The sequence below is a fragment of the Engystomops pustulosus genome, chromosome 4 (assembly GCF_040894005.1).
Source record: "Engystomops pustulosus chromosome 4, aEngPut4.maternal, whole genome shotgun sequence".
NCBI classification, from domain to species: domain Eukaryota; kingdom Metazoa; phylum Chordata; class Amphibia; order Anura; family Leptodactylidae; genus Engystomops; species Engystomops pustulosus.
The window spans coordinates 23,693,684-23,765,330 of NC_092414.1; the positions used below are offsets into that span (position 1 = coordinate 23,693,684).

General features: G+C 44.0%; 3 protein-coding genes across 6 annotated transcripts; 1 reads left to right on the forward strand and 2 right to left on the reverse strand.

The window, feature by feature from the left end:
* Positions 1-3,390: 3,390 nt before the first annotated feature.
* On the reverse strand, positions 3,391-12,571 carry MRPL22 (mitochondrial ribosomal protein L22). Of its 2 annotated transcripts, XM_072145511.1 has the most exons (7): positions 12,434-12,570; positions 11,932-11,965; positions 11,577-11,709; positions 8,417-8,482; positions 6,843-6,920; positions 5,754-5,823; positions 3,391-3,650 (listed from the first exon to the last, which is right to left on the reverse strand). In XM_072145511.1, exons 1-7 carry the CDS (start codon positions 12,453-12,455, stop codon positions 3,439-3,441), a joined length of 615 nt encoding a protein of 204 aa, XP_072001612.1. In that variant the 5' UTR covers positions 12,456-12,570; the 3' UTR covers positions 3,391-3,438. The 2 variants fall into 2 exon arrangements, with proteins under 2 accessions (XP_072001612.1, XP_072001614.1); XM_072145513.1 differs by lacking the exon at positions 11,577-11,709 and having other exon boundaries at positions 12,434-12,571.
* GEMIN5 (gem nuclear organelle associated protein 5) lies at positions 12,432-41,179 on the forward strand. Of its 2 annotated transcripts, none has more exons than XM_072145509.1 (29): positions 12,432-12,585; positions 13,057-13,212; positions 15,185-15,339; positions 16,166-16,347; positions 16,528-16,679; positions 19,947-20,066; positions 21,668-21,803; positions 21,890-22,052; positions 24,171-24,383; positions 24,585-24,670; positions 25,059-25,141; positions 25,222-25,358; positions 26,088-26,161; positions 26,354-26,535; positions 26,666-26,805; positions 27,938-28,109; positions 28,196-28,414; positions 33,104-33,223; positions 34,037-34,162; positions 34,965-35,060; positions 35,455-35,592; positions 36,217-36,364; positions 36,629-36,748; positions 36,868-37,078; positions 38,060-38,320; positions 38,432-38,594; positions 39,160-39,550; positions 39,830-39,920; positions 40,680-41,179. In XM_072145509.1, exons 2-29 carry the CDS (start codon positions 13,068-13,070, stop codon positions 40,842-40,844), a joined length of 4,389 nt encoding a protein of 1,462 aa, XP_072001610.1. In that variant the 5' UTR covers positions 12,432-12,585; positions 13,057-13,067; the 3' UTR covers positions 40,845-41,179. The 2 variants fall into 2 exon arrangements, with proteins under 2 accessions (XP_072001610.1, XP_072001611.1); XM_072145510.1 differs by having other exon boundaries at positions 12,577-12,598.
* An 8,057-nt stretch (positions 41,180-49,236) lies between these two features.
* Positions 49,237-56,810, reverse strand: CNOT8 (CCR4-NOT transcription complex subunit 8). 2 transcript variants are annotated; one of them, XM_072145515.1, is made up of 7 exons: positions 56,707-56,810; positions 54,275-54,481; positions 53,286-53,479; positions 52,973-53,134; positions 51,564-51,708; positions 51,349-51,459; positions 49,237-49,629 (listed from the first exon to the last, which is right to left on the reverse strand). In XM_072145515.1, exons 2-7 carry the CDS (start codon positions 54,389-54,391, stop codon positions 49,489-49,491), a joined length of 870 nt encoding a protein of 289 aa, XP_072001616.1. In that variant the 5' UTR covers positions 54,392-54,481; positions 56,707-56,810; the 3' UTR covers positions 49,237-49,488. The 2 variants fall into 2 exon arrangements, with proteins under 2 accessions (XP_072001616.1, XP_072001615.1); XM_072145514.1 differs by lacking the exon at positions 56,707-56,810 and adding an exon at positions 56,524-56,700.
* Positions 56,811-71,647: the final 14,837 nt, after the last annotated feature.

Consider the following 71,647-nt stretch of genomic DNA (forward strand, 5'->3'; position numbering starts at 1 on the left):
GGGCCCAGGCTTCATCCTAATCATGTGATCCCTAAAAGGGGCTAAGACAAGCGGATCCACAAAAACAGATGGCACGTGGACCATTTTTGCGGTCATGTGGCTCAGCATGAACTTACATGCCACCGTAAGGTGAACGCCACTTGAGGCCATCTTCGCATTAAAGGCTCTAAAAAAAATAATAAGTTTACGCTGCGAAACTTTTTTTTTTGTAGGGCTCAGAGAGGCAGCGATCAACAAGTGTCTGACTAACACGGAGAGTGAATGATTAATTACACGCTTGTTCATATCTAGAACATTGCGTCGCCGACGCAAGACTTTAATTTACGCCGTCGAGAAAATGTCACCGTAACGTTCTACTTCAATTATCTGTATCGATGTCTTTCAAGGGGTAAAACTGCTGAATACGGAGTCCTGATTCTGAGAGCTGACATCCTACATGCTAATTACCGTGTTTTTGGTTGTTTTTTTATTTTTACTTTTCCCTAATTACAACTTGTGTCTTAAATAGGAGCCGCGCCACGGGAAGCATGAAGAGCGCCCCCCCCTCCTCCTCAGCACGGATACGCGACTGTCACTTCATCACTCACCTCATATAAACCGGCGCGGACACGGATGGGGGGTGACATTTATTACAGCTCGCTCTGTCGTCTTGCTGGGGGACTATTATTCGGGAAGGTGTCCTGCCGCACATGCAGACTGTAAGTCATTAGTGTGACAGCCACATGTTATGATGAAGGGAATGGGGACGAAGCGAAAAAAAAGATCAAATTTGGACTAGATATAGGAAATTACTGAACGCAGTGCGCAGGAACATCCCATTATGTGAAGCTTCTCTATTAGGTTACATATTGGCGAGACATTGCGCTATTTATGGTCAGGTTCAGACCAGTTAATCCCTTTGACTAGCACATGTACAGGCAGTCCCCAGGTTACATACAAGATAGGGTCTGTAGGTTTGTTCTTAAGTTGAGTTTGTATGTAAGTCGGAACTGTATATTTTATCATTGTAATCCCAGCCAGAACTTTTTTGGTCTCTGTGACAATTGGATTTTAAAAATGTTGGATTGTTATAAGAATCAGGATTAATAATAAAGCTTCATTACAGACGCCTGTGATAACTGTTACATCTGATCATTGTAGCCTAGGACTAAAGCACAATAAATTACCAATATCCAGAGGTCCGTTTGTAACTATGGGTCGTATGTAAGTCGAGTGTTCTTAAGTAGGGGACCGCCTGTACATGTATGCTCAGCCCAATCAAGGATGCATGTGGTGAGTAAGCTGTTGCCCCTAATACTTCTCTCCAAAAAGTATGGGGCATGGTTAAAGGGGAAATTCAGATATTTAACTTTATATTTACTGGACTGGACATAGAGTAACTGAACTGAACGGGCATGCTGAGTTAAAGGGGATGTCACAACATTACAAGTTGCGTAAATAGGGGATATCAAGTTGATCGGTGGCGGTCTAACGGCATGGACACCCAAGGGAATGTGTCCTGCCTCTCCATTCAATTATATGGGACTGCCTGCGCTGTGCTCAGCAATGTCCGTCACTCCTATAGAATTGAACGGATTGAATCGAATGAGATCGAGACCTCCCCCCCTTCCCCCATAATCTGGAGAGGGTCCCAGCAGTCAGATCGCACCTGTCAGCTTGGTTATTCCCTATCCTATGGATAGAGGAAAACTTGTAATGGTGGGATAATGGAATGACCCCTTTAAGTTAAGTGATTCCAGGTTCTGTTTAGTAAATCCCACAAGAACATAAAGTGAGTTTGTCGGATCAAACCAAGGGCTTCATAGACGGTTAACCCCTAACAAATTCTACAGGTGCATCCGACAGCAGTTCAACATCAGAAAGGGGTTTTTCTTCTATAGCCACTCATCAATTAATCAGATGGTGTATACATTCCTCTATATACTAGTACAATAGATTGTAAGCTCTTGTGAGCAGGATCGTCAGTCCTATTATTTCATATGACCATGTTATTGCTCTGTCTGTATATGTCTCCCATGATCCCGCACTACAGAATATGATGGTGCTATATGAAGAATTATAATAAGAATAATAATGTAGCACTCCCCTGACATCTGATGGTCAAAGGTGGTATTACATCACACTATTCTACTATTCTAACATGAACATTCAGCATCCAAATGAAAGGAGATATTGATTAAATCCAACTTCAAATAAAAACCTTGAAGAATGTACGGTAATTATTCATGTTTTGCACACCTCAACAATTCCTGCACATCTAGGTTGGACGATGTGAAAATATACCATGCCCGAGTTTATTAGGACTTAAAGGGGTATTCCCACAAAGACAGGACTATTAAATATACTTAGATAACAAAATAACACACTCTAATTCACTGTTATTACAAAAAAAAGCATTTCACAGATATAATTCCAACCTGTCTCTATCCTGATGTGTACAATTTTGGTTGTCCTTGGATACGACCATAAAATCTTCTGACTATGGTTGGACAGTTCCCTCTAGCTTATCTTGCATTGCAGGAGAAGGGTGAGGGATAGGAAGCAGACAGCACACTATAGACTGTGCTTCTAGCAGCGTGGAAAGGGCACAGTAGCACCTGCTCTACAGACAAGATAAGTGCTCGATCCCAGGGGAGGGGGTGACATAGCAGAGGTGACTGTGTTTTATTGTACCCTGATAACCTAAGCACTTTGTCAGCACACAGCATCTCACAGCACTAGAGGGATCATGAAGTCTCTGCTTAGAGAGTCCTTGTCCACAACCTTGAATCTTACACTGACCATCACTGAGTGATAGCAGCTTAAACAGCAATAAAACTGAGTAAAAAATTAAAGGGGTCAAAATGATCTTTATTGTGTAAACATGACTAGGGGATTAAAATTTGAGAACTTTCTTTCATGGGCGAACACCATTAATGCTGAGCTTAAATTAGCCTTGTGCAGTGCTGCAGTGTAAAGCATGGAGATCTAGAAGAAGCATAAACCAGTGTTGTAGCGGTTGTGCAAATATACACAGGGGACAAACAATATGATCAGTCGGGTTGTGACCCTCAATGAACAGATTGACATAACTTGCAAACTTGGTAACGCCCCTTTAAAGGGAATTTGCACGAATTGTGGACAAAACAAAAAGCTTAATACTGAAATTACCATGGTGGTCTCCTGGTCATTGGCATTTTCAGTACAAATGGCTCCTTTGGGTGCTGCTGAGGCCACAGGCCTAAAACTGGGCGCTCACATATCCTAATCAGGTATCCGACCCAGAAGACGATAAGTATCCCCCGTAGGGTGTAAACACTCATTAACCCCTTTCCTCCCCAACAGACCACAACATTTCACTCTGAATCTTTTAATAAGCAAATATTGAATTTTTACATATAAAAGGTCTGACCCCTCCCTCCCCCCTCCGAGTCCATGGTGATCTGGGGAATGGCGGCCTCACAAGCTGTGGATGATGGTGCGGTTTCGCAGCTTCTGCACGTATTCCGTTGCTTGCTGGAAGCCGGTGATGGGCTTTTCCTTCGGAGGCGGTGGTCCCTCAACCAACTTGACAAAATAATGGCAGTGCACCTTGTCCATGATGCCGAACCTGCCCCGGCCGTGGTAGCGAATCCGTTTCAGGTAGGTGCCTTTTCCGGAGAAGGAGTCGGCTGCATGTAGAACAGAGAGGCTTGTGTGAATAGCGTCAGATTTTCACTATATTTACAGCCATTCTATCTCAAATGTTACGTCAAGTCGGAAGCAGAACCATACGGGCACAGTCTCTATGTGGGTCAATTAGTGTTTCACAGCAGGGAAGGTGGAGGCGTAGGAAGACATCCACATAGACTTCATAGCATAACAGAACAAATCCACTAATGAAAGAAAACAAAGTGGCGCTCACCGATACAAGTGAACAAATATTCTTTATTCATATAAACTGGGAGGCACACAAAGCCGCGGAGCTCGGCGCTTTCTCAAGCCAGTGACTACGCATGCGCCCATCCCACCGGATATAAGGGGGAAAGCAGGCGTGCCCCATCATAGTGATAGCAAACAATGTTATAACATACTTCTATACCAAATATTCCCCACAAATCTGAACAACCTCATTCCCTCGATAGCGTTAGCATGATTAAGGTACATATATATCTTTTTGGAATGATGCAGAAGAGGGAAAGAAGGAAGGAAAGTATTGTACAAGTAACATATGGTATACGACATATCAAATAAAAGCCACACTTGGGCTACATTCACACTGCCGCATGGGGGACGTATATACGGCCGATATACGCCCCCCAAAAAACGACAATGGGCGTGGTACGGAGCAGCACACGTGCGGCTTCGTACCCCGGAAAAAGATAGGACATGTTGTATCTTTTCTCATATTACGACGCCGTGCGCCATACATCCCTATGGAGAGGGGCAGGGGTGAGCAGCACTCCTCCTCTCCCCGGGCGCTGCCGTGTGCCCGCCGTGCTACATATTTGTAATCACTAGAGGAAAACCTTCAACTCATATTTGTTCAGGCCTAATGCACCCATGGGCCCAAATTTCATAAGGCATCTACTCTACCGACGTAGAAGATTAAGGGAGCGATCCCCTCCTTCTGAACTACATCCTACTTTCTCTATGCCCACAAACTTCAGTACATTCGCTGCTCCCGTAGTAATGGACCTCCTCTGCTGCCTAAAGCGGGTGAAAAGACTCCTTATGGTCTTGCCAATGTAATACCTTTGGCAGGGGCAGAACAGCTCATAGACTCCAAAATTGGACCGGCCTGATATAAAGGTATTAACCAATTAAGTAACGCCCCCAAGGGTAACACATTTGGACAAGCTGCAATAGTGACATGACCCGCATCTATAGTTCCCCTCCTGGATCCCTCTCTGTACTGAAGTTTGTGGGCATAGAGAAAGTAGGATGTAGCTCAGAAAGAAGGGGATCGCTCCCTTAATCTTCTACGTCGGAAGAGTAGATGCATTATGAAATTTGGGCCCATGGGTGCATTAGGCCTGAACGATCGTATTGAGTTGAAGGTTTTCCTCTAGTGATTACATACGAATCTTGTGTATGAATCAGCATCTAGATATATGATGGGGTCTCTCTAAGTGTGGTTTTTATTTGATATGTGTCGTATACCATATGTTACTTGTACGATACCTTCCTTCCTTCTTTCCCCTTCTGCATTACTCCAAAAAGATATATATGTACTTTAATCGTGCTAACGCTATGGAGGGAATGAGGTTGTTCAGATTTGTGGGGAATTTTTGCGAATATTTGGTATAGAAGTATGTTTTAACATTGTTTGCTATCACTATGACGACGCACGCCTGCTTTCCCCCTTATATCCGGTGGGATGCACGCAGGCGTAGTCATTGGCTTGAGATTTGTTCACTTGGATCGGTGAGTGCCACTTCATTTTCTTTCATTCGTGGACTATCTCAATGTTACGCTAAAGATGGAGATCCAACCTGCAGAACTGCGGTGGTCCCGTCTCTAGAACTGGGATGGTCCTAGCTGGGACTGGCGCAGCATAGGGGGATAACAATCTGATTATTGGGATTCCCATTCTCAGCAATGAATGGTGCAGTAGAAGTAGCGCATATCCCGTCTCTCCACTCACCCCCGTTCTTGTAACCGGGGGGGGGGGGGGGGGGGGAAGGTCCCAGCAATCAGACCCTCAGCAATCAACTGTGAATAGGGGATAACTTGAAAACTTTGTACAACCCCCTTTAAGGATCAGGCATCCCTCCTTTGAACGAAGTCCTTACCTACGTAGAGGTTAGATTTATATTCCACATGGTGGTTCCTTACTGCCATTTCTTGGGCTTCTAACAAGACCTAAAACACAGAAGGTGAAGGAAATAAATTTCATTAAATAGATCATTATAAAATGGCAAAATTACAGGGTAACCACGACTCTCCCTGCCAATCATTGTGTGTAGATGGAGTAATCAGAACTCTCCCTGCCAATCACTGGGTGTGGGTGGAGTAATCAGAACTCTCCCTGCCAATCACTGGGTGTAGTAATCAGAACTCTCCCTGCCAATCACTGGGTGTGGGTGGAGTAATCAGAACTCTCCCTGCCAATCACTGGGTGTGGGCTGGGAAATCAGAACTCTCCCTGCCAATCATTGTGTGTAGATGGAGTAATCAGAACTCTCCCTGCCAATCACTGGGTGTGGGCTGGGAAATCAGAACTCTCCCTGCCAATCACTGGGTGTAGATGGTGTAATCAGGACTCTCCCTGCCAATCACTGGGTGTGGGTGGGGTAATCAGGACGCTCCCTGCCAATCATTGTGTGTAGATGGAGTAATCAGAACTCTCCCTGCCAATCACTGGGTGTGGGCTGGGAAATCAGAACTCTCCCTGCCAATCACTGGGTGTAGATGGTGTAATCAGGACTCTCCCTGCCAATCACTGGGTGTGGGTGGGGTAATCAGGACGCTCCCTGCCAATCACTGTGTGTGGGTGGGGTAATCAGGACTTCCTGCCAATCACTGTGCGTGGGGGGCGGGGTAACCTGGACTCTCCTGCCAATCACTATGTGTGGACGGGGTAATCAGGACTCGCCTTTGCAAGCACTGGGTGTGGGTGGAGTAATCAGGACTCGCCCTCCCAATCACTGCATGGGCGGGGTAAACAGGACTCTCCCTGCCAATCACTGTGTGTGGGTGGGGTAACCAGGACTCTCCCTGCCAATCACTGTGTGTGGGCCGGGTAATCAGGACTCTTACCTAGGAGTCCTCAAAATTTACCCATAAATCCTCCTCTAAAAATAAATAAATATATATATGCATGCATAGAAACAGTAGTTATAGAGAGACATACCAGAATGTTCTTCTTATCCTCATCTTACCTCTTTCATTATCTTCGCTCCTTTCTTGTCATTGAATTCCAGCTGTGCGATCGCCTGGTCTATAGACATTCCCTTGATCTAGAGTTACAAGCAGAGGGTTAATCTTCCACGATCATGTGACTAATAGATTACGATTCAGCTACTAAACAGGCCCCCGGGGGCCGCGACGCTTCCTGCTTGAGCCTCGTTCTATGGAAATGCGGAGTCATTTACATATCTCCATCCACCATCTAGATGAATTAATAACTCTGCTCAATTTCACTTTGATGACCAAGAAACTCAATTTTACTAAAAGTCTGTTTGTGGTTTCAGCCCCAGCTCTGGAATTTGGAAAATTAATCACAAGGAACCGGCGGGGATTTGATTCATGAAATTTTATTTCTCGAGCAAGAACGTCTTCTCCGAGTGCGGAAATCATTCATACACTTTTGCAGGTAAAGCCGGGGCCATGGTCATGACACTAACTACCTGCCAATGCCAGTAATTCAGCTTACAAACCCAAATTCTTAAAGGGATTGTCCCAAGTTCTCTCCTATCCATGAGATAGGGGATAACTATCACATTGTTGAGGGTCCAATTGCTGAGACCCACAACAGTTACAAGAAGTGGACTCCCAGCAATCCAGATAACGTAATGTTGATGTCTGGAAGCAACTTTTCTATGCAGCGCTACCGCAGGACAAATGGGGTATTACATAATGCAAATCTAAATCATTGTTCTGGTGGGCACTAAATTCTAAAGAAGGGTCCAGAATAGGAGATTTCCTCCTGAGATTTTACCCTTCAGTTTCTTTCTAGTGCTCAGAGCTATTGGCTTGTGAATGGATTTACTGCACCCATCACCAATGCTTCCTGTATTTCCAAGAATCGACGACCCCCGACGGGGGTCCTCCGCTCCATATGTGTGAATGGGGCAGTAGTGGAGGGCTTTTCCAATTACAAGGCAGTCCCCGGGTTTCATACAAGATAGGGTCTGTAGGTTTGTTCTTAAGTTGAATTTGTATGTAAGTCGGAACTGTATACTTTATCGTTTTAACCACAGAAATCCCATTTATGAAGACACTCAAATAGTAAATTATCCTGTTTAAGTCATTTCATGCTGCTGAGACTGTTTTATGTCCATTTAAAGGGGTTGTCCAGTCACAACATCCTGTGATTAGAGGATAACTTGCTGATCCAATCACAAGAAAGGGGCTCCACATGGTAGCCCCAATGAATGGAGCGCCAGGTTGGATAGAGCAATTTTCTATGCTATGGATAGGTGAAGAACTTGATTTTTCACTATAGCGGCTGGAGGAGCCACTTTAAAGGGGTTGTCCAACGCGGCTGCTTTCTTCCAAAAACTGCTCCTGTGCCGACCATGATTTGTGGCGGTATTATAACTCGTCTCCCCTCATCTCTATACAGCCGAACTGCAATACCGACACAAACCATGGTCAGGTGTGGAGCTGTACTTGGAAGAAAGCAGCCAAGAATCTTAACCTCCGGAGGACCCCTTTTTTTTAAATCAACAGGATTCGCTATTTGCTACCTGAGCCGTACAGGACACTTAATACCCTATACATGGCTGCTTACCAGTTTGGCCAAATACCACATCTTGTCCATGCTGTACTTGATCTCTCTGCGGCAATGGTGGATTTCCTATGGGAATAAATAGACAAATTATATCGATATGGTCTAAGTCAGGGTCAAAAAGATCTCATATCTGAGTCCATATACTGTGCCAAGCCAAACCTGAATAATAACATATATCATGATCGGCCACCCGCTTATGACTAGAGTCCTGCGGAATAGTAGCTGCTTGTATTTAAAGGGATTGTCAAGCCACATCAGGTTTAGATGTGTCATCTTAACTTACTGATCAATGGAGGTCCCAGTGGGGGTGATCACAAGAACAAGGGTCCAATGTAACCCTAACAAACACATTAGTCGTGCCTACTGCTCCATTCTTCTCTACGGTACAGACTGAGATGGTTATCAGCAACTTCTATAGATTCACTAAAGTGAATGGAATGGCAGTGCGCATGTCTGACCTACCGCTCCATTCACTTGAGGTACAACGGACCCCCATTCTTGTGATCCGTGGGGGTATATGACAGCCCAGAGTCTATGAGAGACACCAGGGCTTGTCATTTCCTGACATCCGCTATAGTGTGCCAGAGGCATACTGTAACAAATCTTCAAATTACAACAAATGTTGTACAATTTGAAATGAAATGTTTTTACAGGAAAAAAAAAAAAGACAAATTTTATTTAGTCCAGACACAACAGATAACAATTAAAATGTGTATTGGTACACTTCCGAAATCCCGAGGACAACAAACAAGGTCAGAGTGTCCACATATAACCTCACATGCACAAAAATATGTGGTAATCACCCCCTATATGTATAAAGGTAATCAGTGAGCACAATAAAAAAACTGTCTCTAAATGTCTAAAGACAAATCAAGGCTCAAGTGCAAACAACACTGATACATAAAAGTCAAGTGGGATAAGTCAGTCCTCCATCAAAGTTAATGTATAGATCCAAAGCAAAACCACTTGTCCCACATAATAAAACACAATACACCCCCCAAGGGGAGAGAACTTGTGCATGAGGTTAGAGGCACACCACGCTTTTTTTGTCACCTATAGTAACTTCATCAGGGGTTCGATCACTGTAACAAATCGGCAAAATAACCATATACAGCTGTATTGCAGTATATGGTAAGAACGATCAGACCCCCTAGAGCAGTGATGGCGAACCTTTTAGCGTCCGAGTGCCCAAAAAGCAACCCAAAACCCCCCTTATTTATCACGAGGTGCCAACCAAAAATGAAAGCAGTAACTTATTGCTCCACGTTCTTCAACAACTCTCAATCATATTGGCCTCCTGAGGACAGCAACACAGTAGAAAGATGAAAAATTTGCATCATTTTAGCCAGTGTCCGTCTGTACACAGAGAATCGTGGGGCCAGCAGGAGGTCCTCCAAAGATAATTCAGCCCTGTCTATTCATTCTCCCTCTTCCTACAGTCCCTAGTAACGAAGTAAGTATCAAAATTTGTCTGAAAGCTGCATCTTTTAAGTTGCTTGGAACTGCAGAAAGATTCTTTGAGTCCTGTCTGGTGTGCTGGGGCGATGGCCCGGGTGCCCACAGAAAGGGCTCTGAGTGGCACCTCTGGCACCCGTGCCATAGGTTCGCCATCACTGCCCTAGGGTTAAAGTATCCTAGAGGGTGTGTATATTACAAATTATAAACATAAGTAAAAGATCAAATCACCTCACTTTCCCTAGAACCAATATAAAATAAACAAAAAAAATCTGACAACATGTTAGGTATTGCAAAAGTCCCAATCTATCAAAATAGAAAATCAGTTATTCCCGCGGGTGAACTCTGTTACGGAAAAAAAATGTCCAAATCGCCACTTTCTCGTCATTTTGCAAAGCATAAAACATGTGATAAAAAGTGATCCCCAAAATGGTTGCAATGAAAGTGTCATCACGTCCCGCAAAAAAGAAGTGACTCCTTACACAGCTCCGCGTGCGAAGTATGAAAATGTATTGACAGAAGATGGCGAAGCGAAAATAATTTGTACAAAAGGTTTTAAAGGAAACCTCCCATTCGCTTTTATGCATTTTGAACCAAACATACCTTGAGAATGCTGTAGCTACACTGATGCAGAAACATATCTTGTTTAATCCCTGAGGTGAGTGGTTTTGCTGAAAAAAACAATTATAATTTTGGGGCTTATATACTAAGGGTCCCGCAGCCGCATTTTTGTCGGGTTTTCTGACTTTTCGGGGATCGCGACAGGGATTTTGTTGCGCATTGGCACCGGCTTCCATACGACAGAAATCAGGGGGTGGGCTGTCGGACAATCCGACGGATTCGGACTAATCGGGCGCACAACCTTCTTGAATCGCGGCAGATGTGCATTCCGGCGGACATTCCGGATCGGGGATCGCGCAGGACCGGGTTAGTAAATGTGCCCTATTATGATAACGAGGTCTCTCATGTGGCTGGCCTCTCCTCTTACCCTAATTATGCACTGCTCCAGCCTTGTCCAGCCCAGCATAAACCAAGAAAATGTCATCACTGTGTTGTCCAATCAATCGCTGCACTATTCCCCAGCTGCTGTGTATGAGTCATCCAGCTCAGGTTGATTAGTCCTGTCTGGACACTTCAGTAAGCTATAATGTGTTTATAAACAGCAACCAGCATGCAACCCAGCTTTCCCAAGCTCCTGAATTTTATAATTGTTTTTTGAGCAAAACCACTCAGCTCAGGGATCAAACGAGATACGTTTCTGCATCAGTGTAGCTACAGCACTCTCAAGGTATGTTTGGTTCATAATGCATAAAAACTGGTATCTATGTGATCGTACCGGCCCTAAAAATAAAGGGAAGGCGTCATTCTGCACGAACTGTAAAAGTTGAAAAGCAGAGCTTACAAGAAATTGACGCAAATGCATTTTGAGTTTTTTTCCAGCTTCCCAGTACCCTGTATGGAATATTAAATACCATCACTGGGAAGTACAATTGGTTACGCAGAAAACAAGCCCCCATAGAGGATAAAATGGAGCTGCATTACTGCACTTGAATGGGAGCTGACATGCAGTTCTAGGACCGGCCACTACATAGAGAAGGGAGCTGTTTATCCTCCTCCGTTCTCTCTCGCTGGGGGTCCTGAGTGTCAGACCCTCACAGTACCTGACTGATGACTTATCCTATAGACGATATAAAAATGGACTCACTGCGGGTCGTCGTGGCTCATCAGGAAGCTGAGGCGAGTAGACAACTCTGTTCTTCATCTCCCAGCCACGTTTCTCCAGGACGGCGGTGGTGTGGATGCCGCGGTGTGACAGGAGGCTGCCAGCGGCTGTCAGGCTGCAACAAGATGTACGTTCTCTATTCAGAGCTGGGAGTTTGCTACAAATGTATCCAGTCTTAGCAATTCTTAGACATTTTGTCTGCACCGACACATTGTAGCAAACCATTCAGACACGAGGAGAGATGTAAGCTGTCAGTATGGTAAGCTTGGTATGATTTTGGCAAGCTGGCTGGAGATAGTACCAAAACCTCAGCTGTGAGAAATTGTTTTGTACTCACCCCCTCTGGATCCGGAACAGTGACCCCCATACGGCTGTAAGACAAACATGAAATATTTGTCAGAAATGTAGTAAATGGTAAAACTTGCAGCAAAAGTGGTCAATTATTTCATGCGTTTCCATGAGGAATAACGGAGGGGCTCTACAGATGTATGAATTAAAAAAATAGAGAAAGATACTATAGTTTTTTCCCATCTGTCTGATAACAGAGAACCAAAGAGAGACACATAATGTACTCCAGTTACACTAGAACTACATTTCCCAGCATGCCCTAACAAGAACAGGAATCAGCAGCACAGCTACAAGTCTCCAGGGCATGCTGGGAGTTGTAGTTTCATGACTACACCAGTAATACACGGTTCGGGGTTATTACAGGACATGTTCTTATCATGTTCCCCTATAAGACATGTGATATAACCCTCCATTGCCCGGACACGGAGGGTCCACACACATCGTGGTCCCCTCTCCCAAGCAGTGACATCCTCGCCCTCCCCGTGCCTCACCCGCAGACACGGACGCCGCCATCTTGGAGAGTGTCTCGCTTTACGGCGCGGTGGCTGTCACTGATGACATGTGAGCCGGCTCTTTACGACAGCAGCACGAGCGACAGGAGCTGCAGCAGAAGCAGCGTGTGCTTGGGGGGAGGCTGCGGGAGGTGAGCGGGACCTGTATGTAATGTGTATATACCTGCACACTGTATATAATAGCTATACGCTGTATATAATACCGATGCACTGTATATTATAGCTATATACTGTATATACTACTGATGCACTGTATATAATAGCTATAAACTGTATATAATACTGATGCACTGTATATAATAGCTATGCCCTGTACATTATAGCTATAATCTGTATATTATAGCTGCACACTGTAAATAGTATCCATATACAGTATATAGTACCGTTGCAATGTATATATTAATAATCTGTATATTGTACCCTTACACTGTATACAATATCATTGTATATAATACCCATGCACTGTATATAATAACGATCTGTATATAATACCTATCCACTATATGTTATCCTGGCATGTCCCTGTATATGGTGCGCATACACTGTATATAATACCCATACACTGAATGTGTCTGTGATCATTGTGTATTATGTTCTGACAGGTGATACAAGGATGGGGGATCCGGATCGGATGCTCAGCGCATCCCCCAATTGGTACTGCAGTCGGTCCAGTGATGCCGCAGGAGGACTGTTTGGGTTTGCGGCTCGGAATTCCATCTACTTGCTACGTATCAGCCCCCAGGAGCCCGGATTCTACGGTAACTTTCTGTATAACAAATATTGAGCTAGTGTAGTGTATATCCTACCGACAAGATGGGGAATGACAAACTGACTGACTGTCCCACAGATCACAATAACTTAGGTATACTCCATATCAATGGCGTGGTGGTCGGACATACCTCTGCATTTAGTATCTATGGCACTAAAGATTTTACAGTTCTGCGCTCTATAATCTCCATCAGTCTTTTAAAAGTGTTTTCCCACCAATCAACTTAGGCCCTATCCACAGGATTGCTGATTGTGGGGGTCTCAGTGATGAGAACCCCACAGATCATGAGAATGGGAGGTCAGAGGTAACTCCGTCAGACCTCCGTCAACCCTATAGAGATGAATGAAGCAGAATGGACATGCACAGCCGTCTGCTCCATTTAGCTCTGTCTGTCAGTGTGTATACAGGATTACTACAGCATCTCCCCATCGTGTCTGTCAGTGTGTATACAGGATTACTACAGCATCTCTCCATCGTGTCTGTCAGTGTGTATACAGGATTACTACAGCATCTCTCCATCGTGTCTGTCAGTGTATATACAGGATTACTACATCACCTCCCCATCATGTCCGTCAGTGTATATACAGGATTACTACAGCATCTCCCCATCATGTCTGTCAGTGTATAAACATGATTACTACATCGCCTCCCCATCATGTCTGTCAGTGTGTATACAGGATTACTACAGCATCTCCCCATCATGTCTGTCAGTGTATATACAGGATTACTACAGCATCTCCCCATCATGTCTGTCAGTGTGTATATAGGAGTACTACAGCATCTCCTCATCATGTCTGTCAGTGTATATACAGGAGTACTACAGCATCTCCCCATCATGTCTGTCAGTGTGTATACAGGATTACTACAGCATCTCCCCATCATGTCTGTCAGTGTATATACAGGATTACTACAGCATCTCCCCATCATGTCTGTCAGTGTATATACAGGATTACTACAGCATCTCCCCATCATGTCTGTCAGTGTATATACAGGATTACTACAGCATCTCCCCATCATGTCTGTCAGTGTATATACAGGATTACTACAGCATCTCCCCATCATGTCTGTCAGTGTGTATACAGGATTACTACAGCATCTCCCCATCATGTCTGTCAGTGTATATACAGGATTACTACAGCATCTCCCCATCATGTCTGTCAGTGTGTATACAGGATTACTACAGCATCTCCCCATCATGTCTGTCAGTGTATATACAGGAGTACTACAGCATCTCCCCATCATGTCTGTCAGTGTATATACAGGATTACTACAGCATCTCCCCATCATGTCTGTCAGTGTATATACAGGATTACTACAGCATCTCCCCATCATGTCTGTCAGTGTGTATACAGGATTACTACAGCATCTCCCCATCATGTCTGTCAGTGTGTATACAGGAGTACTACAGCATCTCCCATCATGTCTGTCAGTGTATATACATGATTACTACATCGCCTCCCCATCATGTCTGTCAGTGTGTATACAGGATTACTACAGCATCTCCCCATCATGTCTGTCAGTGTGTATACAGGATTACTACAGCATCTCCCCATCATGTCTGTCAGTGTATATACAGGATTACTACATCGCCTCCCCATCATGGCTGTCAGTGTATATACAGGATTACTACAGCATCTCCCCATCGTGTCTGTCAGTGTGTATATAGGAGTACTACAGCATCTCCCCATCATGTCTGTCAGTGTGTATATAGGAGTACTACAGCATCTCCCCATCATGTCTGTCAGTGTATATATAGGAGTACTACAGCATCTCCCCATCATGTCTGTCAGTGTATATATAGGAGTACTACAGCATCTCCCCATCATGTCTGTCAGTGTGTATACAGGATTACTACAGCATCTCCCCATCGTGTCTGTCAGTGTGTATACAGGAGTACTACAGCATCTCCCCATCATGTCTGTCGTCATGCATATACTTATGATTTTCCCCTTCTTGTTCAGGGGAGCTGGTGGGACATACAGAGAGGGTTTCCGGATTCGCCTTCTCTCACTGCTCTGGTCAGTCGCACCTCTGCGCCAGCAGCTCTGATGACGGATCTGTGAAAGTATGGGACACCCAGACCAAGAGTCTAGTGACCGAACACAAGCTCCATCGGGTAAGAACCAATCTGTACAAGTATCTATGTTAGAAAATATGGCAAACATATAGGAAATCATGACTGGAATTATGTGATTCAGTAAGAGATTCACATCAGTGTCTGAATATAGGACATAAGAAGGATTCGCATATTAAAGTGCTAAGTGAATAGTTTACTTATCTGGTTTTCCCTAAATAACCATTAAACTACCAGTCCCCTCAGGTAGGGGGTGAAATGTCCTTTCGAAAAATCCCCTCTTATATGTGAAAAGAGAAGAGTCAGATTTTACCCAAGATGAGTCAAGTCTTGATGCTGCAGAGTCATCTCAGACACCCCTATCTTTGGCTCTATGGAACCAAAAAGCATACTTCTGGTTCCATATGAAAGCATCTCATGTTTCAGGTCGCATCAGGGTTCATGAGCTACAGACCTGAAGATACAGGCGAAAATTGGATTTCTGAAGATCACATTTCAGACTATTTTTTTACTTCTCTGGTTCTTTAGTCCACAGGACCACAAGCCTGAATTTATATGACAGATTTAAAAGACATCAGCAGCATATTTCTAGGTACTGAAGAAGTTTCTAGAACTGAAGATGGGAGCATTGGAGGTGACACTCCCATACAGCCTCCAAACTTGACTTGTTTCAGACTAAAAAATGACTATTCTTGTTTCAAATGATGTTTCAGCCCCCCTTCAGAGTAAAATCTGTGCCGAGTTTCAGATTGGATAATGCAGCAGTTACTCAGAGCAAAGGGTCCCGATTTATAGTAGAGCAGTCATTGTCTTACTGAATGATCAGCCTTGTGGTTCTCCTAACCTAGATGGGTCTGTTTTCTTCCAGAACACGATCTCTGCCCTACACTGGTCTCCCCTGGTGAAGGATTTGTTGGTGAGCGGAGATGAGAAGGGGATAGTGGTTTGCTTTTGGTCTAATCGAAATGAGGGGCAGCAGTTCTTCCCAGAGCCGAGGACCATCATCTGTCTGTCCTGTGCACCACATCAAGAGGATCTAGTGGCAGTAGGGTAAGTAGTGAAGAAACCACCAACTTGGTGCATATTAGGAGGGGTCTCAATAAGAAAGCCCCTTCAATATTGCCAGGAACTCATCACGTTCTTGCCCTGAGGGACTCGGCCTGACTGAGATTGCCCTAGAAGTTATGTCATCAGCTCACAGAACCATCCAAAATTGTCTGCTCTTCCCAGGTACAAGGACGGGATGATAGTCATCATAGATATGAGCCGTAGAGGAGAGGTCATCCACCGTTTGCGTGGACATGATGACGAGGTCCATAGCCTGGCTTGGTGCCCTCATCCTCGTGAGGAAGATCTGTATCCAAAGGCAGATGACACACAAGGTATGGAGTAACCTCCTGTCAGATCCTATAAGTCTTTATAGAACTAGGTCTCTTCTGTATAGAGCAGGGATGCTCAGCCTTTATAGGAGTGAGGGGCCGCATTGTCATACCGCTCAACTTCAAGGGGCTGCACTAGTAACCAGAACCCTAGATCCCCAACCCAGAACCCAACACTAAACACCAAATACTACATCCAGATGATGAATAATCCTGGATACCCCAAGTAGACCATTAAAGGAAACCTACCACCACGGATCTACCTATTAAGGTAGATCCGGTGGTTGGTGCATGTTACAAATGTAAGGATAGCCCTTTTTAGGGCTAATCCTTTAGTCCCCACAATCTTTTAGAAAGTTTCATGGCCTTGAAATGCAAATTTTCTAAAGAGGCTACTAAGGTGTGGAGTAGCCAGAGCCGAGGCTACACCGCACGGCTACACCACACCCCAGTAACCTCTTTGATCCTCCAACCAGATATATTCAGCGGGCAGCTACAAGGAGCTGCTCGTACGTCCTCGAAGACGGCGTTCTGCGCAATAGCTCCGGTTTTGGAGCCGAGATCGCACAGCCGCTGTGCAGAACTCTGGCTTCGCGGACGAGTGCACACAGCTCCTTGTAGCTGCACGCTGAAGATATCTAGTTGGAGGATCAAAGATTTGGGTGTGGAGTAGCTGTGCCGTGTAGCCTGAGCTCCGGCTACTCCACGCCCCAGTAGCCTCTTTAGAAAATTTGCATATCAAGGCCTTTAAGCTTTCTAAAAGATTGGGGACTAAAGGATTAGCCTATCTTTACATTTGTTAGATGCACCTACCACCGAATCTACCTTAATAGGTAAATCCATGGTGGTAGGTTTCCTTTAATAATAGACGCCTGATGGGTAAAATTAGGGCTATTGGTTTGACAGAAATCATTTGCAATTGGATTGAAAACTGGCTGAAGGATCGTATCCAGAGAGTTGTGGTCAATGATTCCTACTTGGAATGGTCACCAGTTATGAGTGGTGTACCTCAGGGTTCTGTGCTTGGCCTACTACTATTTAATATATTTATTAATGATATAGAGGTAGGAATTAATAGCACTGTGTCTATTTTTGCAGATGACACCAAGCTGTGTAGTGTAATACAGTCTATGGAGGATATTCATAGGCTGCAGGGTGACTTGGATAAACTGAATGTTTGGTCATCCACTTGGCAAATGAGGTTTAATGTGGATAAATGTTTAATGTGGATAAATGTAATGTTATGCACCTGGGGGCCAATAATCCAAAGGCAAAATATGTACTTGGGGGAGTAAATCTGGGAGAGTCCCTTGTTGAGAAGGACCTGGTGGTACTAGTAGATCATAAATTGAATAACAGCATGCAATGTCAATCAGCTGCCTCTAAAGCCAGCAAGATCTTGTCATGTATCAAAAGTGGTCTGGACTCTCGGGATAGGGATGTAATATTACCACTGTACAAGGCACTGGTTCGGCCTCACCTGGAATATGCTGTCCAGTTCTGGGCACCGGTCCATAAAAAGCCCTGGAGCTGGAGAGGGATCAACGTAGAGCCACAAAAATGGTAAGGGGTATGGAGGGTCTTAGTTATGAGGAAAGATTAAAACAACTAGATTTATTTAGTCTGGAAAAGAGATAAATACAAGCGGACATGATTAATTTATATAAATATATGAATGGTCCATACAAAAAATATGGTGGTAAGTTGTTCCAGATTAAATCAAATCAAAAGACGAGGGGGCACTGTCTCCGTCTGGAGAAAACAAGGTTTAATCACCGGAGGCGACAGGGCTTTTTTACTATGAGAACTGTCAGTCTGTGGAATAGTCTGCCTCAGGCGCTGGTCACAGCAGGGACAGCAGAGAGCTTTAAGAAGGGTCTAGATGCCTTTTTACACCTAAATAACATTGATGGTTATGTTATATAGAATTGTTTCCCCTAAATCCCTTCCTCATCCAATCCCTTTCCTTCTTTGGTTGAACTTGATGGACAAGTGTCTTTTTTCAACCGTATAAACTATGATACTATGAATCCTGGAGACACTTGAGTAGCCATTATACTGGAGACCCCAGAGCAGACCATTGATGATCCTGGAGACCCCAGAGCAGACCATTGATGATCCTGGAGACCCCAGAGCATACCATTGATGATCCTGGAGACCCCAGAGCAGACCATTGATGATCCTGGAGACCCCAGAGCAGACCATTGATGATCCTGGAGACCCCAGAGCAGACCATTGATGATCCTGGAGACCCCAGAGCAGACCATTGATGATCCTGGAGACCCCAGAGCAGACCATTGATGATCCTGGAGACCCCAGAGCAGACCATTGATGATCCTGGAGACCCCAGAGCAGACCATTGATGATCCTGGAGACCCCAGAGCAGACCATTGATGATCCTGGAGACCCCAGAGCAGACCATTGATGATCCTGGAGACCCCAGAGCAGACCATTGATGATCCTGGAGACCCCAGAGCAGACCATTGATGATCCTGGAGACCCCAGAGCAGACCATTGATGATCCTGGAGACCCCAGAGCAGACCATTGATGATCCAGAGCAGACCTTTGTTGATCCTGGAGACCCCAGAGCAGGCTGTTGATGATTGTGGGGACCCGGGGCAGAAATACTCATCACTCTTGTTTATGCTCCCTGCTCCACACTGGACCTTTCCTGGTACCTGATGTTGGCACTTCTACTTCAGGAGCCAGAACGTAGCAGGAGGAGTGGACCCTGGAGTGGTGACTCCAGACACTTAGGACTTGCCTTGAACTATGTAAACATGACATCTGATGTTGGTGTAAAGAAGGAAATATTGGGTATGTTGAACTTTTATTGAGTCCACTTGTCAGACACATAACCCCCCCCCCCCCCCATCTTACCTTAGACAAGCCAATCAGACGTGTGTATTATGGTGTCACATCTTCCTATGTATAGGCCTTAAAGGGGTTGTGCCTACCGATGAATGGGAGTCCCAAAACATATTACTTGGTCTATCTAAAAAGCTGCATGACCTAAAGCTCAGATTGTGCCGGGTGAATGTACCTATGAGGTGGAACTTTACTTTTGATCAGTGTATTTTGCCTCCATCGCCTCCATGTGTCTTCTATGAATATTTCAGGCTACCGGTCCAGCAATCCTTTTAAATCTGTTAGTCTCTTTGTAAGCCGGGCTAAAAAAGAATAGAAGATGGAGGATGCATTAGTAATCGAGAAAACACCCGGCTTTTCACTGGTTTTTTTGATACAGATTCTCTCTAACTTTTCATCAGGAGGAGAACTGAACGCAACCAATGGCGATCTCCTGCCGGAGTCTGAGAACAAGGGCTGCTACGTGGCCTCAGGCAGCAAAGATCAAACCATCCGGATCTGGAGTTCCTCCACAGGCAAAGGTAGGAGCCCCCCAGGTGTGTCCTGCCCATATCCTTATTATGCAGGGTGAGTGCATGCGCTGGCTCAGGGTATGAATATTAATGGGGAAACGTTCCATTCCGCGCGGGATTGACAATCTATTATATATCTGGGATAATCCGCAGAATACATGCTATTTCATTTAGCTCTTAACTGCTTCACGGCTGCCATACGGCCGTATAGGTCCTACCCACACATACCCTGTGCAGCTAGCACATTTACAGACGCTATAGCACTTTCAACAGCTATATCTGTGGCACCTGAAAGCACAGCTCTGGTGTCATTTTAAAGGGGAGAAGTCCAGTTACTTTTTGTCTCTCATGGTAATACTATAGCCGGGTCTTAAAGGACACCTGTCACCACAACCCCCATTTTTCACCATGCAGATATTCCAAAAGCCCATAACATGACAAATGCATAGTTGCTTTTGACATATTGGTAGTATAGGTGCAGCTAGCACATTTACAGACACTATAAAACTTCCAACAGCTATATCTGTGGCACCTTGAAAGCACAGCTCTCATTTTAAAGGGGAGAAGTCCAGTTACTTTTTGTCTCATTATTTAGTCCTTTCATTCATTCATTAAGAAAACTTTTCACTGCATCTCGCAACCGGAAGCAATAATTAAAGGGAACCTATCACCACAGCCCCCATTTTTAACCACGCATATGTTCCAAAAGCCCATAACATGACAATTGCATAGTTGCTTTTGTCATGTTTGTGAGTAGTATAGGTTCGCTAAAATCGTTTAGTGTAATTTACCTGGGTTCCTGCCGAGCTCCTGGAGGCAGGAAATCAAAATCCGCGTGGAAACCTGGCAGGGAGCCAAGTAAAAATACACTATATGATTATAGCGAACCTATACTACTTACCAATATGACAAAAGCTATGCATTTGTCATGTAATGGGCTTTTGGAATATCTGCATAATGAAAAATAGGGGTTATGGTGACAGGTTCCCTTTAAAACCCACCTATTGTGGTACCATACACCCTCAAAACTACATCTCATATTCCCTAAAGGGGAGAATCTTCCCTTGAGTTTGCAGGGGACTCAGAACTGGAGATGTCCACTTTTGAATTTGCAGTCAGAAATCTGTGGCACCCAGAAACACAATCTGATATTAAAAATGTGATTCTTTCCTTTAAAATGACACCAGAACTCTCTCTAGGTGCTACAAATGATATAACTGTTTGGAGTGTGCCCTCCTCCAGTCTGTCAGCTAACCAATGAATGGAGACGAAGCTGCAGGGAGACATCTGATAGTTTAGATGTACATGCACCCTCTGCACCGTTCACTATATATAATAACATATTTTGGTAAAGGTTTACTCAATTTTTACCGCCAAATGTTTTTCACAATTTTAGTTATTTATCTGCTAATTCTATAAAGAAAAAAACATGTCTTACTTGGAATGAAGAAAAAACTAAGTCAAAATTGTCCTGATGAGTAAAACAAAGGACCAAAGATGTGACCCTTTAGAGAAGAGAAGAACAGAACTGCCACAACTGACCTGAACATTCCGGGACTAATGATCCTCGGTCATGAAAGGGTTCATTTGATTTTTGTTCTTTTCTATAGGTATTATGACTCTGAAGTTGCCGTACCTGAAGAGGAGGGGAGGAGGAGGAATGGATCCGATGGTGAAGGACCGCTTGTGGCTGACTGTCCACTGGCCTCATGGGCATCCTACACAGATATTATCCAGCTGTTTTGGGTTAGTGATATTACCCCGTTCAGTCCGTGACATTATAGGGTATCACCATATCTTGATGTATTATGATGTTTTCATTGTCTCTGCAGGGGTGAGCTCCTTCTGTGGGAGTTGGGTAGGAGTGGAAAGCAAAAGTGGACCCTACTAGGCTCCTCGGAGGGACAGAACCATTCCCGGATTGTGTTTAACCTTTGTTCCCTGGTCACAGAAGAGGGGAAGGAGCTGCTTCTGTCTACATCTATGGATCGGGATGTAAGTGCTGTTTGTATGGTGATAAAGGGCTGGTATCGCATAACCTGGTGACATCTCGCTTGGTCTGGCTTATGGGAGCCATGCTGACCATCAAGGTGACACAGTCCTGTATATTGGTACTCACAGCTACATGGAAATAAGTTGGGAAGGAAATTAGAATGAATTTGACTTTTAACGGGTTGTACTAACTACATTTGGGGCAAGGGCATAACCGTCTGATCTATGAGGGTCTGACTGTAGGGACTCCCACCAATCACAAGAACAGAACCCAAGCAATCTGGATATATCCTAGAACTGAGCTCAGCAATAACTGAGACTAATTTCCAATTGAATGAAGCTGCAGGACACATGTTCACACTACCGCTCAATCAATGGGGGTTGTTATCTTCGACCACAACTGTAGGACTCCTACAAAATTGGATTTAGGCAGTAGTATGTATATGTGTGTATATATATACACTCACCGGCCACTTTATTAGGTACACCCGTCCAACTGCTCGTTAACACTTAATTTCTAATCAGCCAATCACATGGCGGCAACTCAGTGCGTTTAGGCATGTAGACATGGTCAAGACAATCTCCTGCAGTTCAAACCGAGCATCAGTATGGGGAAGAAAGGTGATTTGTGGCCTTTGAACGTGGCATGGTTGTTGGTGCCAGAAGGGCTGGTCTGAGTATTTCAGAAACTGCTGATCTACTGGGATTTTCACGCACAACCATCTCTAGGGTTTACAGAGAATGGTCCGAAAAAGAAAAAACATCCAGTGAGCGGAAAATGCCTTGTTGATGCCAGAGGTCAGAGGAGAATGGGCAGACTGGTTCGAGCTGATAGAAAGGCAACAGTGACTCAAATCGCCACCCGTTACAACCAAGGTAGGCAGAAGAGCATCTCTGAACGCACAGTACGTCGAACTTTGAGGCAGATGGGCTACAGCAGCAGAAGACCACACCGGGTGCCACTCATTTCAGCTAAGAACAGGAAACTGAGGCTACAATTTGCACAAGCTCATTGGACAGTAGAAGATTGGATGAGTCTCGATTTCTGCTGCGACATTCGGATGGTAGGGTCAGAATTTGGCGTCAACAACATGAAAGCATGGATCCATCCTGCCTTGTATCAACGGTTCAGGCTGGTGGTGGTGTCATGGTGTGGGGAATATTTTCTTGGCACTCTTTGGGCCCCTTGGTACCAATTGAGCATCGTTGCAACGCCACAGCCTACCTGAGTATTGTTGCTGACCATGTCCATCCCTTTATGACCACAATGTACCCTGTAACATCTGATGGCTACTTTCAGCAGGATAATGCGCCATGTCATAAAGCTGGAATCATCTCAGACTGGTTTCTTGAACATGACAATGAGGTCACTGGACTCAAATGGCCTCCACAGTCACCAGATCTCAATCCAATAGAACATCTTTGGGATGTGGTGGAACGGGAGATTCGCATCATGGATGTGCAGCCGACAAATCTGCGGCAACTGTGTGATGCCATCATGTCAATATGGACCAAAATCTCTGAGGAGCTTCCAGCACCTTGTTGAATCTATGCCATGAAGAATTGAGGCAGTTCTGAAGGCAAAAGGGGGTCCAACCCGTTACTAGCATGGTGTACCTAATAAAGTGGCCGGTGAGTGTATATATATATATATCTGGAATCCTTTTAAAAAGCTTTTTTTTTTTTTTTTTTTTCCATCTTTACCCATCAGACCTATTATTATGAGGGCTTGTTTTATGCAGTCATAGTTTCATTTTCCAGTGGCTTGGTTTTTTTTTTGTGTGTGGGGGGAAGTGGGGTAATATGGGTGGAATATTCCTTAATATGTCACACTGTTAGCTGGTCTAAACTATGCAAGCCCTCCTAAATTTTTGTCAAATAGACTTATTTAGTTATGCGCCTTTTTCCTAAAGCCACACTCCTTTTCACAAGAGCACGCCCCCCTTTGTTGGACTAGTCGGATAATGGTCAAAAAGCCAAAAGCCTTCATAAATGTGTCAAAGGGCCTTTTTAGACAGTTTTAGTTTTGGTGCTAATAATGAATGACCCCTCCCCATCGATTAAATTTTAAAGTTTAGTGCAGTTCAGCCTGCAGTCATTGTTGCTGTTGTCTCCTTGTAGGTGAAGTGTTGGGATCTGGGCTCCCTCTCCTGCTGCTGGTCATTGAGCTCACTAGGAGGTTTTGTGTACAGCCTGGCGTTTTCTCCAGTGGCATCCGGATGCCTGGCAGTCGGCGTGGGCGATGGCATGATCCGTGTCTGGAACTCCCTCTCTGTGGTAAATTCCTACGATGTGAAGACACTGTGGCAAGGGATCCGATCTAAAGTGACCGCAGTAAGTATACTATAATCCGGATCTCCTACATGGGAAGGGAGGGCACACGCTGGGTATTAGGACTGACATCCCCACATCTGCCAAGCAATGGAGATATCAGATCTTATCCTGTAACAAAACCTGGGGGCAACTGGGTAATTGCATTGTTGATGCTCTGAAATTTTACTTATTTTGCCTCTTCTTATCCTCTACTCTCCACAGCTCTCGTGGCATCCAACTAAAGAGGGCAGTTTGGCCTTTGGGACGGATGATGGAAAAGTTGGGATTTATGATGTCTTTTCCACCAAGTAAGACGCAGGACAAATGTCGTATGCTGATCCATACGTGGCAAATAGTGTATACTAGCCCATACATGATAAATGCTGTATACTGGTCCATATGTAACAAATACCGTATACTGGTTTAAACGTGACAAATACTTTGTACTAGCCTTTACATGACAAATAATGTATAGTGGTCCATACATGACAAATACTGTATATTAGCCCATACATGGAGTGTATTTATACTGCTCCATACATGACTAATACCATATACTGCTCCATACATGACAAATGCTGTATACTGCTCCATACATGGAGTGTATTTATTCTGGCACTTGTATCCTATAGACAAATAAGATGTTAAATGGTAAATTCAGCTTTTAATATTTTATTTTTAATTGTTTATTCACAGACCTCCTCAGATCTCCAGTACTTACCACAAAAAGACTGTATACTCCATGTCCTGGGGTCCACCGTTACCCCCATTCTCTTTTGGTGAGATACTTTTCAACCTTTTATAGACATCAAAGAAATCACTACAAAGCGATGTAATGACTATATTCTGTCTTCGTCAGGGGCTGAAGGGGACCGGCCGCCGTTCACCCTCTATAGTTGTGGTGGAGAGGGGATCATTTTCCAGCACAATCCCTGGAAGTTGACTATGGAGGCCCAAGATATCAACAAGCTTATCCGGGAGACAAATGACATTAAAGTAAGGATATATCTGTGCCTCCGGGACACTTCACAAAGACTTTTGTTTTATGAAAGGGGGAGTCCAAGCAGTGGGACCCCCAGCTGAGTACTGATGTGCACCCATGGCTGTTGCTCCATTGCCTTCTATGGGGGTCGCTGGACACTCCTCTTGATCCACCCCATAGCATAGTATAGATTGCCCTATATATAGCTCTCCTATAGGCTACATAGGGACATTGTGGTGGTAGAATTTCCAGGAAAATTAACACATTCTTACCCCATTACAGTTTCCGCATGGTTCTGGTACTTCCAATTTTTTGGGGCCTGGACCTGGCCCGGAAGTTCTTGGGTCACGGGACCTGCTTCATCCAATGAGTGGACTTCTAGGACCTGGGATGTCACTTCCTTTATCTAATGGACTTAACCTCCACTGGTCCAAGAAGCCCACTCAGTGCACAAAGCGATCTAATACCCCCACAGCGTGCAGTAGCCAGAGAGAGGTAAGTATTTGTTCTTTTTGTGTTCCTATCCCGACCCCCTGAGGTTTTCTATACTCCTGAAAAAATAGGAAGATTACGGTCTATTTTTCACTGAAATGAAAGGTCAGACAGGGTTATGTATATTGTGAGTATATAAGGGTTATGTATATTTCTCATGTGGATGATATGTGACGTGCCTATATATAAAATATTCTGGGATTTCGTGGATTAATATTAATTTTTAATTTTATTTTTTTTTGTTTAATCAGCACAAATTGCCTTCACATACAGAGCTCAACTGGAAACCGGACTGTCGTCATTTAGCCATTGGTAATGAAGATGGGTAGGTCATCCCTTCTGTAATAGGGTCGTATACATGTAGAGGGCTGTTCCCGTCCCTAGGATCTGCCATCACCTTACGCTGACCTCTGGGATCCTCTTTGAGATGGGAATGCCCCTTCCATAACCAAGGAATCGCATGATTGAAGAGTTGTTATAACTTCTGTATAAACTTGTTCCTTTTGTGTTATTACAGGAGTATCGAAATCTTCCTGGCTCCACATCTTCAGCTTCTCTGCACTATACAGCAGCATCATAAGATCATCAATTGTCTCCGCTGGCACCACGATCACTGTGAGGATCCTGCCCTGAGCTTCCTTCTAGCATCCGGATCCAATAATGCTGTGGTTTATGTCCATAACCTGAAGGGGGCGCTAGGTAAAGATTCCACTTTCTTACGTTGTGATGTTGTCTTCTATTAATTTACCTCGATACTGGTGACTTGTCTTTTTAGGATATGTCATCAGTGTCAGATACTTCTTGGTGTTATCATCTTGTGTTGTTACAGAGAACTCTGCTGAAGTCCCGCTCACCATCACAGAGCCTTTCCGCACCTTGTCAGGGCACACTGCTAAGATCACAAGCCTGTCGTGGAGCCCTCATCACGACGCTAGGCTGGTATCTGCCGGCTATGATGGCACCGCTCAAGTAAGATCAATATAATGGAGGGTTAACTGGTGGTCTGGATACAGGGAGGTAGTTGAGCGTCATACACACGACTTACACACTGCCTTGACTTTGCAATTTGCAAATTTCCTTACTACTGTAAGTGTCATGGAAAGTATAGTAAGGTAGAAAGATACTGGTGCACCCTATCAGTCCCTGAAACCTAGTCTGTGATTCTGCATTAGTTTCTGGAGAAAATGTATTGACGTTCTTGCACCACAATGCTGGTGGTTTCGTGCCAAAAACTGTCTAAATGCCTTGCACCACATTTGTCAAGGCTTTTAGACCTTTTTTTGGCACTTGTCCAACTAAAAGGCGTGGCCTCGCGAAAAGGGGCTTGGCTTATGGGAAATCGTCCGTGCACCCAAAATTTTGACCAACTAAAACCAGGTCTAAAGTAGGAACCGACAGTCTTATGCTGAACCAGAATCATCACAGTGATAAATCTGGCGCAGTAAAAGACTAGTGTTCTTCAGCTAGAGACTGGCAGAACCTGATATTTCCCTCTGCACCTCAAGCTATATCAAGGACTCTTCCCTTCTACTTCTCGAACACTTCTCTGCAAAGCAGGAAAACTGTTATCCCTCAAATATAACTATACACTGCATGTAATTATTTCACTGCTGGTTTCTACTAATTATTATGTGCTTCTCCATGTGATGATAGCAGGGTACACCCTGCATAGATCCTTTACGTACAGACTATTCTGAGCTCAGTGGATTCACTTCTTATACTCTCATTGGATTTGCTACTAAGTTGAGAGAACACAAGGCATCATGGGAAGTGTGGGCAGGAGGTAATACACTCGGCTTTAGGGCAAAGACAGGAAGTGTTTAGTCTCCATCCACTTCTCTGCTGCGGAAGAAGATTTCTGACAAGTAGCTTCAGAACAGAAAAACTCAGGAAAGAAAGGGGCGTACAGCACAATATGGGCATCGTTCTGTTAGTTTTGAAAGGGGGAATAACATGATAATTTGCTAAAAATCGTTATGAACCTGGAGTCTCACATATTTGACTATTTTACCATTGACTCTTTGAGGTTCCCTCTGATCTCTGATTCGTTACCATTGATGTTTTCTTTCCATTGAATTGGTCTAAATTTCCTTCTTCCCAGGTTTGGGACGTACTACAAGAAGAGCCCCTTAGTAACTATCGGGGGCACAAGGGACGTTTGCTGTGTGTCCAGTGGTCTCCAGTGGAGGCTGACAAAGTATGGACGGGAGCGGATGACTTCTGCTTGCACAACTGGTCCGTATCAAAGCAGGAACATAGTCGCCCCCCAAAAGGTCCGTTCCCATACCCAAAGTTATTTAAGTCGTCAACCAAAATTGCTTAATTTTGGAACCCTTCCTATACGTCTTTCTCTTTTTAGGAAAGAAATCCATTGACATGGAAAAGAAACGGTCACTCCAAGTAAAAAACAAGGCAAAGAAGAAGAAGAAAACGGATAACGTTACTCAGGAGGTCGGGGGTGAAGTGGTGAGCAGGGATCAGGAGAGCCCTGTTACCCCGGCACTGAATGGGACGTCGGATCAAGAAGAGGATCAAACTTCTTCTGATGTAATTCCTGAGAAAACATCACTGCAGGAAGGTATGGATCATGTCCCATATAGCTCCCATAGTGGTGTCAGGACTGATTGACCCATTAGTTCCCAGTGTCCTATAAAAAAATCTCTGCCAAAGTCATATGCAGATGAGCAGAGAAGAGTCACATTTTGCATGAGATGAGTCAAGTTTAGAGGCTGCAGGTTTCTTCAGTTGCTACTATCTTTGTTCTGTAGCACCTAGAACCATGCTTTTGGTGTCTTTTAAATTTAAGAATTTCATCTTACAGAGGCATGTAGTTCTGTGATCTACAGAACTGGAAATATAGGCAGGTAAAGAAATAGTAGGGAACTGGATCTTTATATACATGTGATTTTTTTTTATTTTTTTTTCTTCAACTATTCTTTTTACTGCCAGTATTTCCACACCGGGAGATGATATTCTTATCTGTAATATGACACCAGCTGCATGTTTCTAGGTGCTGTAGAAAAGAAGATGGAGGCATCTGAAGTGACACTCCCTTGCAGCCTCTAAACTTGACTCATCTCAAGCAAAAAAAAATGCTCTTCTCTGCTAATTTTCACATGATTTTGTCATTTTGATGATTTTTGATTCTTTTATACATTTCATACCCTACCTGATGGGACAAGTAATTTAAAGGGAACCTTTCATCAGGAGCCCTTTTTCTGGCTTCCCCATGTTCCAATAGAGAATAATGTGCACATTGCCAAAGAGTTTTTATAGTAAAACTAGATTTTTACAAAAAAAAAAAAGATAAGTTAGATGGAACTTTACCTTTCTGTATGCAGAACTGTGTCCCTAGTCCCATGGGAGTGGCCAGCGAGGAGCGGGGCAGACATGTATGATGTCCTGAGGGGGGAAGCGATGGGGTGGGGGATGTGGAGGACATAAAATGTTTGTTTTTTTTTAATTTGAAATCCATACATGACAGAGCGGTTTCCCAAGGGTGGGAGGGAAACCGCTCCTCACTGGACACTCCCATAGGACACTGCTCATCATACAGAAAGGTAAACTTTCATCTAACTTATCTTCTTTTTTTTTTTTTTTTCAGAAAAACCTAGTTTTACTATAAAAACTTTTTGGCTATTTGCACACTATTCTCTATGTGGACGGGGAGACAAAAAAGGGCTCCTGATGACAGGTTTCCTTTAATGTATGTCTGGTTCTAGCGTCCCTTTAATGAAAAACCTGGAAACTTTGTGATCTAGATGTCTCGTTTTTCATGGAATGGAATGGAACTAATTATTCCATCCTTAGACTGAAACCCCATAGACCTGATATTTCTCTTAGGCTACATTCACACTGCCGCATGGGGGACGTATATACGGCTGCCGTATATACGGCCGATATACGTCCCCCACAGACGGCAATGGGCGCACGGCGCCCTACGGGAGCGGCACGGTGCGGCACCGTCCTGCTCCGTACCCCGGAAAAAGATAGTACATGTCCCATCTTTTCCCGGAATATGGTGCGGTGCGCCACACATCCCTATGGAGAGGGGCGGGGGTGAGCAGCGCTCACCACCTCCTCTCCCTGCGCGCTGCCGTGTGCCCACCGCGCTACGGTACGGCGGGCAACGGCAGTGTGAATGTAGCCTAAGTCTCACTACATCCATACACAGTCTGGTCATTAGACTATTGGCATGTTCTTACATTGTAACAAACCCTCAGCACAGGAGAGATTTGGGCTACTGATGGCTATCACAGAGGATCGCTAGAGACTGTAAGTAGCAAACTCCGAATAATCTAGTTTTGCTTTTGGCCTCTGTGTGCGGACATGATTATTTCTTTTCACTGAAACAGAAATCTTCCAAGAACCAATCAGAGCTCAGCTTCTATTTATTATACTGCTGTGGAAATATAAAAGCTTCTCCATGATTGGCTGCTATGGGAGGCCTACACTTCCCACGATTTGTAATCACTCTGAGCCACTAAGGACAAGTCTACAGAATCTGATTTTATCTCTTTTTAACTTTTCTTACTCCTCTTACGACTTGTGCCAGATAAATAATTTAGCGATTACCAAAATAAAGTTTGTGTAGTCTGTACAATATCAAATTGTAGCCAAGACCCTCGCGACTCATAAATGATGCAAATCTATGAATAATGTAGCGGCGCAGCAGAGGTTCTCCTCACCCCCCTGACCCGCAATTGTTACTCCAGGCACATCACCAGCGCGTGTGTGTGTGTGGGGGTTATATAAGGATCTCACTATAAGGAGACCTAAGTTATTATGTTGTAAGAAACTTTATTAAATCTCTATTTTTTTTTTTAATACTTTTATTTGCTTTGGGCCTGAAGATTGAAAGAAGCTCATTGTTATATGGCAGCGTTGCATCTCCAGCTATAAGACTACAACGCCTAACATGTCCTAATGGTGGTGGGGGGACAATAAGTGGAGCTTATTGCATCGATAATTAAATTAATATTTACCACCAGGATGAAGGACTGTATGCAAATAAGCCTTGAGGGGCTCCAGGCTCCATTAATGCCTATTAAACCTGGAGCCCCTCAGGCTCATTTGCATACAGTCCTTAATCCTGGTGGCAGATGCCCTTTTAAAGGGGTTTTCCATTTTTAATGACCTATGCATATGATAGGCCATTAAAGGGACTCTGTCACCATATTTTAACCCATTAAACTAGCAGCCCCCTCAGATATGAAATGCCCTTTCTAGAATTCCCTCTTTTGTGTGCAATCTCACCCATTTACATATGAAAAATCTTCTCCAATGTAATGGGAAAATGAAGTGAGAAGCGTCATATTTTACCTGAGATGAGTCAAGTTTAGAGGAAGCAGGGGTAGAGTCACTCCAGGCATCTCTATCTTCAGATCTATGGTACCTAGAAACGTGTTTGTTCCAGATTAAAGGTAAGAATCTCATCTTTTAGATCATATAAGGTTTGTGGTTCTGTGACCTGTAGATACAGAGAGTTTAAAGAGAAGAATCTCTTTTTTTTTTTTTTTTTTTAATCTGACACAAATATTTCTAGGTCCTATAGAACTGAAAATAGAGGCATTGTAAGTGACCCTTCCAATGCAGCCTCTAAACTGGACTCGTTTCAGGCAAAATATGACTCTTCTCTGTTCGTTTTCACATGACTTTAGAGGAGAGGTAAACACCGGGTGAGATCTCTCAAAAAAAAAAAAAATCTAGTAGTTTAATGGGGTAAAATCTGGTGACAAAGTCCCTTCAGTAGGTGAGCAATGTGGGCGCATAGTGTAACAGACATTCCTGCCCCAATGCACCAAATTTTGAATTGATTTTTAGATATTTATCACATTATGTGGGTTTTATTTTAAATAATATAAGACATATGGCTCCAGACATAAGGAATCATATACAGGTGGCCCCCTACTTAAGAACACCCGACTTACAGACGACCCCTAGTTACAAACGGACCTCTGGATGTTAGTAATTTACTGTACTTTAGCCTTAGGCTACAATAAACAGCTATAACAGTTATCACAGGTGTCTGTAATGAAGCTTTATTGGTAATCCTGGTTCTTATGACAACCGAACATTTTTAAAATCCAATTGTCACAGAGACCAAAAAATTTTTGTCTGGGGTTACAATTTTAAAATATACAGTTCCGACTTACATACAAATTCAACTTAAGAACAAACCTCCAGAACCTATCCTGTATATAACCCGGGGACTGCCTGGAATGAAATATTTCCATCCCCATGAGAGAAGTGGCAGATCTGGCACTAAAGGTTTGTTCAGACTGTGCAGTTAGGTTGTGATATATATTGCCATTTTCACTGCAATTGTTTTGTTTTCATAAAAAAAAAAAAAAGCTACAACCTAAACCATGATAGATTATTTTTTGATCCGGGAAGTGGTTTTAATTAAACTTGCTTGAATACATTATTAAATAGAATCTCCCAAGTTTTCTTTTCACTCTTTATATACCGAACAGGGCATACTAATCTAAGTGTTGGAGTTCATCCCCTGGTATCCACAGGAACCACAAGATAGAGGGTCCTGTTATCATGAATTAATGGTTTCCTTTCAGTATCTGTGGAATTGCAGAAAATTGCTGAGCACAGTGCTCAGATAGCTCCATGTGCCTGCCAGTTTGTTCCTTAGACATCGGATGGAGCAGCAGGATGTGACTTTGATTTTCTGCTCCCTTTTAATTAGTGAGAACATACCCTTGATTTTTTTAGGCAGCGGATATACCACCATTGATCAGATTGATATACCTAATCTCATGAATAAGAGATAACAGTAAAATAGTAATATCCCTTCAAATGTTCTGTGGGAAAGGGTCATTTTCAATTTTGCTTTGGCGCTCTGTGTGGTTTTACATAGTCCGGAGGCCACACGTTTTACTTGGTAGGCCTCATTTTTCCACAGGTAAACATTGTCCATAGCTGCCCCCTTAGCAACCAATCACAGGACAGCTTTTATTTCTTCAACTGCATCTGTAAAATGGAAGATGTGCTGTGATTGGCTGCTATGGGCAACTTGGAGAATTTGTTGAATAAGTCTTCCAAAGTCTCTTTCACCCAAAACAAACCCCCTTTAACGTTGAAAGTGAATGTCCAATTTTATGAAGGGAGCACCACACAAAATATAACAATCGGTGTTGTGATGTTAGTTCTTCTTCTGGGTGGGGGTAGAAATGATTATAGTGGGGGGTGTATTATTTCTGTAACCTGGTAATATGTATTAAAGTGCACACATTATCTGCTTGTATGACCGCAGCTGCTGCAGAACATCCGCCTGAGCCCAATGCTTCACCCCTCTCAACTACAGAGAAGCGCAGTCCAAGCCCAATATTTTGGAGACCTGCCCCGAGGAAAGAGCCACCTAAGGAGAGGGGAGGTTTGTGTTGATTTGGGAATAATCTACTTTGGCTGCCTGTAGTATTGATTTGTTACTTTAACTGCTGATATTTTCTAATAAAACTTTATTTTTGGGATTGTGTCCTGTGACTAATCCCTCATCATATATCCGGAGAAACAGAGCGATCCTGATCCATCGCAGTTTCACCACCTCCATTAGTAGGAGGTGATTATTGCATTCTCTAATGGCATGGGTGCCATTTTGCTACAGCCTATATCCTATTTTGTCAGTATATTGTCAAGTGGGTGGTCCTGGACAGGAGCCGAGAGTCTGGTTCCACCCTTCTGACAGCATATTACTTGGGAACAATGGTGGATAGAGAAAAAAAAACCTTAATTGGATCCAGTTCTATGGAGGCGCACCTATTAGAGAATGCAATAGTGTTAGCGGAGGTGATGAATGCCCCTTTTTGGGATTGTACCAACTTAGGAAACTTTCCCCTGTAACACAGAGATTGTGTGAGACCCCCACGATCATAAGAATGGGGGTCCAGTTCTTATAAACGGGTGGAGCAGCAAGTTGGGCATGGGTCCTACCGCCCCATTCAATAGTGTGAGGGTGTTGGGAATTGCTGTGTTTAGGAATCTCCGACTGCTCCGTAGAATTGGATGGCGCAGCAGGACAAGCATGCGCCCATGAGTAAGAATGAGACCCCCTTTCTGCAGATTGCTACAGGTTGCACTTTATAAGATGGTACAACCCCTTTAAAACCGACCATGATTGGTTGGGTAGAATTCCTTTGAGAAGGTCACGCAGCAGTCTTACTGTGTCCATTTTTTGTTTTCCCTCTAGACCCCCACAGCCGAAAAAAGAAGTCACGTTCTCTACTTCCACTTAGTACCAACAAAGATCATCGCTCCAAAGAGGAGCAACATCGAGACTGTGTGAACCTGGCAGCTGCCCTGTGCCCCGGTGGAGGTAAGCGGATACCACCCTATTGGATTGCTTTTGGCGCTTAACTGAACTCTTATTTTCCATTTTTAAGAGATCTTTTGGCTAGATCTGATAAATCACGATGGTGGTTAATTATAAGTAGAGATGAACGGACCTGATGTTCGGCCGCGCAACCCAGACGTATTGGCGGCTGAACATCTAGTCTTTCCAAGCCCAATAGTGAACCACGCCCCATTATTTTGACTGTTTCTTTGCAAATCACAGCATTGCCTTCTTGTACTTGGGGACCGTCTGCTAATATTCAACTACAGACTTATAAAGCTCTGTTTATCTTGTAGGAAATATTGTGTAAATTTTTTTTACACAGTGCCTTGTGTTACATTTATATCATGTGACCAGAGTGACATCATTAACCTCCTAACATTTAGTAAACTGTTTCACTTGTATGTATCTGATCACATGAAATCACAGCAGCCTCCATGGAGGATTGAGAGGAGATGCAAGGTCAGATAAAGTTGATTTATGGGGATGTGAGGTAAACAATTTATAGCTAAAGAAGGGTGTCAGTTAATCACTAGATTGCTATGCGAACCTGCCACTAGCTGTATTTGTGAAAATGTGGTGACCGGTTCCCTTTAAAGATTAACACTACATTTATAAGTTAATTTCCTAAATGCTTCCTAAAATGATTCTGAGTTCCAGTCTGCAGTGTTATTATCTCCCAACATCACCTTCTGGTTCTGTATCATCAGAGAGATTGATTGGGTGACCCACAACTATACTAGACGAAAAAACCGAATTTATCCTCATTGTTTTCTATTCACAGAACCAGCAGAGGGGAAAAGTTCTTCTAATGAACTATCATCCCATCTCGGCCTCTACGGTGACCGAGCAACTCTACACCGGCTCATGGAGGAAGAGGGTTGGTCATAAATTGTATTCTTTAACTATTTATTCACTCACATAGTTTGGTGCCACCTTCTGTTCACAGTGTATAGTGATATGCACGTCCACTTACTGAGATGATTACTGTGGACACACATGCTCAGTTGCTCTCCTCATATGAAGGTCTCTGCCCTGTTTGTCAGGAAAAGAGCAGAGCTTCAAAATGAGACTCCACCTACAAGGGGAACAAGAAAATATTATATTCTCAGCAAATCGCTGCCCATCCCACCAGAGAGATCCTGGCGCTCTGAAATGTACCTTCTGTAATTTGAGATCATGACATGGTTCTTTTAATTACATTGTATATAAATTATCATTGTATTATATTACATCTTAAGTGGGTTTATGTCTTGCACATTCCGCCCTTTCAGGAAAAGCTCACCTGGAGAGTGGACACCAAGAGCTCCAGCACCAGATCATGCTATGGAAGGGTGACCTGCAGGGGGCGATACAGCTGGCTGCAGAGAGGGGAGAACTCACAGACCAGCTACTTGCTATGGCACCAGTGGGTAGGTGTGGGGAGTATACATTTCCACTTATATTAGGCATATGACTCTTTATTTAATGAGCAGGCTCTCTACGGATCGCTTTCCACATTAAACCGGTAATTTCGAGCAATATGAACGAGGCATGGAGCTCTGAGATGGATGAGTGGGGTCGTTATGCAAAAGTGGCATGAAACTGAGCATTTATGTGAAGAATTATGACATTCAAGAACATAGTATGGCGCCACCTTGTGTTCTTATTGTATAGTAATGTACGCGTCCACCTACTGAGCTGACAGCTTTGGACACGCATGCTCAGCTACCTTTCCCATAGCTTAGTGATGCTGTGCTCACTCCAGATTAGCCAATAGAAAACACTCCCTGCCCTAATTGTCAGGAAAGGATCAGAGCTTCTGAAGTACAGCTAAGGATACTATAAGTCTTCATTTTAGGGCATCCCTGAGCTGTACGTATCACATAACTTCATCAATTTCTGATGGAAATCCAAGTAGATGGGTGTCTGTAACAAAGTGCCCATTGTGTGTATATATGGTCAGCACTATAACGTGGATGCATAGAGGTAGACAAGCTGTTGGGCCGTGTTCACACGCCGCCTCCACTTCATCACTATTGTCCTGATTTTTGTAGCTGGATACAAGGTCTGGGTGTGGGCAGTGGAAGCCTACGTGAAGCAGCTGTGCTTCCAGGAGCAGTATGTGAAGGCCGCCACTCATCTCCTCTCCATTCATAAAGTCTACGAGGCTGTGCAGCTCCTGAAAGGAAATCACTTATACAGGTAGGTGGGTCTGTGGAGTATTAAAGGGGATGGTTTAGGGTTAGAAAAAACATGGTCGCATCTTCTATCTAATGTCTATGGTTCGGGTCTGGTATTGCTCCGCTTTATTGATGTGAATGGAGATGGGCTGCAGTACCAGACAGAACCATAAGTAGGTGTGGCGCTGTTTCTGGAAGAAAGACTCCATGTTTTTCAAATCCTTTCTCCCATTTAAACTCTTGATGTTTGTTGTGCCAAGATGTAGAGTGTGAATTTGTCTTGTAGAGAAGCCATTACTGTGGCCAAATCTCGTCTGCAGCCGGATGACCCCGTAGTCAAAGATCTGTACACCAGCTGGGCCGCTGTACTGGAGCACGATGGTCACTATGCCCTGGCTGCTAAGTGGTAAGTAGGGAAAGGGCTCGGTGGATCCTGGGTAATGTTGTGCCATAGTGAGACAGTGAATTTAGCGCACACCCCTTTAAGCCACGACATCACAGACAGTAATTCTGATGCCCTCTTAGTTACTTAGGGGCTTCATCCCCCTATGATGCAGCGAAAGTCCTGGCCAAGAAGGGGGACCTGGCGTCTCTCAGCACTGCAGCAGAACTCGCGTTCATTTCGGGGGAGAAGACATTGGCATCCTCTTTCGCGCTGCGTTGTGCCCATGAACACATCACTATTAAGAGTTGGGTAGGGGCCCAGGTGTCTCTGAAGCCGCACCCAACACTGCTGGTAAGTCACTCATAGGATATTTACTATCATTGCCTGGATTTACAAGCGGGATGGGAACTCTTGTTCTCCCGTTCAGTTCCTCAGATACTAGGGAAATCTCCCATCAAGATAAACCAGGGACACTCACTCATAGATCCAGGCACCGTGACTGTGATAATCTTCTTATATTTGTTATTCATGGCCTCCTTCCATCTAAAATCAACTAATGAGTCTGCAGGGCTCTAGAGGCATTACCTGAGCCCATTGGTGCTGCAGCTTCACAGGCTGTTACAATGAGAAGAATACGTCTCGCCCAACCCCCTGCTTCCTCTGTCTGTGTAATCTAGCAGCAGCAGGAAGTGCAGGGGGAGGGAAGACCTGCTCTGCTCATTTTAACAGTCTGTGAAGCTTCTGCACCGAGGGTATAACCTTCCCAGAAGTCCTTCAAGCTCATTAGCATCATTCCAAAAGTTGATTTTGGAAGGAAGGAGGCCATGGATAACAAATATATGAAGATGCCACACAGTGCCTGTCACAGTGTCTGGATCTATGAGTAAGTGTCCCTGGTTTATCAGGATGGATTTTGATGGTAGATTTCTTTGACAGGGGATCGGGCAGAGTGCTCCTGATATGCTCTGACTGATCCCATACAGGAAGGAGTAGTCATACAGATCAATCCTCTCCATCCCCTCCTTCTATTCATCTCTATGATAAGTGCGGAGAGAAGACTGGAAGGGCTGAACGATCAGTGTTGTACTGTCCGCTACAGTTTGGGCAAAATGCTAACCTAGAGGTGAATAACCCTTTCACTGTCTTGGTATGAACCCCTTCACTGCCACTGGCCACCAGGGATGCTAGAATTAATGTGTCAACATCATCTGCAAAGGTTTTGAAGGAAATTATTGGCCATGTATGAAAATATCAGAATGTATATCTTCCTTTTGTTCCTGATTTTGGGATGGAGTGTTGGTTCTGCTCATGTGTATTTGGGTGATTTTGCAGGGACACAGGCTGGTCTTTTGTACCAGTGAACTGCTGCTCAGCCATCTTCAGGACCAGACCCCCGTGGATTGGAAGACGCAGTCCACCCCATGTAACCATGACTGGGCGGCACGTGGCAGCGCGGAGCCGTTCATCAGTAAACTGACGGGTCTGTGGCAGACTGAGTATGGACTGTGCTCAGCGGAGCAGTACACTGAGGTGTGCCAGCAGCTGTGTACATCCGACATGCCACCCACCACGCCCAACACCAGCCCCAAACAGGTAACAGGGCCCTACTCCATTCTCACCTTAGCCTAGAGTTGTCCCAGAATTCACCAGTCTGGAGCTCTGGACCCAAATCATCGTCACCATTGTCTCCCTTCTATCACACAGCTGCTTCTCCACATCGCCCAAGAGGTGGCGCTATCTGCCCTGAGCTACCTATCAAAGAGCTGGGATGAGATGGTGTCTGCCCTCCTCCGAGTCATCTCCCGCTGTCATCAGGCTGGACATTTTACATTGATGGAAGAAATTTCCCAGTTGCTACTTCCAAAAGGTATTGGATCAGACATTGGGGGTCATTTACTAAGGGCCCGAATCACGTTTTTCCGTCACGTTACCCAAATGTTTCCACCGATATTCCCTGAATTGCCCCGGGATTTTGACGCACGCGATCGGATTGTGGCGCTTAGGCGCCAGCATGCACGCGACGGAAATCAGGGGGCATGGCCGTAAGAAAACCCGACGGATTCGGAAAAACCGCCGTATTTAAATAAATAAATAAATAAAAAGTGTCGCTTGACACGCACTTACCTGCACCCAGGGTAGGACGGTGAACTTCAGTGAACTCCGACGGAATTCAGCGCAGCAGTGACACCTAGTGGACATCGGGTGCACTACCTTAGTGAATCGCCGGAAGACCCAAATCCTCCACTGAGAACGCACCGCTGGATCGCGACGGGACCGGGTAAGTAAATCTGCCCCATTGAGTATATCGGATCCAAGTCGCACTGTTCCTGGATCAGGAAACAGACTACCGTTTAATCCATTCGGTAGTCAGCCATGTGACAGAACTAATATACAGTTGTATAATATGAAATCTATATGTTCCCTGCACTCAGGTTGTGATGAACTAAGGAGGAACCTCGACCCGAACAATAGACAGAGCTTGGCGGCGTGTGACAGCGTGCAGGCGTTCCTCGCGTACATCCGGCTGTATGACATCTGGTGGAGTCAGTCTGAAGTTAAGATGGAGATCTCCCCTGGAGAAGACACGGGGGAGAAGGATACATCAGAAATCCTCTATGACTTTGGGGTGCTGCTGTCAGATCTGCACGCTGGCTTCCAGAACGCGCAGCGGGAGATTGCGGATGTTCAGCAGGCGCTGCGGGAGATGATCCAACAGCATCAAAGGAACCGCCAGATCCAGGATAATTCTCTAGAACTCGACCAAGACTCTGATTCCAACCCAGCATCCTCACCAGAGAAAGATCCGGACAGAAAGAGTCCGAGGTGAGTGGACTATGAGAAGGTCTTAAAGGGGCATTCCAAGACCTTACAATACGTAATCAATATAGGTACAGACACCTGGTACCTGTCACCCCTCAGTCTGTAATACCAAGGACAGCCACCACACAATGTACAGCGCTATGCCTGTATGACCGATGAGATGCAACCGCGATCATCCAGATGCTGTTCTCTCCATACGGCCGCCGTGTGATGTTATTCATCTCTCCTAAGAATAGATGATCCTGGAATTCCCCTTTAATTGTTATTTTGATATTTCCTCAGTTCTAACCCGAATCCAGTTTCCCTGACGGAGCTGATGAAGAAGTTGTCGACAGCGAACCATAAATTGGCTGAATTTCCTGAATACCTAAAGGTAAGAAGTGAAAAACATAAGCACCGGGAGTAGTTAAAGGGAACCCGATTCACCCCCCCCCCATTAAACTGGCAGCCCCCTTAAGTCGGGGATGGAATGTCGTTTCTAGAATTCCCTCTTTTATGTGAAATCTCACCTGTTTACCTAATGAAAAATATCCTCGTCGTCTGAGAACGAGCAGCGGGGAGTCACGTTTTTAGCGGAGGGGAGTCGCGTTTTTAGCTGCGAGGAGTCGCGTTTTTAGCGGAGGGGAGTCGCGTTTAAAAGCTTTAGTGGGAGCATTATTGCATATGCACCTATCTTCAGTTCTATAGTTCCATATAAACCTGCTGGTGATCAAGATAAGAATCTCTTCTTTCAAAACACATCGGTCTTGTGGTTCTGTGAGATACAGGCAGGTAAATACACAGTTGGCAATGGGAGCTGCAGATAAAGATCCAGTACCTGCATTTTTCTGTAGCTCCAAAAGCATTTGTAGAGCCCAAGCTACTCTACACTCCCTTTGTAGCCTCTAAACTTGACTCATCTCCGTGAAAATATGACTCTCTTCTGCTCATCTGCATGTGAATACATATAAAAAAGAAAAAATTGCCTCTACATAAAAAGGAATTCTAGAAAGGATTTATATAACCTACCTAAAGGGGCTGGAAGTTTAAAGGTAACAGGTCACCAGCGTTAAAGGGGATTTTAAACAGGCCTTCAACGTCTACATTTTTGAAGGTTAAAATTTTGGTAAATCTGCCCCCATTGTTTCCTCAGGTGCTGCCATTCCCGGACGTTCTGGAGAGCTGCCTGGTGATACTCTCCCTCCCCTCTTGTACGCTGACCCCGGATGTACATGGACAGGCGAGGAGTCTCCTGCAGAGGCACGCCTTGGGGTCACCGGAGCACCACAAAGCAGCCAGCAAGTTTCTGTCCTGTTAGAGACTGAGCTTGGGGCTTATTACTGCTTCCAGGTCTGCAATAACCACTGCACTAGTGCCGCCGGCATCCATCCGCTGCCTTTGCTTCTCCTCGGAGCTGTATACTATATAGTCATCCATCCGCACTATGTGTATAGACGCTCGGGTACGGACCAGCGCTGCGATGGTCTAACTGGGGCCTTAGAATGCATGGAATTTGCCGAACTATAGCTTTAAGAGGCGCTTTACAGGAGCCCCGCGCCATCGTGACGCAGTGCAACGCCAAGGATCCATCTACCTACTCCCATTTTTCTATATTCTCTCATATACAAAGCACTTAATCCCTCCCCCCCCCCCCCCCCAAAAAAAAAAGGAGCAAATCTGTGAATATTCTCAGTTCAAAATTTCCTAATTTTTCTTTCCACAAGCTCCGGTTTATCACCCTGGTAACAGACTACAAACGAGGCTTGTGTAGTCTGACCCCGGCCTAATACAACTTTCTTTTGTCCACTACTACTTAAAAACTATGATTTAAGTTTTTAAGACGTAGGGGAGGATGTGACTACACAGAATTTGTCATCCGTTATTATCGGGACACATTAGTCTGCATAGGAGCTGTGTACATGAAACAATTTTTTTTCACATTTTGAATCATTTTTGTTGCATTGGACTAATAAAAAATAGAAACAAAGTTGGACTTTTTTCTGTTAAAGGGGTTGTATGATATATATATTGTATGATATAGTTTGTGTTGTATATACTGTAACTTACATGGCCGTCATTTGGTTAAGAATTGTGTGTACAAGGCATTGGCTTATATCAGTGGTGACAAACCTATGGCACAGGTGGCACTCGGAGCCCTTTCTGTGGGCACCCAGGCCTTAACCCCAACATAAGAGTTTGCCAGACAGGACTCAAGACTTCCTCCTGCGGTCCAATACAGCCCAGGACGTGCCAAGCTCATCGCCATTTTAAAGCAACATCCTGGGCTGCCAGGGCTACAGGAGGAACAAGAAAGTGTGGACGGACATTATTGTTGGAGCGCCTACCCTGGGAACACTGGTTGTTCCTCTTCAGGGGACCCTGAATCCAAGTTCTCAATCATCTTTCTATTGTATTGGTGAACTTAGGACACCAATACGATTAAAACTTGTGATACAGCAGGGGTCAATAAGTTACTGCTTACATTATCATGTTGGCACTTTGCAACATATAAAGTGGCTTTTGGTTGTACTTTGGGCGCTCTGTCTCCAAAAGGTTCGCCATCACTGGCTTATATGGTAAATGAACCTGAGAGGGTTTCCAGGACACAGCACCACCCTTCTCAGTGGACCCTGTGTGGTATTGCACCTTTCAGCCTGGGGGAAGTGTCAAAAAGTAAACTTCAGTCCTGTATGATCACTTCTGGGATCAGGGTGATACTGCACTTTTTAAGGGGTTGTCCCAACTATTTCATCCACAGGATGAGGTTGACTAGCTGATTGGGAGTCACATCAGACGCTCACCAATGATGACCAGTATGGGGGGGGGGGCACATTATCATCAGAGGGAGGATTGGCAAGAAGAGCATGCTGCTCCATTCAATGTCTATGGGAACTGTCATAGATTAGGCAGCTCTCTCCTGCACTCCCATGTAATTGAATGGAGTGCTGCTCCACCCTCAGTGATCGTCGGACCCCCTGGTAATCGTGGGTAATCCAACTAATGTGACTCCCACTCATCCTGTGGTTAAGGGAATAACAAAGGAAATCTACCACCAGGTTGAAGGATTGTAAACCTCCACACATATACTGGTGTGTGCCCCTCTGCTCTTCTTTTAGCTCCCTATACAGTTGTTTTAACCAAAAAAATATAAGCTTTAAAAGTTATGCAAATGAGCTTGAGGGACTCCAGGCTCAATTAACAGCTATTGGAGCCCATCGGGCTCATTTGCAAAAAAAAAAAAAAAAATCACATAAGGAGCTACAAGAAGAGGGGGCACACACCAGTATGTCAGTGTGCTTGGTTTACAATCCTTCATCCTAGTGGTAGTTGTCCTTAGGCCTCAGCCTTAAAGGGATTGTCCTCCTTCAAACTTGCCTTGGCCACATTTCCCAGTGTAGATGAATCCGGACTTGATCTATGTTTCGGAGTTGCTGCCTCCCTGCAGCATATTCCTGATTATAATACAGAACCTAAGCGGGAGGCACAGCATCGAAGAGGAGTCCGAATCCTGGGTTCAGTCTTAAAAATATGGCTGACACAGTCTGAGAGCAGCTTAACCCTTCAGAGGTCAGTGGCAGCATATTGCACTCCTATTATTAGGTCCTCTATACCGGTATATAAGGACAGTGTGGCGGGTGAGATCCATTCACTGTGATCCTAATTGTATTATACACTGTCATGCCAAGGAAGACTTTCTTTTATCCAAATAAATATCAAAATGTTTAAAATATTGGGTTCTGTCTTATATGATGCAGTTGAGGCTGCGTTCATTACCCATAATACCATGTGGAAGCTGTGATGTCTAACAGAGGTCCTGTGCTAGGGCTCCTATCACCTGCGCTAGGGGTGTCGCCAATTGTGGGCTTGTATTTTTTTTTTTTTTTTTTAGAAACAAATTGTACTGTTTTGAAGGTGCCCGTTTCGGTTGTCTATAATTTTATTAACCAAATTTAAATCCGCTTTTCTGGTGGGGATCAAGAAAAAAAAACTTTCCAATTGTTCCAATTTTGCAGTTTACAATAAAAGTTTGGGTGATTCTTTTTTTTTTTCCTTTATACAGGCGGTCCTCTACTTAAGGACACCCGACTTACAGACAACCCATAGTTACAGACAGACCCCTCTGACCTCTGGTGAAGCTCTCTGGATGTTACTATAGTCCTAAGCTGCAATGATCAGCTGTAAGGTGTCTGTAATGAAGCTTTATAGATAATCCTTGGTCCTATTACACCAAAAATTTTGAAACTCCAATTGTCACTGGGGCAAAAGAAAAAAATTTGTGTAGAACTTCAATTATAAAATATACAGTTTCGACTTACATACAAATTCAACTTAAGAACAAACCTCCGGACCCTATCTTGTATGTAACCCGGGGACTGCCTGTATTTATCCATTTAACTGAATTACAACTCATCCCACAAAAAAACAAAAAACAAAGCCTCATCTTTCATATTGGTACCAATATATAAATAATTTTATATATATTTTTTTTTTTTGGCCGGGGAAGGAGGGTAAATGGTGAACAAAAAAAAAAACCAAAAAACAATGTGTTGTGATACCTTCACTTTTAGTATACCTAGCACCCGTGGTCAGTACAGTTATGTTTCCTGCAAGAAATAAGCCCTCATCTTCCATTTGGTAGCATTCTGGGGTAAGCGTGATTTAATTTTTTAGGAATGGTGGAAAAAAATAGGGGTAACAATGCCTTTGCCTTTACTTTTCTCAGGTGCCACAGCCTCTGAGAGGTTAAAGCAGAACTGTAAAGTTACTGACAAAAATAGCTGGAGAGAGCCTGCGGTAATTCCAATGATACCTGTATCATGCTTCTGGATTCTTCCGAGCCCAAAATATATCTGATATATAAAATTTAGATTCAGATTCTGATGTGGATGGGCACTTCCTGGTTGTGGCATCAGCTCACCCCACTGATGGCAGAAAAGGAGAGCATGTTTGTAATTGGCCGATCTGAAGCATGTGATGCTTGTGACATCACTATGGGTCCTTTGCATCAAACTAAGTATTTCAAATGATGCAGGACAGCTTGTTTGTAATTGGCTAGCCTAAAACGTGATCAATCACAGTCACTCTCTTAGCTGTACTATACTGTTTCCCATGGCAAATGGAGATTAGCCTGGGGACAAGGTAAAACCTCTGCCAGATGCTAAACAGCTGCCAATTATAATAAATTGGAGAATTGCTTATTTTTGCTTAGCGCAGAGTTAGGCAAACGTATTTATACTTTACACAAGTGCAAATTTTTTTAAAGCAGTAGAGCGGCTCCCGCTGACATGGCAGAGGTACAGATCCGCAGTGTGGTGGGGATGTCACCTTACATTACTAGTGGAAGATGATTAATATCACATCCGAAGGTCTGCATGATCGGCCACAATGTGGGGAGATTTCACAGCTTGTAAGCCTGAAAAACAGCTGTACAAGCTGGAAATTCGGTGCCATTGCCAGCGGAGAAGCCCGAAATTTCGACAACTTCCACCTCTACACTAGTTGGGCGAGAAGTTCCCAGTCTGTGCACTGCCTATAGCCTGCATCGGTTCAGGCTCAATTCTACACAAGTTTGGAGTAGATCTGGCGAGCCCCAGCCTATGATCTATGTCCCTCCCCCCTCCTACAGCTCCATACAACATGCAGGAACCAAAACCCAATATGGAAGCTGCTAGGGCAGTGGTGGCAAACCTATGGCACGGGTGCCAAAGGTGGCACTCAGAGTGCTCTCTGTGGGCACTCAAGCTCAGCACAGAGTTCACCAGACAGGACTCAAAGAATCTAACTGCAGTTCCACGCTATTTTCACCCTTTAATCGCCAAGGAAGTAGCTAATATGTCCTAATAGTGTGGCACCTCAGTCTTGGCAGCTTGGAAAACTGGAGGAAAAGGGGAAATAAGAGTGGAGAGGACCGGATTATCTTTGAAGGTCCTCCTGCTGTCCCCATGACTCTTCCTATACAGCAGGACACTGAAGAGAAGCTACAGTGATTTGCCCTCCTGCTTTCAATTGTATTGGTGTCCTCAGCAGGCAGTTATGATTGGAAGTTGTGTGAGAACAGCTTAACAATTCAATAAATTACTGCTTATATTGGCACTTTGTGAGAAATGAGTAGATTTTGGTTGTAGTCTGGGCACTCAGTCTCTAAAAGGTTCACCATCACTGTGGTAGGGGGTCTAGTAGCATTCAGCATAGATCATCAGTACTATCCAGGGAAACATTAACCCTATTGAAATATACAACTCCCCATTTGAAGCAACTTAATATATATTGTCAGTTTCCCTGCTTGTACATTTCTTCGCTATAATTCATGGTTTCGCCATGGAGGAAGAAGCATCCCTGCATTTTGTGACAAGGTAGGACCCCAGAGCCAGATAATTACTAGCTGGTCGGCCCCTTGCAGACAAGTGAATTGTGATGTCAAATCCGAATGGAAAGAGGAAATTTTTTTTTTTTTATTAGGGCTTCACTTGTCTGACTGCAAGAGGCTGCACACGGCGTTCTGTACTATCCCCATGCAATGCCACCTAGACCCGCAGTGGAGACACAGGACCATGTCTTGTGCCCAATACCTGGAAGTTTGGGAGGGGCACAATCAGGCTGTACAAACCTCTGTTCACCAGTGTTTTTAAGAAAGGACCTTAAAGTCTCGCACTCCTCCTGAACAAAGCAACTGCTCAGTAAATTGTAATCCCGAGACTTCCCCTCCCCCTCACATCAGTTCTGCAGTGACGTCCTGATATCAGGATCGCTGTGGTCAGAAAATAACATTATAGATTCCATTCTAAGTCTCTATTAACCTTGTACTTTTCACAGCTGATGCTTTCGTTACAGTGTATCAGTTTGGGCAGTACTGGGACAGTAGGTCCCTCTGTTGAGTAGTTACACATGTATAAAGCTGCCAGGACTGATAAAAGCCTGCGAGACCTGCCTCCCCCCCTCCCACATATAGTGTAAATGACAGTGGGCATAGCATTAGGGACTCCCACACCCTAAAATAAGTGCCAGTAGCCCTATACACAAATATAGTACCATCTAACGCTACCAACTGTAACCCTAGTCCCCGCTGTGAACTAAGTGGTAGTGCCCATCAATGAGCCATTGTTCCATTCACATCTAATGAGCTGCAATAGCTGAGGGCAGAGCTCCTTCAGTTATCTAGTGGTCACAAAAGTGAACTACAACCGTTATGGGGCTCGGATTGTCCTGTCCAAACCGCAAATCAAAGATCTCTGATGCCTTTAGTACAGGTTATTTGAATTGAGACATTTGTCTTAGACCTCATGCACACAAGTGCTATGGGGGACCATGATCTGGCTACAAGATCTGTGGCCACATCATGGCTCCATACAGGTTTACCGTGTCTCACCGCACTGTGACCGAGATGGCCCATAACTTGGCACACAGCCGGTAGGAGGAAAGCAGAATGGCCACCACCGTATTACAGCAAAAGATGAGACAAGTCCCATATTTTACTTGGTGATGGCTGCTCTGCTTTCTACAGAGAAGGGAGCACTCAGCCCCCTCCTCCCATGCTGTGTGCTCCCACTCCATACACCCTGGGCAAGCACGCAGTTGTCTGCACAAGGCCTTAAAATGGTTTGATAAAACAAATCCTCAGTATGGAATTGGTAGAGTAGAATAGGCGCAAAGCTGCAATGACTTGGTTCAGCCACTGCCCAGAAAGCGGCGCCATTTCCTTCCTCAGCTGGTCTCTCCACCTCCCCTCCAATCTTATACTGAAGACCAAATATCTGTAACCCTCTCCAGTCCACCCCCCTCTTATTGTCCTTGCATCTACCTGGACGGGAGATTCTGCTGTCGCCTCCAGCACAAGCAGCTACACATAAATGTCTCCACTAAAAAACAAAATGAAACATCTTTATTTTACAAATTTAAAAACATAAATAATATTTACACGCGTCTTAATCTCCAGCATACAACAATGGCGGGAGCGGACTGCAGGAGACTGTGTGTGTGCGCGTCTCTCTCCCCCACTGCGCTCTGATATTATTTATTACATACTCCATTATTTTTTCACAGGGCAGTGTTTGTTCTGGTGTCAGGGTGGGGGGGGGGGGACTCCGTGTACACACACACGTAAAAATAGACAGGATACATTCCACATTAAAACGCTCTGAACCCTTTTTTTCTCTCCATTTTTTTTTTCCCGGTACCACTACCACCACAGGGGCCATCTGATCACTTGCTAAGGAGTCTTAAAGTCATCAGTATTTGGGACCACTCTTACCTCTTATGCTGCAGAGGTAAGATTTTAGTTGTACCGCCCCTTTAAGGACATAAAATGGCTGGAGGAGGCTGGAAATGGGTCATTTATCAAAATAAAACCTCTGTTTTTTGGGGAACTGAAGCTGCACATGTCAATTACTTATTAACATTAACTCTCTCTAACTTTTACTTTGGTCAGCAAGTCGCGCGCACTTTTATCTTTTTTTTTTTTATTTGTGCAGATATAAAACACGGCAGCCGTTTTGCTGGATAACGGAAAACAAAATTCAGAGGATCAACAGACGCCGATATCATCGTGAACGCTGGCGAGGTCACCTGCACTATTTCTAGTCAGTAGCTTAACGACAGGTATTCTTAAAAAGAACTTCCAAAAAGTTTTTTTTGCCATTCTTTTGTATCGTTTCCTCAAACATTAGAACAAAACTGGAGAAAATGTGAAACATTTGATATTTTGCACCTGCAGCTCTTATGCACTGCTGTGTGTTTCCATGGTAACAGACTACAAAAACAATCCCTAAGGAGTCAGAACTTGTCCAGAGGTTGGAAAACATGGCTGTATTCTTCAAAAACAGCGCCTCTCCCAGACCATGGATAGAGCATGGTACTGCAACTAAGATCCATTCATCTCTATACAGATGAGCTGCAATTTGGGCACAATCCAGGTCACGGGTGGGGCCGTTTAAGGAAGAAAAAAAAAAAGCAGCCATGTTTTCAAACCTTCAAGCTCCATTGCAGGTGAATGAGCGTTAGTGAATGACAGAAAGAAGTAAGTGCGCATCCAGGACCAGACTACAAAGTGTTTATTTGTAGTCTGTTACCATGTAAACACATCAGCCAGTATAGGAGCTTAGTCTTTTTGCAATATTGCATCATTTTCCTTTGTTTTAGAAGTGCAACACTACGGTCGTACAAGTCAAAGTTTCGCTTGTCAATGTCGGATATATATATCTGCGTGTCGATGCCCAAAAATTCAGATGTTTGAGGTCACGCGCTTAAGGCAAAACATATAGAGATAAACCTCAGGAAAGTCGAGAAACCTAGCGAGAACAGATTTGCCTTCTATAGGCGACATCTGCCCACAGGATGCAATATTTCCCCATAGATATTAAAGGGGATGTCCCATTATGAAACCAAAAACACAAATCTGGTCTCCGCTGTAACATACACAATGCAACTTTACCCCATACCTGCCAACCGGCTAAACTGATGTTAGTTCACATCCAATGAGGGCCCAGGGGCTGCCTTCACGACAGGCGGAGATCCCTTTAAGGGCAGGTTCGGATGAATGAGGACAAAACACTGACCTCAAATTCTTCACAGTTCATACTGAAAGCAAAAAAAAAAAAAAAAAGGAAATACCTGCAAGTGCATGAAGAAGAGAAGCAAAAGGGTTAAACCACAGCCCCCAGAAAAAATGCTTGGAGAACTTGTTCGTCTCTGACGATTACTAACGTTTGCAAATATTTTAGTTTTTTTTTGGAGGGTGGGGGGTGCGGTTCTGCTGACTTCTTGAGTAAAAGTATTTTAAAACAATGAAACAATGTGACGTGTCTGGCACAAGATCTGTAATTACAGTCTTCTCAATAGCCGCATTACTGTACAGCTCCGGCCCTGGTGGAAGCAATGAGGCGAGCGGATCCTCTGCGAGGCGCGGATCCTCTAGGAAGAAGATGAAGCACATTGGCAAGATGTGGGAAGCCAAGGGGAACGGCGTCTCATTGCTGTCCGTTGTTGATCAGAGACATGATGCTGATCTTCTCCTCCGCCTCCTCGCTCGACTTGGGGGCCACTCCTGTTCCCAGCCCGTAGAGGCGTCCGCAGTACTTGGCGTCATCAATGTGGTCCTCGAAGAACAGCTGGTAGAAGGAAAACAAAACCACATGAGCCCTGATACAGGTTACAAGTAGTGATGAGCGGACCCCATCAGTATTTGGGTCCAGCGGGTTCATGAACCAGGATCCAAACACCTGCGATCAATAATGGGGGTGGGGAAGGGTGAACCGAACCCAGACTACTGCCTCAAGTTCGGGATTGTGTTCTGCGGACCCGAAACCCCCAATGTTTGTTACGAACCTGAACACTGCGATTCAGCTCCACTCATCACTAGTTGGAAGCATTCAACCAACTACGGAGGGTGGAAGAAACTCAATCCAAAATGGGATTTGGAAATGCCATCCTCTGATCCACTCCTATAACATACCAGAATATTTCTGCACTGCAGAATCTTACAGGCTTAGATTAGACCCTCAGCTGCCATGACAAGTTCTGTCAAGTAACAAGTCACTATTGACCATAGCATTTAGGGAAGGGGCGGCGAACCTCTGCCCTGAATGCCCAATGTGGCATACATGCCAGTCTCTGTGGGCATGTGCGCCATCACCTCAGTCAACCCCCGCCCCCTTTAAACTACCAGCACCCTCTCAAAAGAAACATATTAAAAAAATCTTCTTGAAAGTCATGTGAAAATGAGCACACAAGAGTCATATGTTGCCCGAGACTGTAGGTGGAGCGTCACTTCAGAAGCCCCCATCTTTGGTTCTACAGCACTTACAAACTTGCTACTGGTGTTATATTAAAGGACATCTACCACCAGGATCAAAGATCCATAGGTGTTATGGAGCCTGGAGCCCCTCAGGCTCATTTGCATAATTATAAAGTGTGCGGTTTACAATCCTTGTTCCTAGATGTCATTTAAAAGATATGAAGCTCATCTTTCAGGTTGCATCAGGATTCTGGTTCTCTGAGCTCCAGCACCATAGATTCAGGTTTCTAGGTACTAATCATAATACATTCTTAATTTATAGAATTAAAGATTGGGCCGTCTCAAGTTACTTTTCTCCTGCAGCCCCTAAACCTGACTCATCTGAGGCAAATATGACTCTTATCTGCTCATTATCAAATGTAGGAGTTTTGGGGTTTTTTTTCTCTCAATAGGTGGGATTTCACATAGGAGACGAAATGTTCATTCTAAAGTGTCCCATTTTAATTGATGGGAGCTTAAAAATAGTGTAGAATATTGTGACAGATTCCCTTTAAGGGACCCTATTGCAGGATCAGGCAGTGCAGGACGTGCCACACTCTGCGCCATATTAAAATTGCTCCTCCGGTGCTTCCTGGGACCGAAGGAGGAGCAAAGAGGAGAAGACAGGATCGGATCATCATTGAGGTGATTCTTCCTGTTCACGGAAAAAAAAAAGGGGGGGGGGGGGACTGTGATGATAATGCAAATTTCCATTCCTTCTTCTGGATGGCGAGGCTATTGAAAACTATGGCAGATCAGCGGGCAATAAGTTAGCCACAAAAACAACGCATGGGACTTCAAACACCGAGTGCAGGAAAAGGCTTGACCCGCTCCACTGTCACTTAAGTGACAATAAGTGGGTTTTAACTTGCAGTTGAGTAACTGGGAATTTCTAAGGCTCTCCCTCACTGATCTAGGGGTTGTTTCCTATTGGACCTGTACCAGGGCATAACTGCACAATGAATCACATTATCCCCCCCACTTGCTTTAAGATTGTGGGACTTCAAGGAGCCCATTCTCAGTTTTTGTAACATACTCCGGTTACTATGCTGACCTCTTTCATACGGAAGAATGCCATGCCGGTCAGGAGGGAGTCAGAACCTGCTTGATGCTGTCGCCCGATCCTCTGCAGATCTAGCTGATCGGCCACCTCCTGCAGACCGCCCTGTACAAGAGAACAATGAATGTGACAAAGTTTTTGATACAAAGTGCACTTGGCAAATTAAGTTCTGGTTCACACACAGCATTAACAGCAGTTTTATATCCTACCTTTAGATTTTTGCAACTCTTCATTAAATATTTGACATCATAGATGGATGGAAAGAAGAGGTTCAGTATATGAAAGAACTCGTGTTCCTCCTCCGGAAGCCGCGAATCTGTCAGAAGCTTCACCATATATCCAAAGTCATAGCCGCTGCAGGGAACGAGAGAGAGAAAAGATGAGAACCAAACTGGAGAAATCTGCTACATATGCACGGCGGCGCCTGGACTGAGACGAGCATAAGGCTCTTTTTGAGCACAGTATATACTCTTCACATTCCCAGGAACACATGCAATATTAATAAACCGATGAAGGAGAGCGGTGCGTTTTGAAACCAACAATAAACCATAAATAAGCTTTTGGCCTCAACAATTTATTTCCGAATACAGAGTAGAAGATATTTCCATTTTTTCTGGTTTCAAATTTATAGTATTTTTCAAATACTAAAATAAGACAAAAGATAAAGGCCCAATAAATTCACCCTATTTTTTGGACTAGAAGACACTATTTAGAAAAAAAAAAAAATAAATCTTAGAATATAGACCTTATAGTGCGATGGTCAGGGAGACAGCACTGCCAGATGCTCCTGTAATGCACATCGGGTGAAGCGCTGACAAAGCACTTCATCCGACCTCCGAAAGAGCAGAGCCTCCTCACTGCTCTGTCCCTCTCCTGGTCGTCCTGACATGAGAAATCACATGCTTCCTGCAGCATTGCAAAGTCCTGTAACCCTTTACATGCTGACAGGTATATGCAGGGAAGGAACCAGGGAAAAAACTTGCAGCTAGGAATGACTGGGACTGGGTGTGTAAGCATAAGTATATAGCAGGGATATATCAATGAATGCATGTGCGTAGAAGTGGGGTGTGTGTGTGTGTGTGTGTGTGTGTGTGTGTGTGTGTGTGTGTGTGTGTGTGTGTGTGTGTGTGTGTGTGTGTGTGTGTGTGTGTGTGTGTGTGTAAGGATTTAGCAGAGCTGCGTGCATAAGTAAGCAAATGTAGCAGTGCTGTGCTTGTGTGTGACCATTAGGAAATTTTTAATTGGTCTATAAATTTTTTTTTTTTTTTTTTTTTGGATGATCGGGGGTGCCTCTTATAGTTAATAAAAAAACATATATGGTAAATGACACTGCTGGGTGAGGCTTCTAAAACGCATTCATAAACAAGCTTTCTCCATTGCAGATTTTAATCTGTGGGGAATTGGAATCAGCAAGGGGGGGGGGGGACCCACACACAATGTCACCGGACCCCCACCAATCAGTAAAACATGGGGTCTCAAGCTTCCCATTTCCACAGAGCGGCGCTCACTATTGTTCTCATCTATGTCCATGGAATCAATTATTACTGACCAGAAGCACAAGAATAAGTGCACCCCCCCAGTTATGTGATGGGCAAGGATCCCATTGGTAAGTCCTCACCTGTGGAACGAGAGCCACTTCACATTATCGCACAGAACCACCCCAGAAGTCATGAGCAGCTCAGCGAATGTCAGCGTGTCGATGCCTTCTTCTTCATGCTTCTGGAACTGAAGGCCAGAATTTGCCAGCAGATCGATGGAGTCTTGAGAATACATATCCTCCCTGCAAAGATGAAATAGAAGGATAAAATCTCATGGCACGAGGCCAAATATTACTGGATGGTATAAACTCAGCTTTCCATTCTGGCAGATTTTATGCCTTGATACAAACCTGCATAGAAAGAATGTGAGTACTGAAGCTTGTAATGACTTACGTGAGGTTAAATTTGAAGTTGAATTGCCATGTGTTGGTGCCAGGTGGGTACTCCCCCTTTTCGTTCATGAAGGTGAGACCCAGCTGTATAATTTTTAGTAAATCCACGTTGCAGCGCAGGAGTTGGTACTGATAATCTATGGTGCTTCGAAACTCCCCAATCGGCCTCACAACCACACCGGGAAACTCTGTGTCCTGCGGAGATGACAGCAATGAATCACATACCCAGAATAGATGACAGGGAGACGGACATTCACTCAATTGTAATCAGGGTGTCTGTGCTATGCAGGACAGAACAAGACCTCCAGTTTGAGACCACAAGGACCAAAAGGTCATGATCTTTCCCAGTTTTGATTAAAACAGAGGTCGCCAGACTCAGTACATGAACAGGATGGTGGTTGGCAAATGTGACCACCTCTGCATTCACTTTTATGTCAATAATTAATCTTGCTGCATATCAATGGGCCATATTTATCAGGGCCTGTACACGTGAGATCAAGTCTACAAGCTCTGAAATAGGCGCAAAGTGTGAAGGCGTATGAAGGGGGCAGGGTGTACATTATAAATGTAATTAGCGGCAGAGTGGGCTGGGGCAGGGTGTTCCTGCCAGGCACACTGCCTCTAGGGTCAGACCGGGCATAGAAGTGCCCCGCTGGCACACTGCATTGAAGCTGCTCGTCAAGATTTATCCAGAGGCAGGCACTAAGCACAAGCATAAGATGAATGCATCCCACAGAGATGAGTGGAGAGGAATTGGTATTTGTGCCCACTTAATACCGTCACTCAGGGAACTAGGAAACCTTAGTTGATCACTGAAGGTCCTACTGGTCAGACCCTGGGCATATGGAAATAGGTTTTCTAAACTGGATAAATCCTTGAAGCTGGGGAACAGATGATACGGCTCCAAAGACTGTGTGTAAAGAAATTATACAGGAAATCGCAGCATTCTGATCCTGTAACATGCAAACAATGGATGATGACGGTACTTACCATTGCAATGTATCCATAGGTGCGGACCAGCTCTCTGATTTTGCGCATCTCCTCCTCCAGGTTCACTGCCCATACCTCACAGATGACCTGGCTGTTGTCCACCACCGCAGCTGGCATCGTGATAGGGTGTGCGGTAACTGCAGGGTGAGGATTTGGGAAGAGGAAGGTAGGAAAAGGCTTGTCCTGGACAGAGGGATGGTTCTATACCTGTGCGGTGAATAGAATAGAGAGAAATATTAGCAGGGTCTCATCACGGAGAATAACCTACAGCGATACACAGTAAAACATGTAGTGGAAGCCATGGGAGAGACTGCTCGGGTACATTATGTACGTGTACTCCAAGAACTTTTTTTATTGTTATAATACTATTTTAAAACAATACCCCTAAGGAAGCCATAGTAATCAATGTTAAAACAGTGTTCAATTTGGGGCCTACATAAACATTTGCCCAGTTTCCCATAAACAACAACGAAGAATCTCTCTTCAAATCCGTATCATCAAGACTCAAGTCATGGACTGCTACTCTGCGAGACCCCTAAATCCAGTGCAATCATGTTGTTACCTTAATCTGTGCAAGTGTGTCCCCCAAAAATATCAGGATTAAAAAAAGCCTCTAATCTTTGAAAACAATCAATACTGACACTTGGGTCTACAATATCCACAACCTAATGGCTGCTTAACACAATCAGGATCTGCGGAAAATGTTCCACATTCATGGTATATAATACAGTATAATGACCACACTGCTGGGGGGGCTCTGTGTACAATAGTAATAGATGATGTAAGGAGTCCATTCTTCCCTGCAAAACTGTACTCGTGATTACAGCAGGGAACAAGGGACTCCTTGCATGACATATCAATATGATGCACAAAACCCAGTCCTCTTCACTGTGGTCGGTCTAAGATTCAAGGACCAAAGAGGGTGGACTGTTTGAGAACCAAGTCTGGAGAAAGGGGTGACCAGAAGTGATGATATCACGTACGTTGTGCACGTGACCACTGATCCAATCTCCGGCCTGGGAATAAATGGTATGTATCGGCGCAGAGTAAAGGGACTGGCTCAGTGATCACATCTTGCCCATCAGGAATGGAAACACCAAAAAGCCATCACTGGGGCTAAGAATATATTTGTGAACACAGAAAAAAAAATATTAAATTTCTGAAAAACCCCTTCATCTGACAATGTAAGCAACGTAGTCAGCAAAATAATAACAATAATTCCTTTATTTATATAGCGCACACAGATTACGCAGCGCTATACCGAGCTTGGCATATCAGTCCCTGTCCCCAGTGAGGCTCACAATCTAATCACCCTACCAGTATGTTTTGGAGTGTGGGAGGAAACCGGAGGAAACCCACGCAAATACGGACAGAACACAAACTCTTTGCAGATGTTGATATACTGATGTTGCCTGAAAACCTCTTGGCACCCACTGTACAAAGATATTAAAGGAACTCCTCCAGACTCAAAGAGAAGCCATCAGGACGACTTGGGACACTAAACTAACTACATGTGGTTTAGTGTCCCAAATCGACCCTGTACATCAGCAATAAGAAAAAAAAAAAATTACTGCTGATACAAAGATAAGTAAAACGAATCAGACTCATCACCATCGGTCCTGGCGCCTGCACTATGCTTAAACGAAGCCAACGTAGTACATCATTACTCATTTTCCCGGACCTAGAGTGTCTTATACCAGCATCATGAGCTCCAGAACAAGGTAAATATAAGGTAGGACAGAGATGATAATACAGTACAGTGATTTGGGACACTGAAATACTGGTCCACAAGGATCTATTGGTGGTCTTGTGTCCCAAATCCTCCGGATAGGTTTCCTGTAAGTACTGGGGCATATCTTATAGAGTGGTCCTACTAAAAATACACAGATATGAGTGTAAGGGGGGCAAACATAAAGCAGGGCAGCTGTAGTAGGTAAGAGGGAGCGATGTTTCCCTCAATCCACCTACCACTAGTGTAAATGTAGGATATAATGAATTTCTAATGCCTTGTTAATAAGGGGGGTCTTTTAAGATAAGATAAGGGGTCCCTCATGTCTGTGAGCAGCCCTGCACTATGTATGTATATAGACACGCATTATATAGAGATATAAATACACAGTATACATAGATATAATAATATACACACAGTATATAGATAAATAGAGATGTATACACACCACCCTCAGCTTATAGTGTGTGTATATAGACCATACGGCAGCAATATGGAGCCTCACACCTGCAGTACTCACCGGCCTAGCCGCCTCCCGCGCTCTGTCCTGAACCCGCCGGGCACCAGAGCGAACAGACAGACGCTCCTCTAGAAAGTGGCACCTACGTAACGACCTCTCTATGGTACCGCCCGCCGCCCTGCTGCCACTCCAAGGCTCTTCGTCTCTATGGTGCAGGAGGTAAAGCAAAAGAGCGCCGCTTACCGTAGAGCGAGACGCGGTGCCGTGATGTGCTGCCGTTGCGCACGCGTGCAGCCCAGAGCGCGTCACCCGATAGCTGCGCATGCGCGTTCCCAGCAGTTTGGGAAGGCCCTATGACTCTAGTGCGCATGCGTGCTGCTCTTGGCGTACTTCTATACATTACAATATGCTCAGATAAAATCGTTATGCAGTTCCTGAGTTGGTGTCCAAAATTATACCGCCATATAATCTGACCCGTATATGCCTTTATTATGCACATGTAATACCGCTTAGGCTCAGTTCACATCTGACAAATAGTCGACAAAATAGCGCAGAACCCATCTATTGTAATGGACGTGTAACGGGAGGCAAACCTCTATGCATTGAAGTCAATGGGGAAAGGACTTTCTATTTAAAATCCATTATTAGTTTTTGTTACGTTCTCCTACAAAGGAAAGTGTGGCAAAAACGCAGGTGTGAACTAAGTCTTAAGTGGTGACTATGTAATAAGTTGTAATACGTGCGTTAACTTCTCCTGAGATTTGTCTATGTCTTTCCAGTTCTACCAGTCCATTGATTTATCACCCCCTTGCCTCTGAAGCCCTTTTCCGTTTTCACATTTCTGTCTTTTTACACCCCTCTTTCCAATTGGACCAATTGTCCTGTATCCCATGTAATGTGCTGGAAGGTTGGAGGTCAAATTGACAAAATAAACTCGAAACGCCTCCTACGTGTAATATTTTCTGATGTTATGATTCCAAATATTGAATAAAGCATACGGATAAGTTCACAAGGCAGCGGGTGAGAAGAGGCTGAGTGCCAACCCTTTACCCTGTTATGAGAGCTAAAATTTACATTGGTACCGGTGTGGACAGGCATAGGGGTGTCTGTGAGCCATACTTGTAAACAGGGCCGGTTCCAGATTTCAGTAGGCCCCTGGGCGACAGTTCCTCAGTGGGCCCCTTTGCAGTGAACCCCCGTGGTGACATTAAAAATTCAGAAACTAAAACAGTCTCCTGTTCCCTAAAATATTCCCTAGTTTATCATCCCAAACAGCCCCCTCATGGTTAGTTTTTATAAAGCCCCCTTTAGCCCCCATGGATTCATTAGATAGAGCCCCCCTCATCCATAGATTCCTTATATACAGCCTTATGTGGGCCCCACCACCACCACCAGCTCTGGGGCCCTGGCTCTTGCCCAGGTATGCCCAGTGCTGGTGCCGGCCCTGCTTGTAAATACTCCAGGTATCCCCAGAAAGTGAAGCATAGTGAAGTCCTGAAAGATTTGGCCAATCTCCAGAGCTTAATGTAATCCTCCTGCATCTGCCGACTTCGGGGGCCATCTTTAGTTGCCAGTCAGTCGGGACGGATCCAGGAGATAAAAAATTATACAAAATATCATCTGACATATTAGGCATAAGTTAAGGGCTTAGAGTAAGGCAGGCTGTACACATGCATGTTCTGACTGTGGAATCGGATCCTTGTTTAGGTCAAATCCCATGGGCTGAACACATTGCAAAGGACTGGCATCCTTGTATCAAAAAGGTACATATATGATGCCATGTCTGCTGGCGGAAGTGTAGCATTGACACTATTATAGTTGTCACTGTAATTGTTATTGTTACTGTAATTGTAACTGTTACTGTATAGTAGTTAGTGTCTGCACTAGGCCACCTGACAGGGACTCCGCGCATCATATTTCTGCATGATGCATGGATTCCCTTTCTGAGTAATGTGTTCAGCCTGTGGGATCTGACATGAGCAGAACATGTCTGTGTGAAGGCAGCCTACGTGTATGAGGAGTTGACCACTACAGGTATATTTTGCTTCTAGAGCTTGTCCCAGACTTAACCCTTGAATGAAACCTTTGTATCCAGTCGTACCTTGACTCTCTTTATAATGGAGCGCTGGTCTGACAGTGACAAAGATGGCAGAAGTACAGTGCCCGGTGATGCTTGGCTGTACACACACAGGACATAACAATGTAGTGACTTACAGGTGACATCTCTGACTGTATTCATCCACATTTCCGTTCTCTTCCGTTCAACTTCAGTGGTGCTAGGGGGGCAAAAATTCTGGCTGTGACTCTAATAGGCCGGCTGTAGGTACGCGGATCATAATGCGGCCACTGGGCTTTCTATGGGGAGGGTTGAGAAGTGCTCACCACCCCTCTCCAGCAATGTGCTATGCCCGGGAACCCGTTTTGAACCCTTTTGGGCCATTTTTAAGCAGCCCGTTAAAAAACTGATCCGTTTTTGAACGGTTTTACCAATTATCTTAATTAAAACGGTAAAAAATGGATGCATTTTCAAAAAACCCATGCGTTTTCAAAAGACTTGAAAAGCAGCTTAAAAGCAGCCCAAAAATGGGTTCAAAATGGCATGTGTGCCGCTGGCCTAAGTTGTACTTATCTAGACAATAGTATAGATATTAGTATGGTGACAGGTTCCCTTTAACTTAAAATGTGACTGTATAAAGTGAATGGCCCTGGTACACTTTCCCCTATGGCAATGACTATTACTTAGAGCTACCACAAGAGGGCGCTTGCTGTATACTGTTTTTACAGTGAACCCTAAAAGAAAACAGAATTCCTTAAAGGGATTTTCCTTGGTTAATCAGAAAACTCACTGGTGGTATAAATTAAAGAAGGCATACTCACCAATCTCTGGCGCCCCCTTCCTGGGGTGCAGCCCCCATTCTCTCCACTTATTCTATTGTCTAGATTAGAAGTATTGAGGCTCATATATCCACTGTGGACTAATCACTATTAGTGGTCACATGTGCTTGGAAGTGACTTCTCCTATGATGATGATCTGTTTATGATGTGACTACTGAGGCCAGTGTTTGGCTCATAGGAAATCTATCATCAAAATCAAGAATAAACTAGGCATGGATATCCAGGCACCGTGACTGTGCTAATCTTCTAATATGCAACACCCCTGCCAATGCATGGGATGGGTAGGTGTTGTGTAAATGTCAGTAGCTACCTGGTGAGATTGATCAACTCACTAGGAGGTCTGTAACATGGGAAACTTGGCCAATGCCTGGTAAGACAAGATTTAACATGTGAAATGTTATTAACCAATGATTTCCTTTGTACTATTGTAAAGCAAGCTGGAAGCTGAGTGGAGAGTGCTGCAACCTCACTAAGGGAGTAGAAAAACTCCTTGTGGATGGGAGCACATGGTCTGAGAGTTCAGTCAGCTTTTCAGAAGCAAGGTCCAGTGTACAGCTCCTGCAGAGCTGCCAGCCAGACACACTACCAGGAAGCAGGGGTGTCTCAAGCCACTGTCTGACACCTTGAGCAAGTCAGAAGACTAAGCCCCAGAGCAGAGGTCCACTGTCTGCAAGTTGATTTGCACAACGTGCCTCCGTGTGATCCCTGGATCAGGCTCCTTCACTATTGTGGGCTTGTCATCCTCCATCACCCAGGAATTCCCATATACACCTCATGGGTTGCCCCAGAGAGAAACCTCTTTCATCAGCCTCTCCCACCATTATTCTAGCACACACCACCTGCTGGAGACCTGCCAGGCTGTAGGTCAGCCTTTCCTCCCTATACCAAGCACCATGACCACAGCATGCCCTAGGCGGCACTAGCCAGCCACTCCGGTATCCTGGGCCCCCGGCTGTCCACAGCCACTGAAGAAAGGGCGGGCCACGGTGGGCGATGTTGCATATATGTTGTGCGAGGCCTTTTTCATTCTAACATCAACTTGTTAGTGATATATTCCTCTACAGCGGCCATCTTGGACTGAGAGAACCAAACAGCGGCCATTTTGGATCAAGCGGCCATTTTAGTATTAGCCAGGGGTCATGCCGGGGGTCAAGCACTGTCCAGCTAATGTCATGATTCAAACGTCATTTTTATGTACGCCTGCCAGCTTCTCCTTGACATTTAACGAGAAGAAAGTCTGTCCTTCACTCTCGTCCTATATTCTTACTCTAGCATCTGCTTATCTTATGTTTTTGCTTGCCCGAGTCTTCTTCTCAGGGAAATTAGTATAAACAAGGCCTCTGAGAAGAAATGGTTAACCTTTTCGAAGAATGTCCTGGTAAATTTATTATGGCCAATAGCATTGCAGTATTCTATCTGCTTGTCACGCCCCCTAATGCTGATTTTTCTTTCTCTGAGCGCTAATAAAGACTGAAAGATTCTACACTCACTAAGAGACTGGTGTGTCTTGGGTTTGTGCTCTTGTCCCGGGACCGGGCAGCCATGAAAGAGTTAATTTGAAAGTCATCTTTACAATGGGCTGGGGGGGGTTAATAAAAATCTCTGACAAACTTGTAAGATTATGTTAATGGAGGGGCGTTACCAGAGCACCTCCATGCTGCTGCTACACTATCACCCCCCCTCCTCACAGAGCACTTCCCTCTCCTTCTGCCTTATGTAATCTCACTGCAGCAGAGGAATGGAGAGTAGGGAAGTGCTCCTACACAGTGTAAGCTACAGCATGGAAGGGCTGTTGTGTTTCCCATGTGCCATATGACTATACTGATGATTCTTAGGATATCAGCATTATGGGGGCTAATTCTCTTCCTTCTGTTCCGGCAGGTATGAACCACTATAGTCTTTCCAAGTCCCGTTATGAGGTTCTGCAGGAGCTGAGATGTGCAATATGAGATTCTGCAGCAGCTGATGTTTGTATTATGAGGTTCTGCAGCAGCTGAGGTGGGAAATATGAGTTTCTTGATAAGTTGTGATTTGATGGGTGCTATAGAAATATAGATTTATTATGTATTCAGTATCGATTTTTGGGCATTACTGTTACCCGGAAATTACCCCTAAAGGGGTTGACCGAGTGATAAAAAAAATCTAGGAGCTGGACTAGGGAGGGCCGCAGTCTTTCAGAGCTGTTTCCCGATATGTTTACAGATTCACGGAAGTTTCACTCCGACTACTTCCAGACGGGCGAGCCACTCCCATCCATCACCATGTCCCAGAGTCTGATACAGAGGACTGTGGTGTCAGACACCTGCAACACAGGACTCGGTGAGTACACATTTATTTAAAAAAAAACTCCCCAGCCGGGCTCCTAGGTTTTTTAACAGTATATAATATACTGTACATTAAAAAAAAGCCTTTTTTCCCACATTTTCAACTTTAACCCCCCCCCCCAAAAAAAAAAAAAACACTTGTTTTTTTGTGTCACAATCAAAAAGTGTTTGAGATAGAACACAAAGAAATAAAATTGTAGACCTCTACGGCCGTAAATTGGCTATAAATGCCCAGTCATTAACCCCTTTCTGACCATGCCTTAAAAGACTTCAATGACCCAGAATTTTTAGCGAATTTTTACACTTATTGGTCCAAGGGCTATTTTTTTGTGCTATATCTTAAAAATGTTTTGCTATTTTTTTTTGGTGACACATAGGGATAGTTAAAAATTATAAACAATGTTAAAGGAAGGTAGAAACGTTATTGAGGGCGCGTTCACACGTTGCGTTTTGACCTGCGTTTTTATTGCGTTTGAAACGCATATACAACAGCTGAGGAGGGTTGATTTGCTTAATTACTTCAATGTTAACATTTCCGTTTACAAAACGCATTAATGCATTTTGTTAACACATGTGTTAACATTGCGTTTACAAACGTAAACGGTAATGTAATTAGGCAAATCACCTCTCATCAGCTGTTGTATATGCGTTTCAAACGCAATGAAAACGCGACCAAAACGCAACGAGTGAACGCGCCCTGAACCACTCCTGCTTTCACCCTAGGGTCTCCTGCTGTGTCTAATAGCTGGAGACCTGGTCCTCCTACCATCAATAGTGTGGAAGCAGGAGAAACTATAGTGATGTTGAAAGACATCTTTCATCAGTGGGCAGACGGGATCAAGTTAAGGCCTTTTCCAGTCTCGTCATTAAGGGGTTTAATGTGTTGTTGTTTAAATCTTAAGTTTACTATTTCATGACACCTGGTGGGAAGCAGGCTGTGCTATTGGCTGGAAACCCTAGGTTATTCCAGGGACAGACTCCAATATTTAATATTTACGGGTTCTTCCCTGGTTCTCAGGTCTTTGCACATGAGTCTTTGGTCTGATACAGATGGATGTTATAGCTGTTATATATCAGAACCAAGAAGGCTACAAAAGATTGACCATCCTGTAGACTGTCACTGCAGGGCTTAGCACCATGGGCCTTCCCAATAACATTAGTTGTGGACTGCTACCAGCTGGGAATGCTCCAGGAGGAACCTAGAATACTGTGCGCCCCCCTTCTCCTTCTTGCTACGCCCCTGCCAGCATTTGTAGAGTGTCCTCTAATAGGATAGAGCTGCTGTGACAACAAGCTAGGCCTTAACCACCCAGCCAATCATCTGCTAGACTATAATGGTCGCCATGTGATGATGCCACAAATGGCGTTTTGAACCCGTTTTTGGACCGTTTTTAAGCAGTCCGTCCAAAAACGCATCCGTTTTTGACCAGTTTTAATTAAGATATTTGGTAAAACCTGTCAAAAATGGATGCATTTTCAAAAAACGCATGCAGGTTTTCTAACGGACTGCTTAAAAACGGACCAAAAACGGGTTCAAAACTCCATGTGTGGCATCACCCATACTCTGTTAGGCCCTGGTGGACATGTTCCAATTAGCCGCAGGAGCTCGATAGTCCCTAGATTCGAGCCCACAAGTGATCACAAGTTATACTCACATTAACCACACAGTATTGTGAGCTGCAGTTATCATGTCGCTCATACTGCAACTTATAATCAGTTCGGATGTCATGGCTTCCACGTTCATGGATGAGCTCGTCTTGACGCCATTGCCGTGGATAGGTGGAGCAAAGGGCATTTGCCGTCAACACGTTGCAACATGTGTATTTACTAGTATATTAATGTAACGTCCAAGGACACTCGGCAGCAGCCAAGAAGTTTCTAAGTGTCATCTAGGATACAGAGGGCAGTACACAATGATCACAGTTCTCCAGTATCACTCTGATAATAACATGTTTACTGCTTTGTGGTGACAGGTCAAGAATATTATCGGACGGAATAAAAACATTGAAAAAATTTAGCTCTTTATCCTCATATAACACTATAACCCCGATAAATATGCCCCTATGTGTAAATGTCATGTTTGCATTGATATTTAAGTCTTAGCTCTTACTCCTTTGTCATCTGGCCCAGCATACCATGACGACTTCTTCCAGGCCTGACCGGAGTATTAAATGTACAGATCTATAATAATAATAACAATAATAATAATTCTTTATTTATACAGCGCACACAGATTACGCAGCGCTGCACAGAGCTTGACAAATCAGTCCCTGTCCCCAATGGGGCTCACAATCTAATCAACCTACCAGTATGTTTTGGCGTGTGGGAGGAAACTGGAGGACCCGGAGGAAACTCACGCAAACACGGAGAGAACATACAAATTCTTTGCAGATGTTGACCCTGGGACTTGAACCAGGGCATAAGAAACTAAGAGGAAGAGCAGATCTTGCCCGAGGGGGCACACACCAGTATGTCGGTGTGCTTGGTTTACACTTCTTAATCCATATGGTCAATGTCCTTTGACCCTGAATTAAGATAATTTTTAGTAATTTGGGGGTAGGGAGGTTGTGATCATTTTTCTTATATACATTATTAAGAAATTCTGCTTTATTTGTAAAGAAACAGGCAGCAATGTTCCCTCTTGCACGGATCTGTATTTCTGTCTGTATAGTGTGTGTCTATGCAGGCTGACTATGAGTTAACATCTACTCTTCCCTGTGTTTGTTTTTACAGCTCTGGGCAGTGTGGATTAACCCCTTCACTTTCAGCTTGATGTTTGAAACTAGAGTTTGCCAAATCAGTCTGTGTACCCATGGGGCTCACAATCTAATCAACCTACCAGTATGTTTTGGAGTGTGGGAGGAAACCGGAGGAAGCCCATGCAAACACAGAGAGAACATACAAACTCTTTGCAGATGTTGACTCTAGGTCCCCAGCTAATCTGGAGTGAGCGCAGCATCACTAAGCAGAGACCTTGCTATGGGGAGGTAGCTGAGCTTGCGTGTCCACAGCTGTCAGCTCAGTAGGTGGACGTGCACATTACTATACAATATGAACACAAGGTGGCACCATACTATCTTCTTGAATGTCATAATTCTTCACATAAATGTTTCATGACGCTTTTGTTTAATGATCCCACTCATCCATCTCAGAGCTCCATGCCTCTTTCATATTGCTCTAAATTGCCATTTTAAGGTGGAAAGCGATCCGTAGAGAGCCTGCTCACTAAATTATAGAGTCATATACCTAATATAAGTGGAAATCTATACTCCCCATACCTACCCAGTAGTGCCATAGCAAGTAGCTGGAGTCTCATTTTGAAGCTCTGCTCATTTCCTGACACACAGGGCAGCGACCTTCTTATGAGGAGAGCAACTGAGCATGTGTGTCCACAGTAATCATCTCAATAGGTGGACGTGCATATCACTATACACTATGAACACAAGGTGGCACCACACAATGTTAGTGAATGTGATAAGTTTTAACATTTTTTATGATCTATACAAAGATCATAAGATTTAATAGTTAAAGAATACACTTTATGACTAACCCTCTTCCTCCATGAGCCGGTGTAGTGTCGCTCGGTCACCGTAGAGGCCGAGATGTGATGAAAGTTCATTAAAGGAGGAAACCCATGCAAACACGGAAAGAACACACAAACTCGCTTTCCTATGTTCCCCCATTTAAAAGTATTGCCCCATTTGGGTCTTGAAGAACACCCGACTTACAGACGATCCCTAGTTACAAACGGACCACTGGATTTTTGTAATTTATTGTACTTTAGCCTTAGGCTACAATAATTAGCTATAACAATCACCAAAGGTGTCTGTAATGAAGCTTTATTGTTAATTGTGGTTCTTATGACAATCCAACATTTTTAAAATCCAATTAGCACAGAGACCAAAAAATTTTTAGCTAGGGCTACAATTATAAAATATACAGTTTCGACTTACATACAAATTCAACTTAAGAACAAAGCTACAGAACCTACTCAACCCGGGGACTGCCTGTATATATGTTCAACAATCGCCAAAGTTCTGGAATCTCTTGGTACTAATGTTTTCTACTCCTGGTACCAGGAGCTGGGTGTCAGTGGCAGGTAGCATTAGTACAGTGCGGTGCAGTGAAGCATTGATGATATGAATTAGTAATGGGAGCTGAATGATGTTTTGTTCTTTATCTTATTGTGTAAGTGAATTGATTGCTAGCTGGACGTTATCTCTAGCAGATAGCTGATCCTGCACTTATTATCTGTCGCCGTGCTGTAAATGTGAAATTTCCCTGACCTTGTTTCACAATGAACGGGTATTACTTCAGAAAATATTTTCCATCTCTCTCTATTGGACTTTCCTCAAGGGCGTTTTCTGGTGTTTGATTATTTTATTTTTTTACCCCTGATCCTATTTCTGATCTTGTAAAGTTGGACTTTATTTATATAGCGCACACAGATACCACAGCTCTGCACAGAGTTTGCCAAATCAGTCCCAGTCCCCAATGGGGATCACAATCTAATCCACCTACCAGTATGTTTTGGAGTGTGGGAGGAAACCGGAGGACCCGGAGGAAACCCACTCAAAAACTGAGAGAACATAGAAACTCTTTGCAGAGGATTAAGAATAGTGGGGCAGATTCACTTATCCGGCGCATTTTCTGCGGTGGATTCGGGTCTTCCGGCGATTCACTAAGGCAGTTCCTCCGACGTCCACCAGGTGTCGCTGCTGTCCCGAGGCCCGCCGGAGTGCACGATCCTATACTTGGTGAAGGTAAGCGCGTGTCCCGGTTTTTCCGAATACGTCGGGTTTTCATTCGGCCACACTCCCCGAATTTCCGTCGCGTGCACAGCTAGCCCAATTTTAAGCTTTTTTTCTTATTTTTCTGTTAAAGTTGCAGATTGAAGGTTGCACTGTACTTTTTCCATGGTACCATTCTTGATAACATACAATTTATAGGCTAGCTTTTATTAAAAAAAATCATCAACACTCTACCTTTTTTTTTAATTAAAAAACATTTCCACACTGCGCCCCTGTAGGTTTTATATGTACTGTGGTCACATACATACGTCTTGGTTATATGTACTGTAGTACGTTTTATATTTGTATGTTGTGTGGTAATGATATGAAATAAAGTTTTGTAGATATTTTTGCCTATACGCACTTTTCTTTGACTTTTGTGAAATGGTCTCACACTGCGCCCCTGAATAAAAATAAATGGCCACATAGCTCCCTTGCTTAAACCAAGCCCACTTCAAAAAGGGGAGTCATTTTTTTTTTGGACTTGGTTTAAGCACAGGAACTCTGAGGCCATATATTTTTACTCAGGGGCGCAGTGTGGAAATTCTTCCTTATAGGAAACCTGATTAAGAAACTGTTCACATTACCCCCTGTTTAAATAAATCAATTCCCCATTGTACCCCCTCAACAAATGTATGCCCCACACTGTTCCTGGCACCCCAGTTATAATATGATATTGAATTTGCAAGGGACCCCAGGTTGTACCCCACTGTTGGCCAGCATCTTGTGGGATTATGTCCCAGGACAAACATTTATATTGGCGCCCCCACCCAACTATTCCTCCTTCAGTATTTTTCAGCAGCTCACATGACCCATTGATACAACATTAGCAGCACAAAATGTAAGTGCACAGGCCAAAAGATACAACTTCCCCCATCTAAATCCATATGTACTCTGGAAACATATCAATAATACTTAGATTTTGACAAGGCAGATTAGATACAGCAGCGCAGCTCTATGTAAAGTGGATGCTTATTACATGTCAGCTTGTCATACTGGATGTCAATATCATGGTAGCTTAGATACACCAGCTTGACTCTATGTATGGTGGATGCCTACATCGAAGCATCTTATATACAGCAGTTCAGCTCTATACAGGATGGATGTCTGTATAATGGGAGCTTAGTTACAGCAGCTCAGCTCTATGTAAGGTGGATGTCTATATAATGGCAGCTTAGATACAGCAGCTCAGCTCTAGCAGCTCAGCTCTATGTAAGGTGGATGTCTATATAATGGCAGCTTAGATACTGCCGCTCAGCTCTATGTAAGGTGGATGCCTAATGGCAGCTTAGATACAGCAGCTCAGCTCTACGTAAGGTGGATGCCTATATAATGGCAGCTTAGATACAGCAGCTCAGCTCTAGGTAAGGTGGATGCCTATATAATGGCAGCTTAGATACAGCAGCTCAGCTCTATTTAAGGGGGAAGCCTATATAATGGCAGCTTAGATACAGCAGCTCAGCTCTATGTAAGGTGGATGCCTATATAATGGCAGCTTTAGATACAGCAGCTCAGCTATATGTAAGGTGGATGCCTATATAATGGCAGCTTAGATACAGCAGCTCTGCTCTATGTAAGGTGGATGTCTGTATAATGGCAGCTTAGATACAGCAGCTCAGCTGTATGTAAGGGGGAAGCCTATATAATGGCAGCTTAGATACAGCAGCTCAGCTCTAGGTAAGGTGGATGTCTGTATAATGGCAGCTTAGATACAGCAGCTCAGCTCTATTTAAGGTGGATGCCTATATAATGGCAGCTTAGATACAGCAGCTCAGCTCTATGTAAGGTGGATGCCTATATAATGGCAGCTTAGATACAACAGCTCAGCTCTATGTAAGGTGGATGCCTATATAATGGCAGCTTAGATACAGCAGCTCAGCTCTACGTAAGGTGGATGCCTAATGGCAGCTTAGATACAGCAGCTCAGCTCTATGTAAGGGGGATGCCTATATAATGGCAGCTTAGATACAGCAGCTCAGCTCTATGTAAGGGGGATGCCTATATAATGGCAGCTTAGATACAGCAGCTCAGCTTAATGTAAGATGGATGTCTATATAATGGCAGCTTAGATACAGCAGCTCAGCTTAATGTAAGATGGATGTCTATATAATGGCAGCTTAGATACAGCAGCTCAGCTCTATGTAAGGTGGATGCCTATATAATGGCAGCTTAGATACAGCAGCTCAGCTCTATGTTAGGTGGATGCCTATATAATAGCAGCTTAGATACAGCAGCTCAGCTCTATGTAAGGTGGATGACTATATAAAGGCAGCTTAGATACAGCAGCTCAGCTCTATGTAAGGTGGATGCCTATATAATGGCAGCTTAGATACAGCAGCTCAGCTCTATGTAAGGGGGATGCCTATATAATGGCAGCTTAGATACAGCAGCTCAGCTCTACGTAAGGTGGATGCCTAATGGCAGCTTAGATACAGCAGCTCAGCTCTATGTAAGGGGGATGCCTATATAATGGCAGCTTAGATACAGCAGCTCAGCTCTGTGTAAGGTGGATGTCTATATAATGGCAGCTTAGATACAGCAGCTCAGCTCTATGTAAGGTTGATCTCTATATAATGGCAGCTTAGATACAGCAGCTCAGCTCTATGTAAGGGGGATGCCTATATAATGGCAGCTTAGATACAGCAGCTCAGCTCTACGTAAGGTGGATGCCTAATGGCAGCTTAGATACAGCAGCTCAGCCTCTGAAATTGCTCATATTCCAGCTGTACACAGTGAGAAGAAATGACACTAGCTATGGTTTCTATATGTTGTACATTGTAATACTTTACATAGGTTTGATGAAGCAAGAATATTTAGCATAATAGTGGACCTCAATTAGCTGATTGATGCTACTCGGGTCTCCAGGGATCAGCTGTAATCAGAGAACCGGCCAATAAGGCTTCTACTTCCCTACAGCGCCACCACAGGTGAACTTAGAAATTACAATGGTCCAATCCAAAGCAACTGGGTTGTTCATCAAATGCAGAACCAAACAGATCCATTGGTCCAAAATTGATCTTGGTATCTGTTTTTTTTTTTTTTTTTCATTTTGGCCAAGAGATGAAGATCCTGAGATGAAGGAGCCCCTGGGATCTCAGAATGGGTCTTCTAAAGTAGACGGTCCTTTCGATCACATGAATTAAGTTCTCTATGTTATTTTGCTTTCTTGGCAGTTTTTACATTTAATCTCTGGTTTTGCTTTGTCCTTCTATTCCGGCTCAATTCTTAAGTCTCGTTGAGTGACCTCTACCCTGCATTCATTGTGTTCTGGGGGCCACTTATGCTCGGATCATGGGAGCTTGGCATTTGGCACAGTCAGTGTGTCAGCAGCCGAGTTACAGTCCGGTAAGAAACGAGGGTAGGGTACAACCCTTCTTAAAAGAGCATCACAGACCCAATTTGGGATGCCTGTGAAGAACATGATCAAAAACAATCTGTAATTTAGGGTGACCCCACTATAAGGCTAGCTATAGGCACCAGATAGCTAGTGCGGCCCAAAGATTATATCTCCCCTGCTCCCCTAAATATACATGCTTGGCCCGGCCTCAGTAGGAAGAGGGATGTAAACTTCTACCAAGCACCTCTGACTGCGTCTTATCAGGAACAGACAGCCCTTCACCCCTTCGAGGGAGAGTTAAAGGGGTATTTTCACCTGGGAATTGACATTTAAACATATATATATACATTTCTTCAATTGCATGTTATGAAAAAAGACGTACTTGTCCCTTAGGAACTATATAGCTGTCCTTGGATATGACCACCCCCTGCAATCTACCTACATGCTCTTTTCTGGATTCACCTTTTGTTACCACAGGACGTTAGTAACTCCAAGACATTTCATATGCAAAAATAATTTGTTTCTTTGTGCAATCACTCCAACAGCAGTGGTCATATCTAAGGACAATAATCTCGTCCTTACTACTACATTTATGGGAAATTATCTTCACATAGGTACATTTATAAATGGACTGTCCTAATAAAGATCTTCCATTAAGACTCAAGTTTACAGGGTTATGTAAGGGAGACAACAAAGTTTAATGTCCATAGTCCAGTCCAAGTCTTAAAGACCCAATTTGACTGTATACAGACCTATCAAAGTTTTTACGCACCACTTATACTCTTCCAATTTTAAAGGGGTTGACTGCCATACCTCTGTCTTGAGCAGCAATAAATTTAGTAACGCAGTAGAAATAAATAAGGAAATGTGTTATCGCCCTGTCAGGCGATATTTCTGACCCCCCATAAAAATTATCAAAATCAGTATTTCGGTATATACTTCCAAAATCAACTGGTTTGGATGACCAGTATATGGAGACTCTTCTGACCGCAGGTGGTGGTGGAGACGGGGATCGGGATTGTTTCCTTGTGACTTTCCCTTTGTTCCTATTCATTGTTTGGCTGAGTGTGCATGTGAGTTGTAGTTGGTTGGTCCCTCTCCCATATATTAGTCTGCAGCTCTACAAGTACAAGATCAGCGTTAAGAGAGCTGATTTCCATTACAGCAAGGCAGGGCTGGCATTAGGGGAAGGCAAACTGGGCATTTTCCCAGGGACCCCATCCTAAATTCAACCAAGGGGTATTAAAGGATCAATACATCCCCTGCATGTGGACTTTTGTGGGAAGAGGATGTATTGCTCTTTTAATACCCATTGGTTGAATGTCCAGGTGAAGATGCAATCTATTATCTATCATATCTATCTATCTATCTATCTATCTATCTATCTATCATCTATCTATCTATCTATCTATCTATCTATCTATCTATCTATCTATCTAACTAACTATCCAGCTATCAAATTATCTACTGGTGTGTGATAGCGCAATTATTTGACCCCTTTTAGGTGCAAATCAATGTTAAAATAAGGTGCAAACATCTGGAAGCAGGAGAAAAACAAAGACAAATTAGGCACAAACCAGGAAACTGCTACACAGTGATCTCCAGAGAATTGCTGGAAAAAGGTGCTAAAAAATTTTGTGAATACCCATATGCGTCCAAAAAGTCAGTCAAATACAACCAAAAAAGGCACATCAGACTAAGATAAATGACCCCCTATATTTTGGCGTCTATAAATCTATATTATCTTTCATATTTACTTTCTATCATCCATCTCCCTATCATCTGTCTATTTCCTATTACATCCTCCTCCAGTCCCATATTACAGGTATTTACCTACT

Bases quoted from the DNA above. Each gene is read 5' to 3' on its own strand.
- MRPL22 (XM_072145511.1), bottom strand. From the start codon at position 12,455: ATGGCGGCGTCCGTGTCTGCGG. The intron at 11,966-12,433 runs GTGAGGCACGGG...TTTGTCTTACAG, and splicing joins GGCGGCGTCCGTGTCTGCGG to CCGTATGGGGGTCACTGTTC. The intron at 8,483-11,576 runs GTGAGTCCATTT...TTATTCCCATAG, and splicing joins ATGAGCCACGACGACCCGCA to GAAATCCACCATTGCCGCAG.
- GEMIN5 (XM_072145509.1), top strand. From the start codon at position 13,068: ATGGGGGATCCGGATCGGATGCTCAGCGCATCCCCCAATTGGTACTGC. The intron at 36,365-36,628 runs GTAGGTGGGTCT...TTTGTCTTGTAG, and splicing joins AAAGGAAATCACTTATACAG to AGAAGCCATTACTGTGGCCA. The intron at 37,079-38,059 runs GTAAGTCACTCA...GTGATTTTGCAG, and splicing joins AGCCGCACCCAACACTGCTG to GGACACAGGCTGGTCTTTTG.
- CNOT8 (XM_072145515.1), bottom strand. From the start codon at position 54,391: ATGCCAGCTGCGGTGGTGGACAACAGCCAGGTCATCTGTGAGGTATGG. The intron at 53,480-54,274 runs GTAAGTACCGTC...TCATCTCCGCAG, and splicing joins CCTATGGATACATTGCAATG to GACACAGAGTTTCCCGGTGT. The intron at 53,135-53,285 runs GTAAGTCATTAC...TCATCTTTGCAG, and splicing joins AACTTCAAATTTAACCTCAC to GGAGGATATGTATTCTCAAG.